Here is a 60,657-nt window from a genome sequence, read left to right as displayed (position 1 = left end):
TCATGCCAACTCAGATGCTCTGAGGGTTTAAATGTTTGTGCTGATTAGGGTTTCCTTGCCTCCACGAAAATCATGGATCCAAAAGATATATATTGCTTTTTTAGGATGCTTGGCCCATAAAGATCTCTCTATCTGTGTGTGTGTGTGGGCGTTAGGGCAAAAATGGGGTTGGACCCAAACCTAACTAGGTCAAATAAAGATAATCAAATTGCTTGGCGGGCCCAAATTAGGTTTGGGCATTTATAGATTGGATATGATAAAGGTCTCGTCCTTTCATGTATGGTTTTCATGCCCAATTAATCTGGGTATGGCCCTGTCGCACATTCAGGTTTGTTTCAGACCAGAACCTGCCTTCAAACCAATTAATTTTGATCTTGATTGGATCCCCGTCACATTCACAACCCTAAAGTAATAAATGCATCAGTCCTACCCACACGTACGGCACTTAAATCGTTCTTCCACCCCTTCCTTCAATGAAAGGGATCCTTGAATATAGTGTTTACACCAAGATAGCGATTCATTTGAGTTTCCTAATGAGGAAATGGACTTTTTTTTAAAATAAGAATGCTTAGAGTTACCCCGATTTTATATTAGAGAATAAAAAATTACAAAAGATCACCTTGGAAAAGTCAATCTCGAGACTTATCTTTTCATAACAAATTATTACAAGATCGAAGCAAAAAAAAAAAATATAACCCAAAGCTATCAAAAACTCCTTACATAAAAATCCTCACGGGGAAAAAAGATTTGTAAAGAAAACACTGGATTTGGTTATGCATTGTCACTGGTTATTTGAAATCATGCAGACATGAGTATCATGTTGAGGGGCGACAACTGGTGTAGACACTCAACTTTATAATTATTTAAGTTTGAATCTCTCTTCACACCCCTTAAGCAAAAAAAAATTATCTCTATCATAGACATCAAAGGAGAGAAGATCACAACCTTTATATGAGCACGTTACAAATCTGATCACATGTGTAATGGATTTCAATAGCAAAAAATTGTTTAGTATCAATCCAGTTTTTGCAAACAAAGAAATAAATTTTACCTGAGAAACCGACCACTCTATTGTAGCAAAATATTTTGTGCAGGATGCCCAAATCAGATCAACAATTGCAGTTCTACTTAAAAGCACACCCTAGTAATAAGACGTGTTCTTCAACTTCTAAATATTCCAACAAACTATATGAAATATAATGTCCCAACCAGGCTTGAGTCACGGGGAGTGGAAGCACGATGTTATCCACCATATAAGTTTTCGGATAAAATTAGAATGTAAAATCTACTTATTCACAAACAATCTGCACACATGTTTCCAAATAAATTAAGCAATAGATCACAAAAATAGTAAATGAGATTGTGATTCCTCATGCTTGAAACATAGAAGGCATCTGTTTGGCAATATAACCCCGAACACCTTTAATCTATTATGAGTAAGAAGCCTTTCATGACCAGCTAATAAGCAACCCATGCTACCATGGGCGGTACTTTGTTAGGTCATGTATAATCATACCACTCATAAGATGAAGCATTTTTTTGAATGAAATTCCAAATATCCATTCTATTGATTTTCACTACAAATACAAAGCCTCTCCACCACAGCCTATCAGGGCCATGAGAGAGCTGAAATCTTATCAGATTAAACCACAAATTTTCAAGGCTCAAAATAAAAGCATGCCGATCTACACATAATGTCAACCCATCTTTGACACATATTTTTTTCAAATTAACAATCATGTATCTTTCTTCCTCCAATATGAGAGATATCCGTGATGTACCCAGCCAATGATCAGTCCAAAACTGAGTAAAAATTTCATCTACAACCTCACAAGACATCAAAGGTTCTACCTTCTTCCAAACCCATAGAATCATCTTCTAAGTTTTAGCACTGACGTTTGAATTGGCTCTCTAAAAAATTCTATTGTGGGAATACTTTAGAGCGCACGAACATAACCCATAAAAAGACCCCAAAAAAATACATCAATCACAAGCTTAGCCAGGTAAGCGATATTGAGATCCTCAATCCTGTGAACCCAACACCACCTTCATTTTTTAATTTGCATAACATTTCCCATGCGATCAATTGTGGTCTTCTTCCAGAATTTGAATCCAACTAAAAAAAGTTTTTGAACATGACTTCTAATTTAATCACCACCTTTTTAGACACCTTAAAAGATAAAATCCAAAACACATGAATTGCAATAGGAGTGTTTTGAATGAGAAGTAACTTCTTTGTATAAGACAATAAATTAGCTTTTCATGCTTCCAACCTTTATTGAATTTTAGCAATGAGATGTTGACATAAAGAAGAATTCAACTTGTCTATACACCACGGCAAACCCAAATATTTCAATGGTAAACAACTCAATTGCTACCCTCTTAAATGGGAAACTCGAAAAGCCACTTTCGAACTCATATTTAAAGGTATAATGATTGATTTTTCATGATTTATTTTCATGCTTGCTACATATTCAAATTCTATAAAAATGCACTTAACCTTTTGCACTTGATTCTCTAAAAGATTGAAGAAAAGCAACACATCATTAACAAACAAAAAGTGAAAGATATCCTGAGAAAGGAAGGAAACTTTAACAACCTCAATGTAATTTTGACATACACCTAATTTCAGCCTCTTGAAAAGTCACTCCATAACGATTAAAAACAGATATGGGGACAAAAGGTCCCCCTGCCTCAGACCCTGAGAGCTTCAAAATTTTTTTCCCAAACTCTATTCACCAATACTTGGAACGAAGCTGTGAAAAATACAAAGCATAACTCTTTCTATCCAAATTGGATAGAAGCTCAATTGAACAAGAGAACTCTTCAAAACATTTCGAGAAATTCTATTATAAGCCTTTGAAAGGTCTAACTTTAGATACAATACATGATTTTTTTTTCTTATTAAAGGACCAAAACAAATTATGAGCAAGCAAAGTACTTTATCTAATATCCTTACCTTTCAGAAAAGCCTCTTTATTCTTTGAGATCACTCTCGTGAGAATAACACTCATTCTATTCACCATAACCTTGGAAACAATCTCGCAATAGGTCTGAAATTCTTCAGTTTGTCTACGCTTTGTACTTTTGGGATTAGAATAATCAAAGTGGAATTAACATTTTTTATGATTTTTTCCTTTCAATTTTGTTTTACTATTGCAATAATGTCACTACCTACAATGTCCCAACATATTTGATAGAACATACCTTAAAACCCATTCGGCCTTGGAGCTTTGTTACCTTTTGCTTGAAAAGCTATAGATCTCACATCCCCATAAAAAACATGAGCTAGTATCACTCTTTCTGAGTCACAGACGGCCCATCCGAAGAAGGGAATACATCAACTTGGTACTCATCCTTAGTAAGCAAGTCTTGGAAGAACTTGAAACACTTACTTTCAATACATGAATGTTCCAAAATATAGGAGCCATCAATTAGATCACTGATAGTGTTGTGATACCTTCTTTCTTTGATTGAAGCCATGAAAATTTTAGTGTTCCTATCTCCCTTTCGAAGCCAATAGACACGAGATTTCTGCCTCTATTGAGATTCCTCGTGCATCAATGCCCTTTCAAGATCTTTCTTTAGTTAAAATTCAGTTTTAATATCCTCATGAGAAGGAGAAGAGTAGTTTATCAATTGTTGCACGATCAAGAGTTGGTTTCGCAAAGATTAAATTTTACCTTCGAGGTACCTAGAACTAGCTTTCTTTCAGGCTTACAGCTTTGATCTCACATCATTCAGTTATTTAATATACAAATCATGAGACAGCTAAACTGCAAATTATTTCAATAATCTGAAATAATTTTCAAATATTCTAGCTCTGACAACCACCACTCAAATAATTTGAAAGGCCGCATCATACTCTTTTTCACAACCATTTCAGAGTAAAAAACAAGCAAAGAATGGTTTGTCACCAAATCTCGAAAACACCTTCAACGAACTGCCCATACCAACATCAACAAACCACTAATAGTTGACGAAACATCGGTCCAGCCTCCACTGCACATTATCTCTGCCTTTTTATTATTAGTTCAAGTGTATCTTGCCCTTGGATCTCCAATTTTAAAAAGGCCACGAGTGCCAAGTTTTAGGTGATGGTTGGAAACTAGCTCAGAAAAAAAAGTACACAAGGTCTGGGTTCCCAAGGATCCAACGAAATCGTCTATGAACCCCTTTGATGTCTTGCAGGACGTTTCTATGGAGGTAGAAATTGGTGAATAGTGTTTGAAAGAGGCTCCCCCAAAGGTTCCTATTGTTGATTCCAATTATTTTCAGCCTACATAATTCAGAACCTGAATCGAATGATCCTCCAAGCACTTCAGAGAATCATATTATTGCTTTCAACCAATTTGTCATTTTATCTGATGTTGGGGAAGCAGTAAATGTTCAACATGAACAGCAGAATTTACAAAGGAAAACATTGAGAATTGATGATGTGGTGGACAAAGAGTTTATTATTAATGATGATGGTGAGATTGAGTTGATTTCTTTGGCTGGCGCTAAGAGTGTAGGCTACTATCAGATGGGGTTGGTCTTGATGTTTTCGGGATCGAAGCATTTGATTGTACTCAAGGCGGTATCTTGAAGGATTCGGTCGACAAAGTGGACAACACGTCCAATCTTTCAATTGGGGAGGTGTCACCTGATACTAAGCGGAAGGTGGGACGTCCTAAGAAAGGTTTATCAGAGCAGGGTTATGGGGCAAGTAACATCATTTTTTGATCTCATGGAGGTGCTGGTGGTAAGTACAAAAGGCCATGTGGAGTGCTCAAATTTTTAGATGAACGATGAAGTTATTAGCTGCTTGGTTTTGGACCGAGCAAGCAATAAGTGTTTTTAAGGTGAGTATACCTTAGCAACCATGTTGTACATAGATCGATGCAGTTGGGAGCTTTACTGGTTATGATGGGTTCTAAGCCTCTTCTTTCTTGAGTGTTTATTGGAGACTTCAACTGTGTGCTCAACGAAATAGACTTGAATAGTAGTTAGAAAAACTATAGAAAATAACTTTGTAGCTATTTTGGTCATACATGACTCTGTTTTCAAGAATCAAGATTCTTCACGACAATGTACTCTCAAGCTTTATTGACAGTCAAAGGTGATGTTCGTTCACCCACGTCCTTGCAACAATCCCTTCCCAAAGTTTTCAGAGCATCATGGGTGTAGGTTTGAATGGATACGTTAGAACATCTGTTGCACTCTATAGGGGATCAAAGGTGGGGAATTAACATTCTAATATTTTCATATCCTCTCAAAGAACGGGTTTTAAAGTAAGTTCAAAAGTCAGAACCATGGGATCACATGGTTCTTGTCTGGGCAACAGATACGAAGATGGCCCGAGTTATAATTTGAAGGTGGCCATTTTGTCTCTTCTGTGGTTCAGGACTTTGCCAATAGAACCTTTCACCATGTCTTGATACTCTCCACATCTACTACTTCCAAACATATTTGGGCCACCTCATGAAAGGAAATTTTCATAAGAATCATTTCACCATGTCTTGATATTTTCCACATCTGCAAGCATATTTGGGCAACCTCATGAAAAGAAATTTTTATATTAAGTAAATGAGCCTGTATTGTATAATTTATTCCTGTTGCCAAGACTGAATGAAAGATGCCAATACATTGGATTCCACTTATAGCTTACAAACTAAAACAAGTACTTTGCCGACATCAGTGAGTCTAGGAAAAATATATCAGTTGGGTTCAAGTCACTCAGGCCTCGTATTTTGGGTATTAATGTTCGCCTGTATCCAATCCAATGTGTTGGATCTCACATTCGGTTTCAAAAAGATGTTGGGACAATCGAGAGGACAAGTCCATAAGTGAAACAGCTCAGTTTATAAGGCTTTTCTTTCAAGTTTTAATGTTTCCCCTCAATTAATTAGCATTTAATCACTTAGTTATTCCTTGATCAATTTCTGCCATTCATGTCTTACAACAAGTGACAACAACAGTGCCCTTGAATTAAAAAATAGACTACTTATGAGTACTTGTTAAAGCACCATGTTAGATCATCATGCAAAAAGATACAACTAATGTAGCAGGCAATGAAATTAGTCCTGGCTTAACCACTTAGTCTTAACAAAAGAGAGGGATAGCACAACTGGACATTTGTAAAAGTATAGGAAGCCTGTCTTAAACTCATAAGTACCTGTGCATGTAACAACAGTAAGCATTAAACATCTGGAGATAGATATTACTGCAATTTATCAGCTATGCATTTTAACGAACTGAACAAAAGGACACACTGAGTTTATGATTTCATCGACAATGGGAAATGCGTGAATAGCTGCCATATGCATCTTCTTCTTCACTGTACCTAGCACATAATAAAGATATCAAGATCACTGCCAAAATCTGCAACTCTCACCAATAGACTTCTTTTTCTGATGAAGTTACATTTCAGACCTCTATAACTTTATATGGTTTTTTCATTGCTTAATTATCAGATACGCTGGCCTGTTTGCAAGCAGTCACACCATACATTATACGGAGGAAATTCCCGTGTTGGCAACGCATTTAGTTGCTTAATCATGGTTATGGTTTCATTCATGGTTCCCAGTCGCTTATGGTACATGGGAATTGTGATTCCGGGAAGCAGAATTAGAACCAGTCAGGGATCAATGACCGAGAATCTCAATATTTTCACAAATCCTGATACTCATGAGATGAGAATCTCAATTCCTTTACATGGGAATCTATATTCTCATGATGGGGAGTCGCGATGCCTTTGTTTAGAAATTGTGATTCCTTCAAAAATCTCGATTCCTTTAGCAATCTCAATTCTCATGCTCATAGTTGCTTCATAAGTGATTCCTCTGCTTCCTACTCGCTTCCCCACTTTTCAAATCCTTTAAAATTTTGAAATGACTGATCCCTCATTCTGATTCCCGTACCTTTTCTCAATTATATTTCCCACTCTGGCATCTATGTTTCAAGTCTTAAGACACGGTGCATTGGCTTTAGTTTGATGATGAGTGCTAATTTACAGTCCAACTTCATGGTTTTCATTTATGGTACGTTTGCCTTGCTAGCAATCAAGTGCACCCCCGGCCTATCGGCTATCTTTCTTCTTTTTAATTTTTTCAAGAGAATTGTAACATTTGGAGTTTGTAAAATTCCGGGTTCTGGCTCTAACACTGGTTGATGAAGAGTCGAGAGTGATCCTGCATTCTGTGGCTTCTCAGTCTGCCGATTATTATATGATAGTCCAGAACCTTCTGTCCGTTTCCGTCAGAGTTTCCTTCACGAGTATTTTTTGAATTTGTCATCCTACGATCCCAAAGCATCATAATTAGTGACTAACCAGTGACTGTTGGGTTAAATAATATGCAACTCTTTTCTTATAAATGGAATTGAATTCTTCGCCCGCATTTATTATTGGGTTCACGTCAGAGACTCTCTCTCCCTTGAATGCTTGCATGGACACACAGTTCTTTGATCTTAAATTGGAACCTATGCTAGAGTGGGTTAAACGTTTTGTCAGCACACACACAATACACAGTGTTCTTTGGTCTTTAACTTGGGTTTGTTTTGAGAGAGACATATAGGTCTAAAGTATGTTGTCTTCATCTTTGATATTACATAAATAAAGCATTTGAAGAAGAACTTTTTTTAAGAAATTTGGTTTACTACTCAGTGTATTTTTGTAAAGAGTAGCGCAAACAATCATGAGATGACAGTGCATTCATTTTTTTCAAAAAAAAATAAGAGCAAGACAAAACCACTTACAATTATGTTATCATTGAAGTGAAACCAAAATATTGTGTTAACAGTTACTTTTCAGCCAAAAGATATGAGTGATTAACATTCAATATACAACAGAGATTCATGAATTTTCTTCATACGTCACAAGTTCCTAATTTTTTTCATTGAAAAGCTTTATCTCAATATTATGAAACTTTTTGAGAAAAGAAAAAATATTATCTTAAATAAATTCTCAATAATTTTTAACATTATTTTTCATTAAAACTCATTTATAATATTAAAATACCCAAAAATGTTTTATTGGTTAAAATTTAGAAAATACCGTCCTAGTGTCCTATTTTTCAAAAAAAAATTGAACTTGCCAATGCAACATGCATCACGTGTCCTGGCATCTACATATCTTTAGAACATGTGAATTTGTGACAATACATATAAATGGATATTGATGACATTTATTATTTTCCCCAAATTTTCCTTCTTCTATAAAAAAAAAACATCTTCTAAAGGTCATGTACAGTCTCATAACTCCAAAACGCTAAGTGAATAAGGAGGAGAAGAAGAAGAGACCAGCCCTCGTGAATCGAAGGTGACTATTGAATAATGCTGCCCTCTGATTTTTCGCTTTTAATTGAAAATTCCTATTGAAAGCCTTGACGACCATTCTTTTAACACCCAAGAAAATCAATGCGAGCATGATCATAAACCAAAACTCCTGGGAAACCATTTATGGTGCTTGCACTCCTATGGAATGCCATAAATGTTGCAAACAATTATAAGCAAAAAAAAATTGAAAAGCTGCTACTTCTTGCTAGCTAGATGCTAGGGGTAGGGCTGATAAATTAATGAACCGAGCTTGAAGTGTTCAACTTTAGCTCATTCTTTCAGCAAAAGTTGAGCTGAGTTCGAGTTGATAATGAGCCAGACATAAATGAGCCGAGTTCAAGCTCATAATGAGCCCAAGTTAAATAAGTCAATATCGAGCTGGCTTATTTATAAAAAAATATATTGTTTCAAAGCTGAAAGTAGTAAGTTACAAGAGAATAAATTGTTCACAGCCTGTATTCATAAGATTTTTATCTCCAAACCTATTGCTTTCAAATCAAATGCTTCCATCATTTTTTTCTAGACTACATTATATGAAGCAAAATATATCTAAGAGATATTTCTTACTACTTAACGAGCTTACATGAGCCGAGCCAAACTGTATAATTATTTTCATATATGGCTTGCTGAGCCTCTTCACGAGGTGGAATAAGCCCTTTACACTAGGGGGATGGAAATAAGACAAGGTTATGATATTGTGGAGTATGGACAATAGTCTAGTGGCAATCATGCTGTTTGTATGGACAATGGTCTGGTGGGAATGTGTATTAGCTGTCTACAGTTTTACAAGATTATGGTAGCTTGGAAGCTATGAGAGAAAATGGCAATGGCAAATAGACAATGCCAAAAAGAAAAGAGGGAGGAGGGCCCAGTGGGCTGTATTTATTTCAACAATGCATGTCCTCCAGGACAATGGTCAACTTAGGATCCAGTGTCAATCAGCAATAAATCATCCACCCACCCTCTCCCTCTCAAATGACAGGCACCTAGTTGAAATTCTGTGTTTGGACAGTGGGGCTGCTGATGCCAGGGTGCTGCTTGTACTGCGTTTGAAAGCAGATGCCACCATACTCCAAAATATTGTGTTTGGTTAGTCACGGGAGTTCCAACAACTAGGTGCCTGTGTCTCAAATGACACAGGCACCTAGTTGAAATTCTGTGTTTGGACAGTGGGGCGCTGCTGATGCCAGGGTGTTGCTTGTACTGCGTTTGAAAGCAGATGCCACCATACTCCAAAATATTGTGTTTGGTTAGTCACGGGAGTTCCAACAACTAGGTGTCCGTGTCTCAAATGACACAGGCACCTAGTTGAAATTCTGTGTTTGGACAGTGGGGCGCTGCTGATGCCAGGGTGTTGCTTGTACAGGGTTTGAAAGCAGATGCCAGCATACTCCAAAATATTGTGTTTGGTTAGTCATGGGAGTTCCAACTCCAGGTCGTCCCATGTCTGGATATCAGAGATTAAAGTTTTCTGTGTGTAGCAGGCTCGAAAATAAAAATGTAGCCTTCTAGATAGGACGGTTCTGATTCAGGTCGGATTTAGGCATTACCAAATACGACTCAATTGGGTTTGGCTTAATTGGATTTGGATTCAGATGAAAAAAGATAAAACCAAAACTTGGATCCAACTAGCTTAAAACCTGGTATTTACACTTAATCCTGTCAGAATTATAGTCGGATTCGGGTTTGAATGAAAAACTTAATACCAAACCCGGATCTGATTATTAATCGGGATTAGGGGTGGTAATCGGGTCGGGTTAGCATACCTCAACCCGAACCCGAACCGTTTACTAAATGGGTCGGCTGTGGCAAACATGAACCCAACCCGTTTATTAAACGGGTAACCTGACACGACCCGCCAAACCGCTTAATAAACTGGTTGGGTCGGGTAAACGGGTTGGCAGGTTAGCGGGTCAGGTTGACGGGTCGGCGGGTTGACCCGCCCGCCTAACACCCATTTATTAAACGGGTCAGCCGGGTTGGCGGGTTGGCATATCCCTAACACGAACCCGACCCGTTTAATAAACGGGTTAGGCGGGTCGACCCGTTTATTAAACGGGTTCGTTTTTGCCCAACCCGAACCCACCTAAGAGGCGGGTTGGCGGGTCAGGTTTTGCCACCCCTAATCGGGATCAGATTTGGCTACCAAACCCGCTTAATGAACTAGGATTCGGGTCGGGGATTGGGTTGCACCTGAACCGTTTACATCCCTACTTCTAGATGTCTGGGTTCTTCTATACCTTGGATTTTTTATTTTTACAAAGAAACCTCACCCCATATTGTAGAGCGCCAGTCTTAGACAGACATAACAACGGTCACCATAACGGAAGGGGCTGCCCACAAGGGGATTTGAACTTGGGGTAGGCAGAAACATCCTTATCCACAAGCCCAAGACCATGTGGATGACCCCTTGAGGTCCCCTACTTGGGTCTATATGCTAATGTGATTTAGCTTGACATAAATCTCAGATTTGTGCTCTCTCTCGCGCGCGACAATTTGACCAACGGGGGCTCCGCTTGTTTGGTAGGAGCCACGTCGCATTGTGTTAGGACGTTGCAAGTTCAAAACCCAATAGTACGTTGTATGACTGGTGGGGGTCTGCCTAAACCCAGTTTACCTATAAAAAAAATTGCTGGAATATGAATCTAGCTACAAACTGTAGATCTGAGATCCGAAAATCTCAAGCCCTAAGAACAAAAAGCGCCCTTCTAGGGCGTTTGATTCTGTGGGATGCTTGGTGTGTGGGGCCCATGCACGCCCACTTGCCCACGCAAACGCGGGACGTGCGGATGGGCGAGAGACTCTGTCCCACGTGAACGCCTTTTGCTGTCCCACCCGCCCTACTGGGGTTTTTCTGATTTGTCAAGTGTCTCCTCGTCAACATAAACCAAGATCACACATTACTCCTCCAGTTGGCATCTTTCTTCCGAGGGGGAGAGCTGTATGCACGTTTTGGACAAGTCATACAGCCATATTACAGTCTCTACTTTCCTCCCTTAACTGCACTCTTCCATAAAGAATGCACCATGAAAAACTATCTACCTCCGTATTCGGTAGCCAATAGCACTATGTTGGTGAAATAGCATAGCCCAGGCAGGTCTTCTCTGAATGGGTTCAGTGTGACAGCTCAATGTGCATCAGGTTGGACCCCAGCTCATTTGGTGACTTGCCCTTCTTGGATACCATGTCAGGAGATTGGAAGCTTGATCACCCAATAAAGCAGATTGGATTGCCTCAACATATAATCTATAGCTGGGTAAATCCAAAATTTTCTTGCCCTAAAGGGCTCTGCACGCCTGGTTAGGTGGTCAGTTTAAAGCATTCAAGTTGAAGACATCAAGAGTTCAATACCCAAGAAGGGACAGTGTGTGTCCCTTGTCTTAAGACCAAAATAGCAGGCACCCTGATGGTCAAAGGGAAGGATAAGGGGTTTTAGCGGCTTGAGGGCGAGTCATGCGACAAAATGTCAATCTCTCCTGAGCCTCAACACCTTAACCTAGGTTTTTCCTTGTTAAATATTGAAAAAAAAAGTTGCAAAATTTTCTTATATGTTTGGTTTTTCTGATTTACAATGTAGTGGGATGAGTCAAAAAGACAGAAGCGAGAACCGAGGCAATGAGGTGGCCACATCAGAACAATTTTTAAAGGCCAAGTGCTCTTCCCAACTCCCACCTCTGCCTCCTTAAATGCTTGCACATTAATCCCTTCATTCAAAAATGAGATGAAACGAATTGCAAGCAAGAAAGAGTGTCTATAATTTGCTGTAAAAGGGAGAAGACATGTAGACTTCAAAGATGGAAAACACAATAGGTCCCTGCAATCTGAGTTGTTCACTTTATTATATTTAAGATGGGAGAAGGCACATCAATACCATCCTCATCTTTAAGCTCACAACCACCTACATCTCAAGCGGGCCCCACCAGCACTGTCCATCTTATAGATGGACGCCAGGGACCAACTGGAGGCCAGCCAACGGTATGTGATGAAGTTTTTTTTTTTTTATGTAAAATGGCCATATTATCTTTGCAAAATGGCGTGCTTCTTGAAATACCTAGCAATTTGACAATCTCTACCGTATCAAAAATTTAGATTCTTACTTTTTTAAGAACATTTTTTTACCCCTATGCAAATATAGCATGACCTTTGCAACTTTTGTGAATGTCCCATAAATGCGTGAACCTTCGTAAAAACAAATGGCACAGGCAGGACACTTATAAGATTTGAAGCTAATTAATCTGATTTGACATATTTTTAATTCATGATACATTGTATTTCGTTTCAGGAGGCAGACTTTCAACATTTGTCTGAGTTCTCCATTTTTGGCAGCCTGAGTTGTTGTGGGCCTTCAAATTCTTTGTTGCTCTTTCTTTCTTCCCAAAAGGTTGAAGTGTGTCAGCCTTTACTTGGAAATAGACAGAAGCTTCAAAAATGGGGAGAGAATAGGTGTCCATATAGACGTTTTGGCAGACGGCTGCTCGGTTTTTCAGGCCACAAGGCAGCTTTCTCTGTGGTCGAATCCAATAGCACTTGTTTTCGATGAGACCAAAAGGTTGAACTTGGAGAGGATGGTGATATGCAAGAAAGGATTATCAGAAACACAACAATGCATGTATCCATCGACCGCGGCTTCCTAATAGGAGGTGACATGAGGTTCGACAAAGACGATGGAAAGGGCCATGAGTATTTAGAATTAGGACCGACTTCTTAAGCAACATGGTTTTACAGGATGCTATTTGGTCACGTCATAGAGGTTGTGCATGGTGTCTGAATTATGGAATGCTTGCACAAGGGGACTTTTAGAGTAATTCAGGGGGTGCACACTCAGGATCTATTGCTAGCAAGGGAATGGCAGAGAAAAAGCCAAACAATGGATCTTTGTTTGGTCTTGACCTTCGCAACCATGAGTTGCGAAAGTCCTTAAAATGTTTGAACCTCTTTTAACTAAATACTCACACATTTGCGAATGTTTTGATCTTTGCACGTGAATGTCCTCACACATTTGTGAACATACTCCTACATGTGCCCCTCATGCGATTTTAATAAAAGAAGGTTCACACATTTTGAAGACATTTACAACCATGAGTTGTGAAGGCATCATTGTGTTACACCCTTCAAAATTTCTCATGTAGATGATTTATAAGAAGGATCGAAAGGTAAGTTCAAACTTGCAATGGTCAAATATTGTAGTTTGAGCCCGATAGACTCGAGATGATCAAACCTGCAGTTTCTTAGTCATGGGACTTGTGGGTCACGTGTCTGGGGTGTAGAACCCTAATTGATACGATGGGGTATAAGTCTAAGACTTGTGATTGCGATCAAGGTAAAACAATGAAAAACATGGCCAAACAACTAATTTGATAGGTGCAGTTTGAGCTCGATAAGCTATTCGATTAGGGTTTTCAATCCAGAACTAATAGGACCTAGTTTAGAGGTTCTAAAATGACCTAGGAACATGTGTAAGGATCTGATATGTGTTCTAGGAGTCAAAGATATGAGGTTGGGTTGTGAAAGAGACTGATGAGATCAAATAAAAAAATTTATGCATTTTCTCGAATCAACAGAGTGCGGTTTCAGGTTTTTGACTTTACGAAACTGGTAAGAACTTAATTAAGATTGATATTATTACCTAGGGCGTGTTTGAAGGCCTGTAATAGGTCTGAAAAGTTTTTCACACGTTCAAGAAAATGAGCATGTGATCCACAGCGAGACTAGTGTGTCAAATGCAAAAATAAATATGTCCTGGCGCAAGAAGAGCTCAGGCTCTTCAAGGTAGATGTCGACCAACCTAGAAAGGCCCTGGCCTTCACGTGTATTAGAAAGAGACATGAAAGAGGAAATATAAAAGAGAAAGAGAGAGAGAAGAGGGGAACAACTATAGAGAGACCTTGTGAATATCAAACTTTCATAATCTATTAAGGGGGTTTTCAGACCTCTTTATATAGCTTGATACCTTAGAGTATCACATTTATTTAATAAAAATAAATTAAATCATAAACTCAAAACACCTTCTAGTTGCCAAAAAATAGAATCTTACTTGACAACAAAAACTAAACTAAAAAAGAAGACTAGAGTTCCATGAATGGACTCTTCACAAGCCTAGTTTCCTAAAATCATAAAAACAATTAAGAAAACATGCCTTGGCTGGATTTTTCCCTCTTATGGAACATTTTTAGAGAGAGAAAGACGTTCCTCAATCCTTTTTCCAAGTTGGTGCCCCCCATGGGCTCCGTTGACTAACTTTCCTTGATTCTGGTGTAGAAATGTGTCTTGCTCTCTATAACTATGGTATGAACATGTGTCAATTGACTTTTCTTCTAGAAAATAATTCATGTCAACAACCATATGTCTGAATCTTGGAGCAACGAATCTGACGAGTTCTCTGAATCTTGATATGTATCACATAGGCAGGAAGACACACAAATGTGAGAGTATTTAGTAAAAGAAAGTTCACACATTTTGAAAACATTCACAACAATTAGTTGTGAAGGTCGTACTATATTTGTGAATGTCCTTCCATCCTGTACCATTTTTTTTAAAAGTTCGTACATTAAAAATATCTTAAAAAATCGAGAATCAAAATTTAGGATATGTATGCAGGTGATTTGGGCAAATTGCTAGGTATTTAAAATAGCACACCATTTTACAAGGAAAGTACAGTTGTTTTCTGAAAAAAAAAACTCCTTTTGTTTATAAAAAAATAAGATCATTTTTTCCATCAAGTGGAGGGAAAACCCTCAGGATCACGTATGTCACATGGATGTGGATATAGATACGGGGATACAGTTATTTTTATGAAGTTTCCACATAGTATCTAAGGGATACGGAACCGGAGGTAAAACTGAATACTCGTGAGATTGTGGACCGCACATTGACAGACCTAATGTTGGTAAAACTCCTGAGGTCTCTCCTATCCACCAAGGAGTAGACCCCATTAGGACCATGCAACAAAGGACGCCCTTGTGAATTAGGAACCGTGAGCGTTCCCTGTCAGGTGAAAACCACGGCCAAGCCCTTGCAGGTAGAGAAATAATTATTCATGCACACAGAAAGTGGCAAAAAACCCATCATTTCCACAAAATCCACCATCAAATTACACTCAGAAAAAAGATATCTGATGTATGCATGCACAAGTACAAGCATTCACACTAATCTTATTAGCATGTCTTTTATGGCCATTGATATTCTATTAATTTGTTATCAGAAAGGTAACGACCATTCGGTCAAAAAGGAGACATGCCATCATATTATTCGACAATTATTAAGGGGGCCCTGCAATCTGCCTTGTTGAATCTTGGAAAAAAAAAGACGCACAACACCGTTGAACTTTGGAAGCACCTCAATAATTCCACTTCCCGACCACCACCGACTTTGGTCTGACTTTACAATCGAAGGTGAGGGATCTGACCTTTTAACTTTCTGAAACAACACCAAGGGGGACTCTGCTTGTCTGAAAGGAGCCACCTTGTGTTGGGACGTTGCAAGTTCGAACCCCAAATGGTATGGTAGGGGCCGGACTAACCCCAGCTTTCTCTGTGAACTGAAACACCACACTCTGGACACCCCTTCCTTGAAAGGCCATTAGTTAGTCTGCCTAATGTGAAAGGATACTTCAGTAAACATGGATTGATAGGCAGAGATCTTGGCCCTACTATAGCTTGGAACAGAAAGAGTGGCTATAGGAGGGTTACCAATATGACCAAAATGCCCTCTTGGGATGGTTGAACTTACGGTGGTGGTGCGTGATTAGTACCATGATTGCTTGGTTAACGAGAAATGAATGGATGGTGGATGGAGAAATTGGATGAGTTGAGGGGAGTGTGAGACATGCAAGGCTGCCACAGAGTACGAGGTCAACTCAAATAAAACGAAATCGTAATGGTCGACAGCCTAACCTTCACTGCACATGAGAACAAACCCATGATTTTCTTTTGCCATCTGCTCTCCTTCCATGTGGTAGGTACACCATTCAGAGAGAGAGAGAGATGGTGGAGGTGCTTTAGCAATTCACGAAGATTGAAGGTGGCTGGGGTTTTTCTTGAAAACCAGAGAGAGAGAGAGAGAGATATAGTGGCAGTAGTAACCGTAGTACTAAGTTGTCAGTTTCGTTTGAATTGGAATAGCTGGCAATTTAAACAAAGGAATTCAGATTATAAACTTTTATATATGTGATTTTCATGAATAACAATCTTGAAATTTGAATCTTATGATGTTTTGCAGTTACTTAAACCTTAGTAAATAAATCATGTTAAACACATCTTATATATTCTTGCTAACTCTATGCAAAAACGAAAGTGTGTACCATCACTTGGGATCATGGTTCAGACTTCAGAACCACAATAAACTTTCTTATATATATATATATATATATATATATATATATATATATATATATATATATATATATATATATATATATATATATATATATATATATATATATATAAGAAATGAAAACCTACAAAATGGGCAGGCTAAATGAAACATGCTAATGGATTTTCGGATTTTTTTTTTCAGAATTTTAACCCCATACATGTGTTCAGCATGATTGATTTATTAGAAATAGATACTTGGATCATGCATTTTGAATGAAAAAAATGGCATTTGGAGCCTCCAAAATTTATGAAAACTATAGACAGTTGATTTTTAAAACCTTATAAAAACCTATCCATGCATTGAAATCAAATGCTCTAAGAAACGATTTGGTGGTACACTCAAAATGTCAAAAAAATAACATATTTCATTTAGCACCGTGCCGTGCCCATTTTTGTAGGTTTGGTGGTAGTGGTCCTGGTAGGAGTCAGGACCTCACTTTTCGTGAAGATTGGAAAAAAGCAACAAAGGCGTGTAATATACACAAGGGAATGAATAAATGAACTTTTATATATTATTATATATAACCAAGAAGCAACTTTTTTTCTTTTTTCTTCGTGAAAATACAGAGATGGATAGAACAGCGAGTGGAGTGATACTCATATCGAAGTCCTCTTTTTTTCTCCTTTTTATAAAGGTTAAGGGCTTCGAAAGATGTCCACGAACGCTTGGTTGAAAGGAGAAATGTGGAGCTGTGGATCATCCAACCTGCCTTTCTTTGAAACGTTCCCCTGTAAACCCACAAGTGAGGATGGTGATGAGGAAGAGGAAGATGATACCCACGAACTGTTTCTGCCATCAGAGTTGAAAGATGCTTCAAAAACTCCCGTTGGGCTGCTTGGTAATGAAGGGAACTTGCGTTTTGGCCTGCCCATCATTGATGAGTCCGTGATGAGTTGAAGGCATCCTTTGACATCCTCCTGCTTTGTTTCAAAAAGAAAGGGGTTTGTTTAGAGAATTTGAATTGCAGAAGAGAAACAAGCACCATATTTTTTTTCATGGTTTTCTTTGGACATTATTCACATATAATTCAATTGGGCAAAATCTTGAATACCTTGCTGATTTCCATAACATCCAGAAGCTGGTTCTCATATTCTATGGGATTGAAAGGCTCCAGCTGATTGATCACATATAACATTACAGATGATGCCACAATTGATGGCATGTAGCATACAAACCTGGTATCTTGTGAAGGGTAAAACAAAGAAAAAATATTATGTAATTAGCAAAGAAAATCACAAAAGACCATCAAGAAATAAAGTGTTTTTCTTTGCTAGTAGTAGTAGTAGTACCTCTGATCAAAGACAGAAGCAGCTGCTCACATCTCCTAAAGAACTCCCAATGCAGATGCGTCATTAACCCCAACCTTCTGATGATATGATCAATGAAGGATAGAGGGGTTACAGGATGCATCTTCCATTCTAATGATGAGAGAACCAGGAGCTCCATTCGCTGAATGGTTTTGGCCTCAAATATGTACTTGGTTTCTTCCACCTGTAGGTCTAGAAGAAGAGGGACTTGTGTCTCTTCCACCTTGGCAGCCAAAGACAGACAAGCCACAGCAGCCAACTGTGTCATCCATGGCTTCTCCCTCTGCACCAAACGAACCAAAAAAGATCACAATTTTTTCCAAAGAAGAGCATTGAGGAACACAAGATGGATTTTTTTTTAGAATTCACAGACCTGAAACTGCAGACTAGAAAAAAAACGATCGAGAAAGTTAACAGAGAGAACAGCACTGTGTGCTGTAAAACTGTAATGGGCATTCACAGAAAGGATCCATTCAACCGCTTCTCTGCGAGCAGAGGCCAAAATGGGGTCGTTTCTTAGAGACTCAACGTAGTCCAGACCAAGTCTTTTTTGGGTTTTCTCTTTGGTTGCTAGAGAGACCAACTCATGGGGATCCCATAAGAGCTGCTCATCCACCAACCTGCTGGAGAGGTTGTGAAGAGTAGGGGCTTGGCTGCTCTGAGAGAAACTCTCTTCTTCTTGGTAGTTCCCCACCTCATCCCAACCATCCTCTGCACAGTAGAGATTGAGCTGAGCCATCATCCTGTGTAGAGGAGAATGCTGGTTTTCAAGGCATTTTTTATTCTCTCTCTTTCCACATCCGCTGAGAGAAATAAATAACACAGGAAACAGAAGAAAAGTCAGCACTCTGAACCATGCAAAAGAAAGCTAAGTTTTATTTGCATTTGGGTCCTTAATTGCCCACTTAACCTCTAATATCTTTTTCAACTTGATTACAACGACCACATGATCATAAAAGAATAATTCATTTAGTGCACTCCTTTAAATAAAGTTTGAACAGTTCATTAATGCACCTGTATTATTACTATTGTAACGGACCACAATAAATATTAGAAGTTCCTCTTAAAAAAAAACAACACAAATTTTTGTACGTATATGCAATCTCTTATATATCACATAGGAATATGATTTGTTTTAAACATCATTTGTTTTTGGAAGATTAATCATTAATACGCATTACATATACTTATATGTTATGTGCAGAGGAACATGAACATGTGTATGTATCTTCATAGTTCATGGTTTCATGCTAATATAATATGTATATCAAAGGTTTGTTGGGATAAGCCATACGCTTCGTGGCAGTTACCCACAATTTGGTAACTTTCTGGTTTTGTGTTCCTTCCGATAAATATATGAAAGATTAAGGAGGAAACAGTTATGCTAACTCAGGCTATAAACGGGTGTCAATGATAAACCCGTATGCAGAGAAAAACATAGAGAAAGGTTAAGGAAACATACCTTCTTTGAGCTTTTCCAACTAAAGAGGGAAGAAGGATCCTGCTCACTGATTGCTGAAGGAGCCAATGCTCATTGGAGGGCTGCAATCTGGCTGAGGAGCAAATCACACCCTATTCCAGCCACCAGCGCCAACCATCATCGTTGTCGGTTCTCAATGGCTTCTTCAGGTACACTGCCTTCTCTGTTTTGTTGTGCGTAGGTCTCTAGTTTCCCAACATTGGGTTATGGGCCCACGTCATGCCTCCGCTGCGTGGGCGTTGATGTTTTTCCGGCGAATGTCGTTGTGGGGTGATAGTGTTTTCTGGCAGAGCGGATGTCGTCGTAGGGTGACGTTTCTGGCAGTCGACAACATGTCGTCGTGGGGCGACATGGTGTCACCAGTAGACAGCTACTGTTGCCATGGGGCGACAGAGTAAAAAAAAAATTGATCATGTTTTTACCTGTGGCCGTCGGGTTGCAGGAATTTCTGTAGTCACCGGGGGCAGTCGCGGACTGTCGCCAAAAGGGGGGTTGTTTTCATCGAATCGCCAATATTTCGTCCGGCGACATGCAACATAAGGGTTTTGAAACCCCTTTTCGGTTTTTCCCTCTACCGACGGGCGATGGGGGTTGCCATGAAGGTGTGTCGTCGGGAAAATAGCGACCTTCGACGGTTGATTTGCCGGTGTCAAGGGCCATCCGGCGACGTATGACATTCGGGGCACTCCGCCATTTCATTTCAGTCATGGGGTTGTGTCGAGCGATAGGCTTTGCCGGTGGAGTTTCGCCGGTGAGGCTTCGGTGTGGGTTTTCTCACCGTCGTCTACAGGACATTGTGGGTGCGTCATCGGGAAGAGGTAGCTTTCGTCGGCCGCTTCACCGACATCATGGTCGGTCTGGCGTCACGCAACATCCACAACAGTGAAACCTCCTTCTGTCGAGCGAGGTGGGTGAATACGTCGTCGAAGGTCGTCGAAGCCGGTGCCTTTTTCTCCATCGTGAGTCGATCGACGACGTGGGTCACCGACAGGCGATGTGGGTCACCGGTAGGCGACATCAGTCACTGGCTAGCCAAGACGGTAAACCCTCTTTTGATTTTACAGTTTTTGCAAACAGAAACCCTCAGGTTTTTTGTTTTTCTTATTTTAACGCAGGAACTAGATCGAGTCCAGGTATGGGTCTGATCCGAAAAGATAGGGTCCAATCCAGATCCGGTTAATATCGGGTCTGAACCGAATCCGGTTAATGTCGGGTCAGACCCAGATCTGGTTCATACCGAGTCAGACCCAGATTCGATTAATACCAGGTTTGACCCAAATCTGGTAAATACCGGGTTTGACCCAGATCTGGTTAGAACTGGGTCAGACCTGGATCCGATTAATGTCGGGTTAGACTCGAATCCAGATATAACTGGATCAGACCCGGATTCAGTTAGGGTCCAGGCACTATTTGGCCTGAACCAGATCAGAGACTGATTTGGCCCTTTTTGGGACCGATTCAGAGCCATTTTTTATCAGTTTCTTCCAGTTTCTCATCGGTTCCAAGATGCTACGACCCTGTTTTCATAAATATAAGAAGATACAGGGGTTTTGGCATATGGTTATAGGTTTTTTATGAAATTTTATTCATACTTGACACTGGTTCATAAGGTTCAGAACCGGTTCAGACCCTTAGATTATCGATTCAGGACTATTTCAGACAGGTTCAGAGTGCTTTCAGACTAGTTCATGCTTGAGAACCCAGGGTTTTACCCATTTAAGCTTGGATTTTGTTATTGTTCATGCATTTTATTTATAATTATGCATGCATAAATGTTTGTATAACATTGGCATCAAGGATAGCTAGATGACTTAGTAAATTCTTGTCACCAAAGAGACTAAATACACATATGTTGTCAAAAAAAAATTGTACTATCATATGAATTTAGCCAATATTACTGTTGTACTTAGATTCATGAAACGATAAACGACCCAAAGGTAGTTTTATCATGTTTGAAATTTAGGTAGGGTAAAATAAGGCAAATGTGTTGAGATACATTGGACAAGTGTATCCAAAGATACCATGTGTTGATGGTCTAACTTCACGTGAGCCTCAGTTTTACCAACTATGGTCGGTAGGCATAGTGATTACGCATGTCAGAGCTTTTACCAAAGTAGAACTCTGATGACCCCCTACACTCGCCCGAAAATAAGCATATTCAGGGCCTTTTATTTATTATTTTTTTCATCAGATTTGTCTCGTATATGCTTTTCTTTTGATATGTGTCTTTTGTCATGTAGTTTCTAGTTCTGTGATTTTAGATGACTCAAGTTCTATACATTTTCTTGATGGATCTAACTTAGTGATTGAAAAAAAACTCTTCTATTTACATTAGGGTATATAGATTTAGATATGACCCTAAGGATAGATGAACCCGCTGCCCTGATTGATCAAAGTACTGATGATCAAAAGATTGCTTTTGAGAAGTGGGAGTGCTTGAATAGGCTTAGCATGTTGTTTTTGCAATCTAAAATGGCTAAGAGTATTCACAGTGTTATCCCAAAATGTAGGACAATGAGGAAGTTTTTGAGTGCTATTGAAGCACAATTTATGAGTTCAAATAAGGCTAGAGTCAGTACCCTAATGTCAAAGCTTATAACTATGAAATATTCTAGAGGGGGTAATATTCACCAGCACATTTTGGAAATGAGGAATATAACGCCTCAGCTGAATGATATGAAGCTCACAATTTCTGACTCATTCCTAGTGCATTTGATTTTGACATCCTTACCTTTAGAGTATTAACCTTTCAAAATCTCTTACAACACACATAATGATAAATAAATATTTAATGAGCTTATATCTAAGTGTGTTGAAGCGGAAGAGAGATTGAAAGAAGAGAAGGTGCAAAGTGCACATATGACTTCTCATGACTCCAAGGTAGGACCAAAGAAGAATGCATTCAAGAAAAATGCTAAGAAGAAGTCAGCAGAGATAAGACATCTTAAAACAAGCAATCTGACTTTGCTCTCATAAAGTGCTTCTTTTGCAAGAAGAAGGGACACATGAAGGCAGATTGCATAAAGTACAATAAATGGTTAGAAAAGAAATGTAATTTATCATTTGTTTCTCATAAATATAATTTATTACAAATTCTTAAAAATAGTTGGTGAATTAACTCTGGTGCTACTGTTCATATTTCTAATTATCTACAGTCATTCCTGAACAGAAGGGAACCAACAATGCATGAAAAGAGCATCTATTTGAAGAACAAGATGTGTTCACATGTGAAGAGTGTTGGGACCTGCAGGATCACTTTAGATACAAGCATAGATTTAGATCTTCATGATGTCTTTTATGTTTCATCGTATAGTAGAAACCTAGTTTTAATTTCAAGATTGGATAAATTTGGATATTGCTTTAAATTTGAAAATTCTAAGTTATTCATATATAGAAATTCTATTGAAATTGGTTATGCATCAGTTTATGATGGTTTGTATAAATTGAACGTAAAGATCCAAACCCAGGAATCTTTGACTTTTAAATACACATTGGTTAGAAATAAACGTAGCATGATTAATGATAAATCCTATATGCTTTGGCATCGAAGGTTGGGTCGTATCTCTGAAAAAAGAATAAAGAGACTCGTAAATGAAAGGATCTTGAAATCTCTAGATTTTACTGATAATGACCCGTGTGCTGATTGCATAAAGGCTAAGCATACAAACACATATAAAGAGGGTGTCAAACGTAGTAGTGAGATATTAAAGATAGTTCATACGAATGTATGTGGACCGTTTACCTCATGTTACACAGGTGAGAAATATTTTGTTACTGTTATTGATGACTATTCACGGTATATGTATCTCTACTTGATTTTTGAAAAATTTAATGTTTTTCAGATGTTTAAGTAATTTAAGAAAGAAGTGGAAAAACAAATCGATAAAGTTATTAAGATAGTCAAGTCTGATAGAGGTGGCGAATATTATGGTAGGTTTACTGAAATGGGGCAAAGGGAAGGACCATTAACGTGATTTCTCAAAGAGGAAGACATTGTGTCTCAATATATTATGCCTGGTAGTGCCTACCAAAATGGTGTAACTGAAAGGAGAAATCGTACGCTTGAAGAAATGGTAAGAGCCATGTTGAATTATTCAACACTTTTCATCAAGTTGTGGGATGAAGCCTTAAGGATTGTTGTGCATATTTTGAATAAGGTTCCTACAAAATTTGTACCTAAAACTCCCTAAGAGTTGTAGATAGGTGAGAAACCATCATTGTCGTATATGCACATATGGGGATGTCCTACAGAAGCTAAGTTGTATAACCCCCACATTAAAGTCTTTGATCCAAGAACAATTAGTGGATATTTCATTGGTTATCCGAAGAGATCAAAAGGATATAAGTTTTACTGACCATCTCATTCACCACAAATTGTTGAAACGGATAAGGCAAAATTCTTTGAAGATGGTTCAGTATGATTAAGTGCACTTCAAAACCTTGATTTTGAGGAAATACAGGATCCGGTTTCATTACATGTTAAGGAAAACACTGAGAGATACCACATTATTATCCCTAATGATGATGTGGTTGATTACTCGGTTGTTGATGCACAAATCCAAAGTGAACCTATTGTGGACAATGCAGAAGAGCACGAACATGCTCAAACTAAGCCTAGAGAACGACTTGTTTAAAGATCCACAAGAGTTAGTAAATTTGTCATATATCTTGATTATGTGGTGTACCTTCAGGAGCCTGATGATTTCATAGATATAGATGATGACCTTTTGACTTTTATGAAACCTATTGAAAGCAAACAGTCTTTGCACTGGATAAAAGCAATGAAAGAAGTGTTAGACTCTATGGCTAAGAATCAAGTATAAAATCTTATCGAGTTACCTAAGGGAGTAAAGCCCGTAGGATGTAAATGGGTCTTTAAGACCAAAAATGACTCCAAAGGTAACATAGAGAGATAAGGCAAGATTGATTGCTAAAGGGTTCACCCAGATGAAGGGCATTGACTATAATGAGTTATTTTCTTATGTCTCAACTAAGGAGTCAATGAGGATAATTTTGGCCCTCGTAACTCATTATGACTTAGAGCTACATCAGATGGATGTGAAAACAGCATTCCTCAACGGAGATCTGAATGAAGAGGTATATATGAAACAACCTCTTGATTTCTCTGAAGATGATCATTTGGTTTGCAAGCTTAACAAATCAATATATGGACTTAAACAGACCTCCCGACAGTGGTATATTAAATTTTTCCAAGTCATTATAACTTTTGGGTTTATAGAAAATATTATTGATCAATGTATATACCTTAAGAAAAGTTAGAGTAAGTTCATTATATTGATGTTGTATGTGGATGACATTTTGCTTGCAACCAACGATATAAAGTTGCTTTCAGAGACAAAACAATTTCTTTCATCATATTTTGATTTGAAAGATATGGGTGAGACTGCTTATGTACTTGGCATTGAGATCCTTCGATACAAAGCAAAAAGTTTTTTAGACCTCTCTCAAAGATCCTACATAAATAAGGTGTTAAAACGATATGGAATGAAGAATTGTTCTCATAGTTCAACACCCATATCAAAAGGTGACAAATTGAGCGTAAAGGATTGTATACAGAACGACGTTGACAAAGCACAGATGAGTGCTTATCCATATGCATCAGTTGTTGGCGGCTTGCAATACACGCAGACTTATTTACATCCAGATATTTCTTTCGCAGTAGGGATGCTTAGTAGATTCTAGTTTAATCTAGGCATATTTTATTGAAAGGCTGCTAAGAAAGTCTTGCGATATTTGCAAGAGACAAAAGACTATATGTTGATGTATTATAAAGTTAATCACCTCAAGGTCATTGACTACTCAGATGCAGACTTAGGAGGATGCCTTGATAGTAAAAAGTCTACTACTGGGTATGTCTTCTTACTTGCTGGGGGAGCGATCTCTTGGAGGAGTGAGAAGCTAACGGCAACTGTTGTTCACACCATGGAGGCAGAATTCATAGTATTATACGAGATTACTTTGCAGGTCATATGGTTGAAGAAATTCATATCACAGTTAAAGGTGATCGATTTCATCGAGAAGCCACTGAAAGTCTACTGTGATAATGAAGTTGTGGTGTCCTTTTCGAATAACAATAAAAGTACTATGTCATGTAAGCATATAGAATTAAAGTACTTGTTTGTTAAAGAAAGAATAGAGAATCATTTAGTACATATTGTTAATATTGGTACTAAAGAGATAATTGTTGATCCTCTTACTAAAGGGCTAGGACCAGGATTATATTTTGAACATGTATTGAGGATGAGCTTGTTAAACTCTTTATTTTGACATATGTATATGAATAAAGTGATCACATACAGTTAATTGATTCTCGTTATAGTTGTTAATCACATAAGGATTAAAGATTTAACTAAGAATCTGTAGAATAGACCTTTTAAAGGACAATCTATTCATCAAGCAATTTTCATAAAGTTTATTGGTTTATCATCAGAACAAGTGGGAGAATGTTGAGATAAGCCACACACATCGTGGCAATTACCCACTATTTGATAATTTTTTCCTTTTGTGTTCCTTCTGAAACCCCCCTGCTGCATGCTATATAAATGGGTGTCAATGAGAAATCCGTATGTAGAGAAAAACATAAAGAAGGGTTAAGAAAGCATACCTTCTCTAAGCTTTTTCAACTAAAGAGGGAAGAGGGATCTTGCTCATCGATTGTTGAAGGAGTCTGCGCTCATTAAAGGGCTGCAATCCGACTGAGGAGCGAATCTCACCCTATTTCAGCCACCAGCGTCAATCATCATCGTTACCGGTTCTCAATGGCTTCTTCAGGTACACCACCTTCTCTGTTTTGTTTTGCGCAGGTCCTTGGTTTCCCAACAAGGTTTGGACTTTGGAGCCTGCTTTTTGTCCTGCAATGGCGGTCATGAATGTAACGGGCACGCAGGCCAAGCCGGGCCGATGAAAATAACTCGAAGGGGATCGACAAAAGAGGAGTGGTGGGAGATGGATGGTCTTGTTGATTCGCCCTCGTCTTCTTTTCGTCCTGCTAGTAGAGCAATACCTACCTAAAGTATTACCATAATTGGATTTTTCTAATCCATATGCTTGGAGATGAAAATCTCTCTCTCTCTCTCTCTCTCTCTCTTTATATATATATATATATATATATATATATATATATATATATATATATATATATTCCATATCCCCAAGATAGAGGGTAATCAAGTGCTTAATTCACAAATATTAATCTTTTTACGAAAGAGATAAGGGTTAATTATGTTTAATATTAGATAGATTCAGTCATATGAAAATGACTAAAAAACTTTAAAAGAATGGTAATTTAAAAATTGAATGGTTACCTTTTAGGCATTACAGGTCTTTTGAACCCTCATTAAATTAAAAAGTAAAACAACTTTATAAATTCATTAAATTTATCATTTTGACCTTAAAAAGTAATCATATATGTTTAAAAATATTATTTTTTAAAGATATTTTTAATCATTTTAATACGATTGAATTCATCTAATGTTAGATTCAACTTATTTAACGTTATATATATATATATATATATATATATATATATATATATATATATATATATATATATATATATATATATATATATAGAAAGAGACAAATGAGAATCGAAGGGATGTGGGGTCATTTTCGGCGTTGTTTTTCTTCCCAGTTGAAATAATGGCGGGGTCTTGTCCTGCTGTCTGTCTGCCTGCCTGCCTGCAACGTACGCCCGTACCCTTCCTTTTACGTATCAATTGCCAGTCTCTATGTTTAGTGCACTTGTAAGGATTAGCAGGAAACGACCTCACACTTCTCACGCCAATTTCTCTCTCTTAATCAATTTGCTTCTAATCATTCTTTCTCTCTCCTTTAATCATTTTGCTGTTAATCCTTCCTTATCTTCTGTAGCAGCAGCACTGCCACATTCTCTCTCCTCATATGTTCTGAGCCCTCTGACTAACTGTTGTTGGACCATTGCATTTTGGTTTTGTTATGTTCGAATCGGCGCCAAAGCAAGAAAACAACAATCCCTCGGATGGGACATCTTTTTCCAGTTGTCCATCTCTCTCCCCTTACCCATATTCGCTCCATAAACCTGCACTATTAGTCCTACACCAACATAAACTTACAAAACTTATTCCATTGGCCTATATAAGTATATTAAAGTGCATCTCTTATGCAAAAAAATCCTAGTTTGGATCTTTAATTGAAACACCAAAGTCAGGATAAGTTGGCGATTGCATGAAACCCGAGTCCTTTACTGGTTTTGTATTTGGTATTGGGTGAAAAGTCACCAAGATCAGGAAACTGCATTGTATTGAGTTCAATAAGTTTAACTAACCAAGTGCTCATTAACATGAGTGTTCATGAAGTTCGGTGGATTTTCACGTGATGCCAAACGTACGACCCAACCGTCGTACAAAAGTTGGAAAGACTTGTTTAAGGACTCTACAATCCTATGGGAAAACCCGGACCTATATCTGCTTGAGCTTGAGTAGACTCAGCCCATGCTCACGGCAATTGGGTTGGGTCCCCACGAGACAATGCTCAACTTGTATGTTTGAAAATAGATATTTTATGTGAACCTATATATATACTTAATCAACTGGTTAAGGTGAAAAACTCATATAAAGTGATCTTATATGGTTGGGTCATAAGACATCTTATAAAGTATGGTTCAAATAATTTGTAGATACCTTATGTGCTCTCATATGTCATTTTTTAATTTTATGATGAGCCGAATTGAAAAGAAGATTATAAGTTGGTTACAATTAGGTTATGGTCCTATTGTTCTCTTTTGCCTTCTCATCAATAAGAAAATATTGTCCTTCTCATTAGCTTTAGAGGAGAAGGAAAGGTCACCTATAGAGGTTTTGAAAGATCTAACTCATCAAGACCCATCGGTGCAACAATGGATTTGGGTACATTTTTGCTTTATGTTTTATTTGTTTATTTTTTATTTTTTTAATAATTTAGCATGAACAAATTTAGGAATAAAAAAATATGATTTTCCTAATCAGAAATCCAACAAAACTCTCATAAGAAAAGAAAGTTTTGCTTACAAGGGTTTTTGATACGAGAAGTTCTAAAAAAAAAAAGTTTTTCATTTGTTTGTGTAGCATGAGAAAAACAAAGTGAAAAAATGAGAGAGAAGAGAAAGAGAGTAGTGGTGAGATGGATGGTGGTGGTAATGGTGAGATGGTGGGTGGTGTTCCGATGGGTGGTGGGGAGTGCAAAAATAAATTTTCTCTTGGTAGAAAACATTTTTCTACCACCTCTCATGGAGGAATGTTTCTTATAAAAAAAATGTACTTTTTAGAAAAAAACTCTCTCAGTGAAAAAGTCTCTTTCAGTTGGAAGGGTCAGAAAATTTGAACAATTTTTTTCATTTTGTATCATTTTTCCTACAGCTTTCTCTCATCCAAACGTGCCCTAAGTCCATTGGAATCCTCCCAAGTCCCATATAAGGTCATGCTAATTAAGGTGGGAGGAAAGGCTAATTAAGGTGGGAGGAAGGGGGCGGTACCCAACTCAAAAGAATGTACTTTCATTTCTCTAACCAAACAAAACCAGGTAGATCAGCGACCTAATCCGAGCATATGAATATTTAGCAAGACAGGAATGAAGGATCAAGCCTAGTCAGCTGAGTCTATGGATACCAACCGATGTGACACGAGTTCAAGATGAGGGTTTGTATAATTCTTGAAAAATATGAGATGAAAACACGTTTTTAAATTTCCAATTGATAAAAGATGTTTTTATAAAAATACATTTATTAAAATATAATTAAAATTATTAAAAATAAGTAAAATGATGTCTATATGTGTCATTACGCATATGGTTCTTGTCACTAGGGACACAGCTAAAATGGCATGTCCCTGTGACATAGTCAATGCCACTACTTAAGCAGAGAGCACAATAGGCGATCCACCAAATCATTGATCTTTGTTTTATGAGTATTGATTTATGTTTTAGGATGGTTTTCAAAAAGATTTTATGTTTTAGAATCTTGTGGCTAAGCAGGCCTCATCCACGATCTAAGCAATTAGAGTGGATGGCACCGGTAACTACATTGGTGTGGTGTTTTTATCTTTTTTTTTTACTTACAGTAAAAAAGTTTTCAACTTTTTACCTATTTTCATTCACTCGGTAAATTAGTTTTCAACAAATATGTTACTAAAGTAAAACTATATAACAAATATTTGAATTACAGATGAAATCAGATTTTCTTTTTAATCATAAGTGGTTGGAGATCTCTATGGATCGTTTCACCTGAAGATAAAAGATTACAAGAAGAGGAACTATAAATAGATGTGAGGTATCTATTAAAAAACATGCTTCTAGCATATTTTTTATTTTTAGTCGAAGACCTGGACGTGCAGGCTCAGCCTGCCTTATTACGGTCTCTGTCCATGTTGGCCTAAAACTCTGAGGGCTTACCCCTTCAACCCCAGGGAGTCGCCCAGCTTCGGCTTATGCAGGAGGGTGACACTCATGGGTTTTGAGCCTAGATTGTCCGTCTAACATTCTAGGCCCCATCCCACCAAGGGTGGTATCCCATGTAGTAATGGGGTCCCGTTTCAAGCTGAAGGCCCAGGTTAGAATCCCTCTGCCATATGAGGCTTAAGATGCTTCAAGCATTTACCACATATAAATCAGTTACAAACTTGCATTTTCCTCCTAAAAATCACGTTTGAAAGCTAGAAAGATTAGGAAAAGTGAAACACAATGAAAAATCAGTATGCTTTTTTTTTGACCTTTCCAACCAAGAAAAAAATTATAAAAAGTACATTTTGATGAAAGAATGTTTTCAGGAAAATTTTGTGGGCTCTCTCTCTCTCTCTACCATCACCACCCACAACCATCCATCTTAACCACCACTAATCCATCTCACCACCACTCACCATCCATCTCACTACCACATCATCCACCTGAAAAACTACCTTCCCTATGAAGATTTTTCACCATCATCCATCTCACCACCACCAATACCACCCACCATCACCTACCTCCTACCTCCTAGAGAAGCTCCACTACCACCATCACCCACCTCTCAAAAATAAATTTTCACCGTATCTCACCACCACCACCACTTTCAATTTTGATGGTCCATATATCATCACTTAGCTCACTTAATTTTTTTCGACCTAAAACCTAATTGAGAATGCAAATAGCTCATCGAAGTGATCTTTTTTCTCTTTTCTCCTTTTGTTGAATTTTACATTAAAAGAAGTCCGTAAAAGTATAGTAAAATCACTGTTCACTGTACAGATACGCTTTCCAATGCAAATTCTAATGCCCAAGATAGCCTCTCCCCTGTACGTAAAAGCTTAATTTGAACCCTATGAAGGAAGAAAGCAGGCTTTTTCCCTCCCCAACCTTCTTTCTCTCTCCCATTTATTTGTTAGGTCTTTTCTTTTTCTTTTTCTTATAGGCAAGCTGGGGTTTGGCCGACCCTACCAGTTGTACAACAATACCATTGGGATTTGAACTTGCAAGTTAGTAGCGTCCCAACAAGGACGTGCACTAGATACTCTTACCAGACAAACGGAGCCCTCGTTGGTAGGTCTTCTCTTTTCCTATAACACTAATCTCTCTCTACGGAGACCCATCTTTTATTTGGACTCAAATCCCCAAAATGAAAAAACAAATGAAGGAAAATAGCCTGTAAATGGAGTACAGGCTAATTTGAAGCACATTTGTGGCATTGCAAAGTTAATAATTCCCCCCCCCCCACCACCGCCCACTAACACCACCAAAGACCATCCATTGCATCATTTTGGTCAGACTGGCTGCATTTCCTCTTTTTTATTTCTCTTTCTTCAAAAAGGAAAAGTTGGAAAAAAAAAAAGGAAAGAGAACGATATTTTCTTCATTCCATTACACCACTTTAAATGGAATTGATGTTGCAGAGCATCACTATCGTCATTTATGAAAACCATGTCTGACCATGGTCGTCCCCCTCTGTACTCTCTCTCTCTGCCAACAACTTAGGGAGGATTTTCATAGTGTTTGCTCTAATGATGACATTCTAAAATGGGATAATGCCCTTGTTAAAGAACTTGTTTAGTGAAAACTTGAAGAAACAAAAGAAGGCAAAAAGAAATACGGGTTTTGTTTGCCAACTTTTTCTTTTTTATGCTAGGCCACTGCATGCGTAGTGTAGGGCAAGGACCCCTACATTTGAAGTGTTTTTACTTCAACCAAAGGCCTCTCGATTGGCGTGAACAAAAGCTGGAAAAAAAAGAGTGACCCATGAATGGGTAGGGGAGCCTGGTTTAGGTATGTCTTGAATAAGTTGGCTTGCCAACCGGCAAGATGAGCAAATATGTGACTCTTGGTCTTGGGGTTTACTGAGGCTTCTGACCAGCATGGTGAAAGTCGAGTTGCGTCTTAATGAGCAAAATAGGCTAAGACCACAAAATTCAATGCAAAAACTGGATGAAGATAGAATGGAACCCTCAGGAAAACCAAACAGAAAAGGAAAAGAAAAAAGAAGATATGCCTTTTTGGTTTCAATGCTTATGCTTGAGCTGGATTAGGCAAGGCCCGTACCAGTGCATTCAAATAGTGAAGACTGAAGATTAGGATTTATGGGCTATTAACATCATGGCCAACTTGGTGGCTTGTTTTTTCAAACCCAACGACAGACCCAGACTAGCAATGTTGACTTAGTCTTGTTGGAATTGAAGTTGGGGTTGCATAAATGAGGATACCGTGGAATGGCTGGAAATAAAGTTAGACAATAAAGCGAGGATTCCCAAATATTTGCTTTTATCACTCATCTGTTGATCGCCAAGGGTTCCCTTTTCTTGATTCAAGCATGGAGAGGAAACCACGGCCATGGGTTTTGGTTTTGGGAGGTGTCATGTTGACTGTGGACCTGAGTAAATTTATACAGTGTAAAACTCCTTGAGTACTTCTTCCCTGCCCACCATGGACAGTTTCCCATTTGGCTTAGGCCTTACAACAAAGGACGCGCAGCCTGGTACTGAACTCTTGACCTCCTCCAAGTTGAAAGCCTTAAGCTGACCCAACTAGCCAAATGTGCATGAGCCCTTATTGGCTGCCAAGGGTTCCTTTGAAAATGCCATTTTTACCCTGCTGCTTGGTAAACCTTAGTATCATGGATCTTATACCAGATCCCAACAAACAAAAGTATATAAGGATGGCAGAGAATTCCTCAGCCTTTCAGCTTATCCACTTTCTGTGCAAGGGGTTGCATCCGAACATCCCCAGAAGAAAAAAGAAATTTTACGGTCTTTAAGAAGCTTTTCCTGAGGCGAAGCTGACCAGAAATACTGCACTGATTCTTAACAAAATCAATGTCATTAACAAAAGAGACCTCGTGTTATAAACCTTTGACCAAGCGCTTCGGTTTCACACAGCCATACATGTACTGTTAAGCAGAGGCAAGTGCCTTAAGAAACAAAAACACGAGAAAACCATAGATCAAGAATATTAGCAGTGATGGATCACAGACAATTGAATCTAAAAGTCAAGCCAGCATCATCATGCTGCCCCAAGTATACAGTTAGGGCAGAGCTAGACATTAATAAAAAGTTGGAAGAGAATTGAGAAAAACACAGGCCTTTACATTTGCCAATCACTGAGGAGCAATCTTCTTTTCGGCTACCCAAAGGAAAAACCCCCTCAAACCCCCCATTACCGACCGCACATCGAACAGGAGGCTCTGATTGGTAAAACTCTTGAGGCCCCCTCTGCCCATCAAGGAGCCGTCAATCATTAACAGCATTAAAAAAGTGGGTTCACATCTGATTAAGAGTAATTATGCAGTTCGGCATATGGACCAATATATCTACTCCCCAACACAATGCTGCATGGATTCTACAGGTAGAAGCACTACAAAGCAAATGCAGGCAGTGTTATCACCAATGAAACTTACCAGCAGGCAGTAGCAAGGCCATGGTAAATTTTATATATGCATCTTGATGTACTAAAACGGATCTATGAAATCATTTATCTCATGTTGTTTGGTGTATAATTTTACATTCCAAATCGCGTAGAACCATTCAACAATCATTGTAGCCATTATCATTTCAACGATGGCATGTTGGACCTTAAACTTGGGAGGTGGCACTAACAAAAAAGAGAAGTCTGGAGAAAGAAAAGTAAAGAGAAGGGGCGGACAAGATTGGTGAAATCCGGACACCATTTAAGTCCTTTGCACAAGGAGAACTTGGGTTCCAGCAAGCAGGACAGGTAAAAGTAAGAGCTAGTGTACCTGATAAAAATTATTTACCATGTCATTGCTCCCTCTCTCTCACCCTTTTTTACCAAACACCAATTACATACTCCAGCTTAACGTGCTCTTTATTCACCAAAATTGCTACAAACATGTATACAGAGAAAAATCTCTAGTCCCCATGTCAAACGTACAATACCACTGTGTTCAAAGGAAAAACAACTCGAACAACGGGGGCTCTGCATGGTTGGTAGGAGCTGTCAGTGCACGTCTCCTTGTGGTGGGACGTTGCAGGTTCAAAACCCAGTCGTACGTTGAATAACTGGTGGGGGTCGGACTAACCCCAGCTTGCCTATCAAAAACAAAAAATATTTGATCCAATTAGCAGATACCTACTTGGTTGGGCCGCACAAGCAATGAAAAATCTATATCTAGAGTGAAATGATAATTTGATATAAACTTGCCCCATAGTTCGACAAAAGGATTGGATCATTCATTTCAGCTGGATCCAAACACATACAAATCAAGCCAACTCTAAGATGCCTATTCATATCGATCAGAGCTGAATTCAATCACTATGAAAAGAAAAAAGAACATTACGTGTTTTGATGTGGATGGTTTGGACAAGGGATTTAGATTCTTCAAGTTTCAGCCTCAAAAAAGATTGAAAGGAAAAGGAAACTACTTTTTTTTTCATGTTTAAGCAGTAAGGAGACAGAACCTAAGATGCCAGCTGGTCCAAAGATCCAATTAGAAAAAGGCAGCATAATCATTCCTTTTTTCACCATTTAAGGTTACAATTGTCTACATTTGTTTTCCTTCCATCACCCTTTTTCCAGCGATATGATCAATCACTAGATCAGCCTCAGGGTATGCAGAAAAAACCAACCGCACTATCAAGCATATCAATGAAAAATGACACAAGGACTGTTCTCATTATACTATTACCATTAAAAGGAAAAGATACTTTTGTCATTTCAAAAACAAACAGAAGGCGGTGAACAGATTGAAATGGAGCAGCGTTCACAAGAACCACCTCACCAATCCCCATCACATACCTTCACTCCGCAAGTGCTGATTCAATTCATCAAATTGCTCATCAGCTTCTTCCGTATCCAGGGACAAGCGAACAGCATCAAGCTTCTGCTTAAGCACTTCAATTGCATTTATAACCAGTTGTGAAGCTTTGATTGCACCTGTAGATTCAACAGTAAAGATGAAGCTGCCCTCTTTAGCATAGATTTCCACAAGCCCTGGCTTTCCCATGGCTTCTGCTTTCTTGATCACTTCATCATCGTAAGTATATGCTTCAGGATCAACCACAATGATCTGCAACCAAGAATCCACCAAATGCAGTGCTAGAGATGAAATTCTTAAAGCAAAATAACGAACAAGTCCCACACGCTATGTTCCTTGGGCAGCAGTGCAGTGCTATAGATGAAATTCTTAAAGCAAAACAATGAACGAATCTGACATGTTATGTCCCTTGAGCAGCGTTTAAGCAGAACAGTCAATCATTGATCATGTTACATAGGACAAAAGTTATTCACTGAATGAGATAAGCACAGCTGGAAAAATTTTCTTTTTCATAAGCAAAAATCTATAAATGTTGATCAAACGGGAATTAGACAAAAGGACAGGAACAGTAGGAAGACGTTGTCATGACTGAGAACTGAAGAACAATAGAAACATGTTAATGGGTTACATATCAAACATCAGGCTGCTATGCTTCCCAACTAAGCTTAGTTAACATCCAAGTCAGAAGGTTCCACCCAACATTCACACGCTCTTAAGCCTTTGGAGCCTGTTCAGGACATGAGATTGAGGTGGTGAATATAAGCAATATGTATCATTAATTCATAATTAGTCATCCAATTAAAAAGACTGCAACTGATGCTGCACTGCATAACCCATTGCATGCAGCAAAGACTCCTCCATCCATTATATAGTTGACATGCCAAGCAAGTCAAAAAATTATGAAGGGTTAGGTGGGGAGAACAGCTGAAGGAAACACAACTAGTGAGGTTAAAGGTCTCCTAGGTTGAAAGAGGCAAGGAGATAGAAGGTATCAATTGGAGTGAGGAAGAGGAAAGAAGGGCAGGTTACAAATCGCAGGAAGAAAGTCACTAAAGTGGAGGGGTGTACACAAAATCCATGCGTGGATACATTTATTATATGCACACTACGATAATAGATCAGAACATGACTGTCCATGCAAGGCAGCAGCCTGTTTCCTGTTCCAGATTCAGGTAGTCCGTCCATGCAAATTTTTATTTTCTGTAGCATCTTTACCCAAGAACCATTTAATGACAAGATTTATGATCATAAGAACAGCAGAAAACCATAAACGTCAGGGTGACTCGGAAATTATAGCAGAATGAGTGAAATGAAGGGGGGAGGGGGAAGCCTGCCTTCTGAGGGGAAAAAAGGCAAAGACTGCCTTTCTGATGGCAACTATAGTCAATTGAAGATCTACAATGATATCATGAATAATATTTCACAAAAAAAGATATATAATTCAAATAAACAGAACACACTATCCACAAACAGGGTTCCCCATCAACCATTCAAATATGGCGAAAGAAGCATGAGATAAGGATAGTATATATGACATACAAAGCTATATTAAATGCAGGAGGATCTCCCAGCCTGCAAAATCATCATAGAATGAATGGCTTAAGAAAAATAAGTCTGAAGATTGTCAGCAGACATGACCATTGATGCAGCAGGATAATAGAAAATGGCTTCACCAACCTGTCGAGTATTTGGATCAATGCTGAAAACTCGAGTAGGACAACTGTCAAGTGTCAACCCATTCTTGTTTTTCTTCAAGTGTAAGTGTTTCCATTAGATCCTCGTTGGTATGAATCTCTGGTTCATACATGAATGTAACTGTGGCAGCAGGTGACCATTTTGTGTGGTCTTTGCCAATACCCTTTCTTGCTATGGCTCTCAACCTCAATTCTTGTCCACGACGGAGCTTGACAATAATTATGCCCCTACAGAGCATGCAATGAGATGATGCACCCAACTGAAACGTATTTCAAAAAAGGCAAAAACCACAAACATAATACATGAATGAGAAGCATAAAAAACAAAGCCAACAGCAGAAAGATTAGAAAAATAATAAATGAAAAATTCCTAGTTAATGCAGCTCAAGTTACTGGAGTAAGGATAGGTCCCATAAGCTTGAACATGTATTTCAACAAAGATAACTTTCTTTAGAACACATCATGTAATGCATGTATTTACGCGAAAAGCTAACTTTAATTGCTTCACCACATGCATGTATATCCTGTAGTAGCATTACCAGTGATTAAGGAAAACCAAAGACTGCCTCTGTTTAAAATTTCAGGTTCTTCTCCTGGTTAAAATCAAAGTAGACTTTAAACAGATGCATGAAGACAAACTTAAAAGAAAAGCATGACAACATTAAGGAACAAACAACTAAAGAACATGTTTCAATACTTCACATCACGATAGGACAGCAGATACAAGCTTCTCATCCATGTATCTGCGGGTTTATCATATAAGTGCATTTGTTTAAGTTTAATCAAAGCCACTGGCTGTTGAAACATAAGTACAAAATGACAATCTCCATTATACAACACTCAACACTCACAGATCTGATAAAACTAAGTCCTGAAGGCAGAGATAAAACTAAAGACAAAACTCAAGTAAAAGAAGAGGAAACTAAAAAACGTAAAAGTTTGAACTGATCCAAATTCTAAAATGAACCCAGCCAACATTATCAACTAAAAAAATTATTTTCATCATATATTGGGAAACTTTCAAAGACACAAAAAGGGCAAGAACTTCAGTTTATCTCAATCCAAATTCTTCATAAAAATATTGTCATATTACCACAATATTTTGGGATATAATCACAACAAATCCATTGTCTAATTTTAGTTTTTGTCTCTTCAAATTTATCCATTTCTTTCTAGTTTTTCTAATATTTTCTCAAAGCCAACAAATTATTTTATCACAAAAGCTGAATTCCAAAGCTGTCTCAGCACCAACTGAGAACTGATGCAAAGCAAATAACTCCACAAATAAAACCAATTATTGAAAAATGTTTCAGCAAAGAATAAACCAAAATATTTAGCATTGTGAATTCACACATATCATGTAAAAATGCAAGGTAATTCATTGCAAAAAATCATAAATTTCACTAAAAAAAATTAAAAATCCAAAAAAAGCTAAAAAACCAAAAAAATCATATAATACAATAACATAATTTATGTAATAAGATTAAGTAAACATAGATATGTTCTTAAACATTAAACAACCATGCATTTGATTGTGCACCTGCAATGCATCTAATCACCACAAATACAATCGGTTAAGACAAAATAACGATACATTCAAAACCCAAAAGGCTTTCATAACTCATTGCAAAAGTTAAAGTTACATTTTTTAGTTATAAGAAACATATAATAAAAGTTATCTTCAGTGTTAAACTCTAACTCAATGATTTCCTTCGTTTATTGCATCATTGAGTGGCTTGAGATGATGATTGGTCATTTTCATCTTCTGAATCAAGGACCACCTCTGATAATTTCTCTCACGAAAATTGGCAAATGTTGCACGTACTCGTTCCTTTTTTTTATGATCTTCTATAAGACTAGTAAGAAGCTCAACACGAATAGCAGTATGGATGCGATGTGTACATAATTTCATGGTGAAGTTTATATGCTCCACAATATAACATTTAAATCAATATAATCGTCCCTGCATTACAAAACCACAAAAGTTACATTTCACTATTCCTTTCAAATACATCTCCAAGTCAATTGGTGTACAATATTTCAATGGAGGATCCTTTAGGCATCCTCAAAGATCTTCACCCTTCATTAACCTCCTAGAGCACAGATTACTGAATCTAATCACTACAAAGATGTAAAACAATGCCCAATAGTACACTCAAGGACAAATTATGAGTTCTAAGAGCAAAAAAAAAGATTAAGGGTAAAAAAACTAATAGTAAAGTAATATTGTCTAAAAACATAAAAAAAAATTACCATCCAACTTCAATCGTACACAAATGAAACAAAGAACGATGATTTTTTGTCTTATTTCACTTCCTTGAATGAAAATTAGGTGAAAATACACTCTTACTTGAGCAAACTGCAAAAGTCCTCTCCTTTGCGCACGGATTGGCCCTCAAATCACGCTCAAGACTCTTAGGGTGCGTGAATACCCCTCTAACGTAAGAAGATAAGTTATTGTATCACCACCAATTAAAACTTTAAATAGCTCCAACCAAAGATCATTCACAAGAACCACAAGGGTTCATACAAAATACCCAAAAAAAGGTATGCAACAACAAGAGAAAAAAATATATTTTATTGATTGGAAAAACACCCTTTAAAATACATAAAATATAAGGCGGCAAAGCTCTATATTTATACACATAGTGAGAGACTAGGAGAGGGAGTCGTTGGGCTCCCAACGGTTCTATTTAGCCGTTGGGAGTCTGACAACTCTTTGCCTTTTTGACTAAGTAAAAAAGTTGACTAGTCAAAAGGCTAAAAATGTACAAAAATAAAAAGATAAAAAAGTAAAAGTCATATTTTAACTAAAATAAAGAAAAGGATAATTCCTAGTTAGCCTAGGTAATTACATATTATTTAACACTCTCCCTCAAACTTATGATTGGATAACCGAAAGTTTGTCCAAGAGAAAGTGAAATCAAGGAGCCGCGAGAGGTTTGGTAAAGAAATATGTCAGATGATATTCTGAAGAAACATAAGGAAGATCAATGGTGCCATATAGAAATTTCTCTCGTACATAGTGACAATCTATCTCAATATACTTAGTTCGTTCGTGGAATGCCCGATTGCTGGCAATGTAAATAAAAATTTTGTTATCGTAGCATATTCGTGATGCTCTTGTGCTCTGAACACCCATGTCATGAAGTAAGCGTCTTAGCTAGATTACTTTCATAGTGGTTGTAGTCATGGATGTGTATTCGGCTTCAGTTGATGAAAAAGAGACTTTTTGTTGCTTCTTGTACCTCTAAGAGATCAATGATTCACCTAAAAATACACAAAATCAGTAGTTGAGTGTCGATTATTGGAATCACCTCACCAATCTGCATCAGTATAAGCAATTAAATCTAAGGAAGAAAAAGCATACAAGAAAGGTCCTCGAAAAATAAAGGTTTTAATATATCTAATAATACGCAAAACAGCTCATATATGAACAGTGGTAGGAGCATGCTGAAATTGGCTTGTTGTGTGAACTACATGCACAATGTCAGGTCTTGTAATGGAGAGATTAGACAATGCCTCAATAAGTTGAGTGTAAGGTGTTGGATTTTCAAGCGGTTATCCATCATCAATCTTTATTTTGATATTTACAACTTCGAAAGTGTCAACCTATCAATAATATCGAGAGAAAATTTAGATTGAGTTAGCAAATAGCCTCTAAAAGAATAAGCAACTTCTATACCAAAAAAGAATTTAAAAAAACCCAAATCACTCATTTCAAAGTTTGTTTTGAGAAATTTTTTAATGTTGTCAACTCCCTATTTATCACTTTCAGTAATAATCATGTTGTCTACATAAAGGAGAAGAATAATAATACCTGTATTAGAATTCTTAACAAACAAAGTTGTGTCAGCGAGACAAGATCGAAAACCAAAATCAAGCAAAACTTGATTAAAATTTTCAAACCAAGCTTTTGGAGCTTGCTTAAGACCATACAAAGCCTTATTTAAACGAAGAGCTTTTCCCTTAAGAATATTAATGTCAGATGGTGGTTCCATATATACTTCTTTGGTTAAGCTTCCATTGAGAAATGCATTTTTGACATCCATTTGATATATATGTCATTTCTTTACAGAGGCAAGAGCTACTAAGGTCCTAACCAATGTCACATGAGTGCGGGTGTGGGAGTGCAGCACTTTCAAAAAACTTGGGTGCGAGGGTGAGGCAAATATATATATATATATATATATATATATATATATATATATATATATATATATATATATATATATATATATATATATATATATAAAGTTTAAAAGTTAGACATAAATGACCCTGGGTGCATTGACTGCACCCAGGGTCAGATTGACCGCATTGGGTGCAGGTGCGACGCGGGTGCGACACCTAGTTGAAGAGTCCCTGTGACATAGGTCCTAACTGTGGTCATTCTAGTGACTGGCGCAAAGGTTTCTTCATAGTCTATTTCATACTCTTGGGAATAGTCTTTGGAAATTAATCGGGACTTAAACTTCTCAAGGGTGCCGTCACTCTTGGTTTTAACTTTATACACCCATCGACAACCTATATGATTTTTGCCTGGCGGAATATCTGAAATAGTCCAAGTATCGAAGCAGGAAATCAAACAGGAATGAGTAAATTGAACGTGATGCATTCACAGATTTCCAAAAAAGATGTATTTCTTAACACATATAACTTTTTAGTTTTAAGATCAAAACATTTATAGCCTTTTTGGTGATTCGCATATCCTAAAAAAGCACAATGAATAGCACAAGGAGAGAGTTTGTCATTTTTGTCAGAAAAAACAAAAGATTTGCACCCAAAAACCCTCAACCTAGAATAATTTGAAATTTGTTTGAAAAGTTTTTCAACACAAGATATATCATTTAATAAAGAAGATGACATTTTGTTAATAAGATAAACTGTAGTTATAGTGGCTTCGACCCAAAAAGTCTCTGGTACTTGATGTGTAATGAGTAAAGTTCTTTTTGTTTCTATAATATGCTTATGCTTTCTTTCTGCTAAACCATTTTGTTGAGGGGTATAGGGACATGATCTTTGATGTCTATGTGAAAATATCTCAAAAGAAAATAAAGTGTACTATAAGCACACCACCACCAATAGGTATGTGCACAAAGGCACAAGAACACTTAGAACAAATGTACACAAAGGTACAATAAAGAAACACAAATGCACAAAGGCATATAAAATATAAAGAATTTTTATTGAGAAGAATGGAGAACAAAAGCTCCAAGAAATAGTTTTTACAAAGGGGGAACTCCCCTATTTATAAGCTAGCAAGGGGCCTTGGAGGGGCTCCGCTAGCTGTTGGAGCCCCTCCAACGGTTAGAATTCTAACCGTTGGAGAGGCCCAACCGCTAGTGTTGAGCCCCCTCCAAGTTGACTTTAGTCGACAAACAAGAAAAAAGAAAATAAAAAGAAAAAAATAAAAGTACAAAAACATTACAGCATATTCATAATTATGAACATGCGCAAAAGAGGGGAAATGAATATATACCCTTGCGGGTTTTACAAGAAGAGAGAGAAACATATATATTTACATATATATAAAGATAGATACATATCCATATATATCATATATATATATATATATACATAAGAGAGATACAGTTTAACACCCTCCCTCAAACTTAGAGCGCAATGACCGAAAGTTTGCCAAGGAGAAAGTTGAATCTTAGAGAGCAAAGTGCCTTGGTGAAGAAATCTGTCAACTGATATTTTGAAGTCATATAAGGAAGGTCGATGACTTTTTGTAGATATGTTTCTCAGACATAATGACAGTCCATCTCAATATGCTTTATCTGCTCATGAAAAGTGTGATTCTTAGCAATATAGATTGCACTCTTATTATCAAAACACAACTTTGTAGGTTCTTCAATTTGAATTTTTATGTCTTGCAGCAACTGATGAATTCAGACAATCTCCATAGTTGTAGAAGCAATGACTCGATATTCTGCTTCGGTGGATGATAGAGATACCTTCTGTTGTTTCTTGCATCTCCATGAGATCAAGGATTCACCTAAAAAAATGCAAAAGACTGTAGTGGAGTGACGATTATTTGGGTCACCTCCCCAATCAGAGTCAGTATATGCAATTAAATTTAACTCAGAATATGAGGAAAGAAAAACTCTTTTGTTTAAAGTTTCTCTTATGTATCTGACAACTCGAAGAACGACGCTCATATAGACGGATGTAGGAGCATACTGAAATTGGCTTGCAGTATGCACTGCATGAGAGATGTCTGGCCTTGTGATGCTAAGATACATTAGAGACCCCACAAGTTGTCGGTAGGGGGGTAGGATCCTCCAAAGGTATCCCATCATCGATCTTCATTTTTTATCCTACAATTTTAGGGGTCTCACAGATTTTATCGTCAGTAATACCTGATCTGTCAAGAATCTCACATGCAAGTTTAGTTCGAGACAAAAAATAGCCTCTATGAGAGTAGGCTACCTCGATACCAAGAAAGTAAGTCAGATACCCCAAGTCTGACATTTTAAACCTTTCTTTTAAAGTGGTTTTAATGTTTTTGATACCCTTTATGTCACTACCTGTTATCAACATATCATCAACATACAACAGTAAAATCACAATTCCTGCAGACTTTTTGACAAACAAAGCAGTGTCAGTATAGCATGAAGTAAAATCATCTTGAACCATTCATTAAATCGATCATACCAAGCCTTAGGGGCTTGTTATAAACCATAAAGCGCTTTTTGCAAACGAAGGACTTTTCCCTTTGGTATGTCCATACCAGGAGGAGCATCCATGTAGACTTCTTCATTAAGGTCCCCATTTAAAAGAAGCATTTTTAACATCCATTTGGTAAATGTTTCATTTTTTAATAGATGCAATGGTGATCAAACAGCTTACAGTAACTATTCGTGCAATGGGGGCAAAGGTTTCTTCGTAATCGATGTCGTATTCTTGACTATATCCTTTTGCGATAAGGCAGGCTTTATATCTTTCGAGAATGCCATCACTCTTGGTTTTGACTTTAAAAACCCATCTACGTCCTATTATTTTCTTTCCTTTTGGAAGACATTGAAAAACCCAAGTTTTGGCTTTGTTGAGGGTTCTAAGTTCGTTATCCATGGCATCCCTCCATTCTATCATTTCCTTAGCTTCTTCAAATTTCTAGGTTCTTGATATGAGTGAATAGCACTAAGACATGCCCTATGCTTTGGAGAAAAATACTCATATGATATAAATCTAGAAGGATTTTTCCTAGATCTTTCAGTTCTTCGAGAGTGGTTGGAAGGTTCACTAGGGTCACTATATTTCTCTATCGCACTTCTAAAAGTATTTTTATCTCTATGTGTATAGGTAATTGGTTCAATTATCATTTCTTCTTCATGTTGGATGGTTTGAGGAATACTTTCAGTGATATCCTCATTCTCATTCAATTCATCATTGCTAAAAAAAACTTTATTTCTAGATAATAGTTCAAACAAGAAAGAGTAATCGGCATTATCTTCATGAGTTTTGTGTTCTTCAAAACCACTCATGTTTTCTAAAAAGGTTACGTTTCTTGAAACATATAGTTTATCATTTTTAATATCATAACACCTAAAACCTTTTTTTGTGTTTCCGAATATCCCCAAAATGCACAAGGAATAGCTTTGGGAAATAATTTATCATTCTTGTCGATGAGAACAAAACATTTACAACAAAAAATTCTTAACCTATTGTAATCGGGTTCTTTTTATACATGGTTTCATATGGAGATATTTGATTCAAATTTTTGGATGAAAGTCGGTTTATGAGATAAACCGATGCAAGAGCCGCTTTGGCCCAAAATCTTTTTTGAATTTTTTGAGAAACGAGCAAAGTCCTTGTAGTTTCAATTATATGTTTATGTTTTCGTTCGGCCAACCCATTTTGTTAAGGTGTTTTGGGGCAAGACCTTTGATGAACAATCCTATTATTTTCAATATAACTTTTGAAATCATCTGAGAGATATTCTCCCCCGGAATCGATTCTAAGAATTTGTAATTTACTATTGAATTAATTTTGTATTATCATATGAAAAACCTTAAAAGTAGAGAAAACCTCATGTTTATGTTTGAGGAAGTATATCCAACTATATCTTGAGAAATCATCCACATAAATAACATAATACGAAAATCCTCCCTTAGAGACTATGGGTGCCGGTCCCCAAACATCCGAATGCACAATTTCAAAAGGCTTAGTTGAAAACATAGTTCTTTATCCAAAAGGTAAGCTTCTCATTTTACCAAGAATGCAATCATTACAATTGAAGTTGTCTTTAGTCTTTACATAAAGTTTTAGCAAAATGTAAATAAGAAAGCTTGACAATATTTGGATGCCCAAGGCATTTATGCCAAACATTTATATTTTTATGTTGGGCAACATTACAAAAAGAGGATTTTAGAATTTGAAGAAATTTCATAAGGTAAAGATCTCCCTTCCTAGAGTCTTCCCCAATCAACTTCCCGGACCGGCGATCCTGTATCCAACATTTATTTGATGAGAATTTGATATCGCACCCATGATCCGATAGTTGAGAGATGGAAAGCAAATTTAAATTTAGTTTTGGTATAAATCTAACTTTAGGAATAGAAAAACCTTGTCTTTCAAAATCACCAATTCTTTTTATTTCAAGAGAAGCCCCAGCCGCGGTAGAGACAAAAGAGGGTGACAAATTTTTTGAGTATTTAAAAAGTGCAAAAACATTTGGAGTCATATGAAAGGATGCACCCGAGTCTAAGAGCCAAAGAATCTTACCGGGAGGAGAGAAAGTGGTTATGACGGCTCCGAAAACGGATCCCTTGAGGAGTGGTTGAAGAGCTTCCATGATTTGATTTAGAGACAAAGTAGCATTGTTGGAAGTTGATGGTCCTTCCTCCTTGGTTGGTTGGAAAGTAGTAGACATAGCCACCATCTTTTTCCATTTAGGGCATACCAGTTTAATGTGTCCCGGTTTTTTGCAAAAGTGGCATATGATTTTACTATAATCTCTTCTTCTATAATGCCCACCATTTTTTCTTCCGCCTTGATTTTTGTTGAAATGAGGGGGTTTATAAGTTTTAACATTATTTCCCGGTCTTGAGACGGCATAAGCACCCTCATCCTCATCCTTAGAGGGAACGGCCAACACACTTAGATTTGTTTTATTCATCCCCAATCTAGTTTCTTCTCCACTTAGTTTGGTACACACATCTTCCAACGGAGGAGAAGAGAAAGAAGACAAGAGGAAGGATTTAGTTTGTTCGAACTCGGGTCTAAGCCCATTTAAAAAGTTGAAGAAATGATCCTCTTCTAATTGTTTGGCCCTCAATTCAATAGCCTCTCCACTCCATTTAGGTTCTTGAAGAGCAAGTTCATCCCAAATAGTGGATAGCTCGGCAAAATACTCTCTAACGAACATTTCTCCTTGTTGAAGGGTTAAAGCCTTCTTTTGGAGATAGTATTTATGAGACAAATCTCTTGAAGTATACATTCTTTCAAGATACTCTCATACTTGAAAGGCTTTTTTGAACTTCAAAATATTGGCATTTATTTTCGTTTCAACGGAAGAAAAGAACCATGAAAGAATTTTGTAGTTCTTCATCTCCCGTTCTTCATGCTTTTTATTGTATTCTTCAAAGGCTTTCTCTCTCTCTCTTCATCATCAAGAACTTTGATTTCACCCCTCTCAATAATGGTAATCTTAGGTTCGGGTTCGGGAATGATTCCTTTGACGTATCCCCATGTTAAAATGTAAAACTGTACATATATGTATATATAATAATATTATATTATTATATATATATATAAATACATTTTTCATTTCTTTCATTTCTGTAATTTTTTTTCTTTATTTTTATTTTTTGTGTTTATGTCATCTAGTTCAGTTTGAACTAGAATGACTGTTGCTAGTCAAGTCCTGTCCAGACTTGACTAGCAATAGAGCTGTTGGACTGACACATTCCAACAGCTCTAGGACTGTGCCCAACAGCTCTATTGAGTCCTCTTTCAGCTGTGTATATAAAGGGGTGCAGCCCCTCTTGTATTTCACTCCAATGTTTCTTAAGCAATTGGTTTTTCATATCAATAAAGAATACATTTTTATTTTTATTTTGTTTCCAGTTATACCCTTTTTAAGGGTTATGCTTTAGTGTCATTCTTGACACTTGCTCTTGTTAATCTAAGCTCGTGTTTCGAAGATCCCCATTTCATTTCATGGTATCAGAGCCGCAGAAGTACTAAATCTTGAGGAAAAGCTGCCTCGGTTTCCGTGCCCGTTTGCAAAAGTGTTCGCCACTTGAAGAGAAGTGTTTTATCACTTCATTGGAGAGGATTTCACATCTTGTTGTATTGTTTTTTTTTCTTTCTTTTTCATTTTCCTTCTTGCTTCTCTTCTATCCCTATTCTTTCTCTCCTTGTAATCGATGGATGACAATGATAAAGTCACCATCATGCCTATGAAACTAAGTGATACGAACTATGTAACATGGGCTTCAATCATGAAGCACCATATATGGGGAAAAGGCTTATGGGGGATTGTGGATGGTTCCGATTCGGAACCTAAGCTATCTCTTACTAAAAAGGAGGGAGATAAAGAGGTCCCTCTATCGGAAGAAGAGAAAATCAAGGCTATTGCCTCATACGAGAAGAAATGGAAAGAATGGAGAATATCTCATGCGAAGATAATGTCATGGCTTATCAATAGCGTTGACATTAAAAAATGCTCAAGTCTTGCCAAATTTGATCATGCTGATAAGGCATGGGAATACCTTAAGAATATGTATTCCCTTAAAGATATTGCACACGTGTGCAACCTCCAAGAAAAAGTTCGAATGATGACACAAGGAGACAAAACTATTCGTGAATATTACAATGGGTTGTCCGAACTTTGGGAAGAACTTTCCCTTTTAGAACCAAAGTGGCATTGTGCCGAAGACATCGAGCTTCGTCAGAAACAACTCGATGCTGAACATTTTTACCAGTTTATCACTGGATTAAGGCCGGAATTTGAAACCACTAAATCGACCCTACTTCACCGGGGAAAAATTCCTTCTATTGTTGAAACTATTGAAGAGTTAACAATGGAAGAAAATCGTCTCCGGAAAGGTTCTTTAAAAATTGAAGATGATTCTGTTTTAGCCGTGTCTAGACCAGGGAATCATGTTCGATCATATAGGCCTCCTCACTTTAACCGACAAAATGGTGACTATGATAAGAAGAAAGTTATTTGTCATCACTGTCATGAACCGGGACACTACAGGCCACAATGTCCCAAACTTAAGGAGCTGAGAGAAAAAAGAGCTGCAACTGCTGGATCGGAGCCTAAAGATCAGGATGCACCAGTTTCCCTGGCCCAACTAATGGAGATTCTTCAGCCTCTCATCAAAGGTGCCTCTTCCTCATCTGAAGCTTCAACCGGCGCAGCAGCCTCATCTTTTTCTGATCTAGGATCGCCAGTCAGGCAAGCTGATTGGGGAAGGCCATAGAGAAGGAGGACTCTATTACATGGATTTTTTGGAAATGCCGAAGAAAGCTTTTTGTTATAATATTCAAAAAATAGAGTTGGAACTGTGGCATAAGAGACTTGGTCACCCACATATAGCCAAAATCCAACATTTTCCAAATCTAGGGAAATTTTGTAACTCTGAATCATTTGATTGTAAAGATTGTATTCTCGGCAAAATGAAAAGATTACCATTTCAAAACAGAACCTTTTTCTCTTCAAGACCACTTGAATTAATACACTCGGATGTTTGGGGTCCTGCACCAGTAATTTCTAAAGGAGGATTTGTTTACTATGTTATTTTTGTCGATGATTTCTCCCGACATACGTGGATGTACTTTCTCAAACATAAGTCTGAAGTATTTTCATACTTTCAAACTTTTCATAATATGGTTAAAAACAAGTTTCAAAATGATATTACTATTTTTCGCACAGATTCAGGGGGAGAGTTTTTATCCACAGATTTTCAAAATTATCTTAAATTGCATGGCATCACACATCAAAGATCTTGTCCTTATACACCTCAACAAAATGGACTGGCAGAATGAAAACATCGCCATATTATAGAAACCACTAGGACTTTATTAATAGCAAATCAAGTCCCGAAAGACTTTTGGGCAGAAGCTGCCTTAACTGCCACCTATCTCATTAATAGGATGCCATCTTCTTCGTTACAAAATATCACTCCCATTGAAAAACTTATGAACATTTCTCCAGACTACTCTAGACTAAGAATATTTGGGTGCAAATGTTTCATATTTACTGACAAAAATGATAAACTTTCCCCTCGTGCGATTCCCTGTGCCTTTTTAGGATATGCTGAAAACCAGAAAGGTTATAGATGTTTTGACTTCAAAAATAATAAACTATATGTGTCTAGAAATGTTTCCTTTCTTGAAAAGGAGAGCTTCTTTGATTTTAGAAAATTAAAAGACGTCACTGAGTACTCATTTTTGCTAGATCTAACATCAACATCTGATGAATATGACCTTGACTGTAACTTTGATGATGATCAAAGAATTATTGATCTTAATGTTGAAAATGAAGAAGTTCATAGAGATACTAGTATTCAATATTCCAGGCGACAAGAGTCTAATCCTCCATGTGCACTTGAGAAATATTCTAACATTCCAACTAGACAATCAACCCAAATCTCGAGGCCTGCAGGAAAGTTTGTATCATACGAGTCTTTCTCACCCACATATAGGGCAGTTATTGCATTAATTCACTCATATGAAGAACCATCCACATATTTTCAAGCAAAAAATGATATCAAATGGATAGAAGCCATGAAAGCTGAATTAGATGCACTTGAAAAGGCTTCTACATGGAATATTCAAGATCTTCCTCCAGGGAAGAAAACTATAGGATGTCGATGGGTTTATAAAATTAAAACCAAGAGTGATGGTACTCTTGAAAGATATAAAGCCCGTTTAGTAGCCAAAGGTTATGCCCAAGAATATGGGATTGATTATGAAGAAACCTTTGCTCCGGTGGCTCGTATGACTACTGTCCGAACCTTAATTGCCTTAGCTTCTATCAAAAAATGGTCTATTTTTCAAATGGATGTCAAAAATGCTTTTTTAAATGGAAAGCTAGTTGAAGAAGTATATATGGAACCCCCTCCTGGTCTAAGTATTCCTAAGGGTAAAGTCCTTCACTTAGAAAAAGCTCTTTATGGACTTAAACAAGCACCAAAAGCTTGGTATGATAGGTTTAGTCGTGTTATGATTGATATTGGTTTTCAATTCTGTTTAACTGACACTGCTTTGTTTATTAAGAATTCTGATGCAGGGATCATTGTGCTTCTTCTCTATGTGGATGATATGATCATCACCGGAAGCGATAAACAGGGAGTTGAAACAATCAAAACACTTCTTAAATCTCATTTTGAAATGACTGATTTGGGTTTGTTGAGATATTTTTTAGGCATTGAAGTTGCTTATTCTCCTAGAGGATATTTATTATCTCAGACTAAATTTGCTTTTGATATTGTTTTCTGGTCTGGTATTACTGATGATAAGAAAGTCGACACTCCAGAAGTTGTTAATGTTAAAATGAAGATTGATGATGGAGAACTTCTTGCAGACCCTACTCCTTACAGACAGCTTGTCGGGGCACTTTCCTATCTATCCATTACCAGACCAGATATAGCACATGCTGTTCATACAGCAAGTCAATTTCAACATGCTCCTACTTCTGTTCATATGGGAGCAGTCATGCGTATTATCAGATACATCAAGTCCTCTCTTTCACGAGGACTTTTCTTATCTTCCTCCTCTTCTCTTGATTTAATTGCATATACTGATGCTGATTGGGGAGGTGATCCCAATAACAGACACTCAACCACTGGCTTTTGTGTCTTTTTAGGAGAATCATTAATCTCGTGGAGGTGTAAAAAGCAACAGAAGGTATCTCTCTCATCCACCGAAGCTGAATACAGAGCCATGGCAACCACGACCATGGAAGTAGTTTGGCTCCGACGACTGCTTGCTGACATGGGAGTTGAAGCAACAAAGGTTTCACAAATGTGTTGTGACAACAAAAGTGCGATCTATATTGCCAGTAACAGAACATTCCACAAACGCACCAAACACATCGAAATGGATTGTCACTACGTCAGAGAGGAATATCTACACGGGATAATTGATCTGCCATATGTCACTTCAGAATATCAGTTAGCAGACTTCTTTACAAAGCCTCTTGCTGCTCCCCGATTTCACTTTCTCTTAGACAAACTTTCGCTCATTGTACCATAAGTTTGAGGGGGAGTGTTAAAATGTAAAACTGTACATATATGTATATATAATAATATTATATTATTATATATATAAATACATTTTTCATTTCTGTAATTTTTTTTCTTTATTTTTATTTTTTGTGTTTATGTCATCTAGTTCAGTTTGAACTAGAATGACTGTTGCTAGTCAAGTCCTGTCCAGACTTGACTAGCAATAGAGCTGTTGGACTGACACAGTCCAACAACTCTTAATAGAGCTGTTGGACTGACACATTCCAACAGCTCTAAATAGAGCTGTTGGACTGTGCCCAACAGCTCTATTGAGTCCTCTTTCAGCTGTGTATATAAAGGGGTGCAGCCCCTCTTGTATTTCACTCCAATGCTTCTTAAGCAATTGGTTTTTCATATCAATAAAGAATACATTTTTATTTTTATTTTGTTTCCAGTTATACCCTTTTTAAGGGTTATGCTTTAGTGTCATTCTTGACACTTGCGCTTGTTAATCTAAGCTCGTGTTTCGAAGATCCCCATTTCATTTCACCCCAAAGGCCTTTCCCCTTAATGTGAGCCTCCATATTCCCGGCCCAAACATGGTAGTAGGAGCCATTCAATTTAAAACTAAGGGAAAAATGAGACTCTTTTTCACCCATTAGAGAGGGAAGAGTGGAGAAAAAATATGTACCACAAAGGGACTTTCAAATCTTACTTGACGTAAAAACCTTCCAAAATATTGAAGAGAAGCCCCCACACCTTTCACCAAGAAACCAAAGGCATGCTTTTCGAGGCACTAGCAAATACGAGGAATCACTAAATCTTCAAACTTTAACGTGGCTTTGATACCATGTGAAAATATCTCATATCTCAAAAGGAGATAAAGTGTGCTATAAGCACAACACCACCAATAGGTATGTGCACAAAGGCACACTTAGAACAAATGTACACAAAAGTACAATAAAGAAACACAAATGCACAAAGGCATATAAAATAAAAAGAATTTTTATTGAGAAAAATGAAGAACAAAAGCTCCAAGAAGTAGTTTTTACAAAGGGGGAACTCCCCTATTTATAAGCTAGCAAGGGGCCTTGGAGGGGCTCCACTAGCTGTTGGAGCCCCTCCAACGGTTAGAATTCTAACCGTTGGAGAGGCCCAATAGCTAGTGTTGAGCCCCCTCTAAGTTGACTTTAGTCAACAAACAAGAAAAAATGAAAAAGAAAATGAAAAGAAAAAAAGGAAAAGAAGAAAAAAAATAAAAGTACAAAAGCATTACAGCATATTCATAATTATGAACATGTGCAAAAGAGGGGAAATGACTATAATACCCTTGCAAGTTTTACAAGAAGAGAGAGAAACATATATATTTACATATATATAAAGATAGATACATATACATATATATATATGTAAATATATATACATAAGAGAGATACAGTTTAACAGTCTAATACCATGTAAATTCAAATAATCTTTAAATTTTTTTGATAAAAACTCTCCCCCTGAATTGATGCGAAAGATTGAAATATCATTCTTAAATTGATTTTGGACTAGATTATGAAATATTTGAAAATATGAGAAAACTTCAGATTTATGGTTAAGAAAATAGATCCAAGTATGGCTTGTAAAGTCATCTACGAAAATTACATAATACATAAAACCACCTTCTGATATAACAGGTGCGAGTCCCCACACATCCGAATGTACTAACTCAAGTGGTCAAGAAGAGACAAAGGTTATTTCTTGAACAAGTAATCTCTTCATTTTTCTAAAAATACATTTTTCACTTGTAAAGGTTTCAAAATTAGGTTAGCCACTTGGAACATAGGATCTTTAACTGGTAAGTTGGTAGAGTTAGTAGATGTTATGTGTAGGAGAAAGATTGATATTTTATGTTTACAAGAGACCAAATGGGTAGGTGAGAAAGCAAAAGTAATAGAACCTTGGGGATATAAGATTTGGTATACAAGAATAAATAGGAATAGGAATGGAGTAGGGATTGTTATGAGTCGTGAGTTTATAGATAATGTAGTTGAGGTCCGTAGGAAGGGTGATAGGATTTTACTTATTAAATTTGTATTAGGTTCGGAGATTATTAATATTATTAGTGCTTATGCACCTCAAGTAGGTTTAGATGATTTCATTAAGCGTCAATTTTGGGAAGATTTAGATGGAGTAGTACAAGGGATATCTTATGGAGAAAGGCTTTTCATCGGCGGTGACCTTAATGGGCATGTAGGCATTAGTAGGGATGGATTTGAGAGTATCCATGGAGGCTATAGTATAGGAGAAAGAAACGCAAGTGGAGAAAGGATTTTAGATTTTGGTTTGTCCTATGATATGATCTTAGCAAACACTTGGTTTAGGAAGAGAGAGTCTCACCTAGTAACATTTAAAAGTGGGGTTAATACGAGTCAGATAGATTTTTTCCTACTTAGAAAGAGAGATAGGGGTTGTTGCATCGATTGTAAGGTTATACCGGGAGAAAGTGTAGCTACACAACATAGAGTCTTAATTTTAGATCTTAGAATTAGACAATGCCACAAAAGGGATAGACATAGGATAGATCCTAGAATTAAGTGGTGGGCACTGAAAGGAGCTAAACAAGGAATGTTTGTAGAGAAGGTAGTTAAGGAAGTTGATTGGTGTCTCGAGGAGGATTCAGAATCAATGTGGAATAAGATAGCGGGTGGCATGAGAAAGGTGGCTAAGGAGGTATTGGGTGAGTCTAAAGGCGGTGCACCGCTAGGTAAGGATACATTGTGGTGGAATGAGGATGTCAAATTAGCTATTAAGGTTAAAAGAGAGTGTTATAGAAATCTAAGTAAGAGTCGTGATAATGAGAATTTGAAGAAGTATATGATAGCAAAGAAGGAAGCTAAAAAAGTAGTTCGGAACGCGAGGGATAAGGTATATAAGGAGGTTTATGACAAGTTGGATACCAAAGAGGGCGAAAAGGATATTTATAGACTTGCAAAGATGAGAGATAGGAAATCGAGGGATCTGGGTATGGTTAGATGTATCAAAGATGAAACATAAAGGGTTTTAGTCAAAGATGAGGAGATTAAGGAGAGATGAAAAGATTATTTTGATAAGCTATTTAATGAAAGTCATGCTCAAGATCTTGGAGACTTGTCCATTCCTTTTCATGAGATGAATCGTGACTTCATGCGCAAGATTCAAAAGAAAGAAATTGCAGAGGCTTTGAAGAAAATGAAATCAAGAAGGGCAGTTGGCCCAGATGGTATACCTATCGAGACTTGGAAATGCTTGGGAGAGAAAGGTTTAGAATGGTTGACAAATCTTTTTAACAAGATTTGGGGAAAAAATAAGATGCCTAATGAGTGGAGAAAGAGTACTTTGGTGCCTCTATATAAGAATAAGGGTGACATACAAGATTGCACAAACTATCATGGTATAAAACTCATGAGTCATACTATGAAACTTTGGGAGAGGGTGATTGAGTCTAGGTTGAGGAAGATTGTCATGATATCGGAGAATCAATTTGGTTTTATGCCTGGAAGATCAACTATGGAAGCTATACATCTTCTTAGGCAACTTATTGAGAAAAATAGAAAGAGGAACAAAGATTTGCATATGGTTTTTATTGATTTGGAGAAGACATATGATAGAGTACCTAGGGACGTTCTCTAGTGGACAATGATGAAGAAAGGTGTTTCTCTCAAGTACATTAGTATAATTAAGGATATGTATGAAGGAGTAGTAACCAATGTCCGCACTTGTGGAGGGGTGACAACCAATTTTCCTATAACGGTTGGGTTACATCAAGGATCTGCTTTAAGCCCTTTCTTATTTGCTATAGTGATAAATGAGCTTACGAGATCAATTCAAGAAAATGTGTCATGGTGTATGTTGTTTGTTGATGATATTGTTTTGATTGATGAGTCTAGAGCTGGGGTTAATGCTAAGTTAGAATTATGGAGACAGACATTGGAAGCAAGAGGTTTTAAGTTGAATAAGAGTAAGACAGAATACATGGAATGTCGGTTTAGTAAGCAACGAAGTAGTGATGGGAGTGTAGTGAAGCTTGGTGAGCAAGAAATACCGGTGGATGATTGTTTCAAATATTTGGGATCTATCATTCAAAAGTATGGAGAAATTGATGGAGATGTAAATCATAGGATAAAGGTTGGGTGGATGAAATGTAAAAGTGCAACTGGAGTATTGTGCGATCATAGAATGTCATTGCGGTTGAAGGGAAAGTTTTATAGGACGACTATTAGGCCCGCTTTACTATATGGTACGGAATGTTGGGTTGCCAAGAGACATCATATTCAAAAAATGAGTGTAGCTGAGATGCGTATGCTGAGATGGATGTGTGGAAATACAATAAAAGATAAGATTCGGAACGAGGAGATACGTAAGAAGGTAGGCGTTGCACCCATTGAAAATAAGATGAGAGAGAATCATTGACGGTGGTTTGGACATATTCGGCGAAGGCCTAATGATGCTTCAGTTAGAAGGATGGAGAAATGGGAAAATATATTAGTTAAAAGAGGTCGGGGTAGGCCTAGGAAGACATGGATGGAGGTGATAGGAAAGGATATGAATGTTTTGAACCTCACCGAGGACATGGCATTGGATAGAAATGATTGGAGGAGAAGGATTCATGTGGAAAACCCAGAATGATTTTCTTTTTTGGTTCATATCGCCGACCCCAATTGTTTTGGGATGAAGGCGTAGTTGTTGTTGTTGTTGTTGTTGAAAGGTTTCAAAATTACAAAAAAATTTATCTTTGGAAAAAACTGGATCTTGGATACACTAGGATGACCAAGTCTCTTGTGCCATAGATCTAAATCAATTTTCTGAACATTACAATATAATGTATTCTTGGGTATTTTAAAAAATCCATGTAATATAAGCCTCATTCTCTATAACCTTCCCCAATCAGCTTCCCTGACTGATGATCTTGCACTCGACAACCACAAGATAAGAAAAAAACATTGCATTCATGGTCAAATGATTGATAGACAGATAAAAGATTGAGGTTAAGTTTAAGAATATATTTAATTTGTGGAATACAATTTTTTTTGAATTTTGAGAAATATTTTCAAAATTTTCTATTTCTTTGATTTCAAGAGATGTTCCATTAGCAGTAAAAACATTTAACCCATTTGAGTTATGACATTCAAATAACATATCAATGTTTGGTGTCATATGAGCACCTAAGTAAAGAAACCAAAGACATTTACCAGGATCAGAGGTGCTGACAGAAGCGACTGCGGCTTCAGTGGATGAAGATGATTTTTTGAGTAGTGGTTGAAGTGCCTCCGCTAATTGCGTTAAGAACATGCTTCCAATGGATGGTTTACTTGATTCTTATGGAGGTCCGACTGAGGCAACCTTCTTTTTATAGGGTTTCTTCAATTTTGGATAATAAGTTTTCACATGTCCCGGTTCTCGGTAATAATAACAAATGACTTTTCTTTTTTCAAATTCATTTCCTTGTTTCTCATCATTTGTCCTCCCATAGTGTGGGGGTTTGTATATACGAACATGATTTCTCAGTCTAGATATGGCTAGAACCAAGTCATCATCACACTTGGAGATTCTATTCTTGAGCCTATTTACTTCCATGCTTAATTCTTCTATTGTGTGTTCTATTGAAGGAAACTTTCCTCAATGAAGAAGAACGGATTTAGTTTATTCAAATTCTGATCTTAATCCACTAATAAATTGAAAGAAATGCTCCGCATTTATTTGGTTTTGACAGAGTTCTATGTCTTATGGACAATGCCACTTTAGTTCAAGGAGAGCCAACTCTTCTCATAATTCGAACAAGATATTATAGTACTCTCTAATACTCTTGTCCCCTTAAACTATATTTCGAACTTTGTCTTGTAAGTTGCACATATGTGCAATGTCTTTAAGAGAATACATTCTCTTAAGATAGTCCCAAACATCGTTTGCATGTTCAAATTTTTGCAAGACTTGAACATTTTTTTATATCTACACTACTTATAAGTCAAGACATAATCTTGGCATGACCCATTCTCCATTCCTGCCATTTTTTTTCGTAATTGGTAATGACTTTGGTTTTTCCAACCTCCGTAAGAGGTATTTCTTTCTCACCTTCAATCTTTGTAAGGATTAGCTTAGGTTCAAAATTGGTCTCATCCACTAATCTCCACAACCCCTTTCCTCATATAAGGTGCTTCATAATTGAAGCCCATGTAACATATTTTGAATTGCTAAGCTTAATGGGTTTAATGGTGACATTAACATTGTCATCCATTTTACAAGGTTTGAGAGGAGAAATAAAGAATCTAAGAAAGAAGAAGAGGAGAGATGAAAAAGAGAATAATAGGTACTCTACCACAGATAATGAGTACGAGTCAAGCTTTTACACGATCACGATTTCACATGCACTTGAAAAGAACTTCACTTCTTTTCTAAACTTTGAATGGCATGCTTTCTGATGCACCGAAAAAAAAAACTTAGCTTGATCCCCACCAAACTCTGATACCATGTAAGAAGATAAGTTCTTGTATCACCACCAATTGAAACTTCAAATACCTTCAACCAAAGATCACTCACAAGAACCACAAGAGTTCATACAAAATACCCAAAAAAGGGTATGCAACAACAAGAGAAAAATATATTTTTTATTGATTGAAAAAACACCCTCTAAAATACATAAAATGTAAGGGGGTAAAGCCCCATATTTATACACATAGTGAGAGACTAGGAGAGGGAGTCGTTGGGCTCCCAATGGCTCTAAATAGAGTCGTTGGGAGTCCAACGACTCTTTGCCGTTTTTACTAAGTCAAAAAGTTGACTAGTCAAAAGGCTAAAAATGTACAAAAATAAAAAGGTAAAAAAAATAAAAGTCCTATTCTAACTAAAATAAAGAAAATGATAATTCCTAGTTAGCCTAGGTTATTAAATATTATTTAACATCTAATGCCCTTTACACAAATGAGGGAGTCAACCCTCAAGAGGTATTTAAAATCCAAAAAAAAAAAATCTACAAGGGGAAATCTCATGATAAATTTAAAAGATGTTTTTTAGGAGAACCCCATGAAATATCATCACTGAAATTTAAAACTTTTAAGTGATTATATAAAACATAAGGAGAACTTTTTGAAATCCAAATAATTAAAAAACAATTATCAATATCATGATAAGATTGTGATATTTTAAGAACATCACACTTTTATCAGGATTTCATCATATTCTGATTAAAAATGCCAATAATTATCACTATCATATGTGTGTAGCTATGGCTTGTCCATTTGCGCAACTTTTCATAGATGTTAAAATATTCACCACATAACCTAACAAATTTTCTAATGACAGAAATGCAAGATGTTTTTTATGTACTTTTTCTTTAAGGAAATTAAAAAAATCATGGTCGATTGGCAGTTAATGCACCAAATCACCATGCCATTGTTACATTCTTAAATTTGTTAGATGTATAAATTTATAGTGGATGTATGAACATTCACGATGCATTGTGGACGCTAACAGCTCCCTCTGTGTGTGTGTTGTGTGTGAGCAAGTTTAATGTAAAGGACAAGTCAACCAAATTATGCTCAATCTAAAAACGAGCCAAGAATTAATCAATAATCTCCTTTCAGCAAGACAAATCATCCAATAGTCTCACGAATACCAAACACTGGTAGCCAGAGAGAGTATTGAGGCCACAACAAATAGGCAAATCTAATAAGTGGTATTCTGCACCAAACTACCCTGCATCAGCTTTAATAAATGCTACATATGTGTGTATGTGTGCGTGTGCGTGTGCGCGCATGCATGGCCGAAAGTCATTGCTTGGCGTAAAGGTAAAATGCTCAGACTGTCAATCAGAAACGGAAGGTTCAAGTTCTAAGGGTGGTCACTTCTTACCAACCACAAAAAAGAAGAAGGAAAATAATATTAGGAATTTAGGACCAACACGATATACCCCTTCCCAGCACCCTTGAGCATGAAACTACATTGGTTATGGCCTTTTGTATGGGATACCAGACTAAGTGGGATTCTTCTTCCTTTCCTCCAAATATAGTACTACTCCATAAATATCAACACAATTAAGTTGCACAAAAGAATCACCCTTATTTGAGAAGTGCACTTAAGAAGCACTTCTCAGAGCTTCCCGATGTTGGACAGGTCTCGCATTCTTCGACTCCTCAGTCTCTTAGATGGAGAGCAAGGACATCCTATTTTCCAGAGGGGAGAAAACGATCGAGTAGCTTTGTCTGGTTTGTTTTTCTTCCTTTTTACCACAACGGGAAAGTTCATCAGCAACAGCCCGACTAGAGCTGTCAAGTGGAGCCTTCGAACTTACTACTGAATTGCAGTCTGAGAAATTGCACTTCCAATTACCTTCATATTTAGGATTGCACTTTCCATGTATTGCCATGTTTGTCTCTTTAAAATCAATTTTGCAGCATCTCAATAGGCTCGAAAAAAGATAATGATGCATGCCTTCATGGTCGTGCCATTTCCCTCGTCTTGATACTACTGTTTGTGTTTTTGTTATGCAGATTGTTGAAAGATGTGATTGCTGTAGGTGTCGATGTAACTCGAGAAAATGCCAAGAAAACAGAAAAAAAAACGACGGGGATGAAAGGAATAAAGAACCACAGAGGGGGAAAGGGAAAGAAGAAACCCTAACCGCTGCTCGGGGGCGTCGAAGGCGTTGGTGTCGATGCCGCGGCCGGCTACGTCGACGGGGACAACGCGGTCGTCGGAGCTGCGGAGGTCGGCGCTGGTGACGTCGAGGGTCTGGTCGGAGGTGCACTTGACGTTGAGCTGAAACTCGACGGAGCAGAAGTCGCACTGGCCGTCGCCGTCGCAGGCGTCGCAGTCCCTGGAGAAGCGCATGCCCATGGCGCGCTCGCTGGTGAGGGGGATGAGGCCCAGCCGGTGCGCGATGAACTCGTCGTTCAGCACATACGAGTTGGACTCGATTTCCACCAGATCGATGGAGATGGTGGGCGCCTCCGCCAGCATCACCCGCCGCAGGGCGTTGGCCATGCTCGCATCCGTATCCCTCATCTCGAACTTGAGGTACTCGTCCTTCATGTCCCTGACCTTCACCCGAGGGAACCTCTGGTACGAACCCCCGTTCATGGCCTCCTCCTTCCCCCCACCCCACCCCGAGTTGCAGAAACCCTAAGCCCTCGCAGCAAAACCCGAGCGACTTTGGGTTTGGGAATGAATCGACCGGGAACAGGCGAAGATGTACACGTTGTCGGATTCCTGATTTCCTTCCCCCGCGTTATTCCTCCCTTTGGCCGCGTTCGGAAGTGAGTAAAAGTTTTCATAGGAAAACCTAACTAATCTTCATATTAGTTTACCACGGAACGTACGGCTGAGAAATGCTTGATTCACATGAAGAGAGTTCAGTCTCATAAAATAGGCTTAGCAAGCCAAACACAAACAACGGCCATTTGGCTTGTCTTAGCTCATATAAGATCGCTGGTTAGTACTAAATGTGTTTAAACTACATAATTGCAGTATAGAACAAATGATCGAAGCAGTTGATTTTGGAGTAGGGGTAGCTACCGCCTACTTCAATTCGTGCCTACCGCCAGCATAACAAGCTTTCGAAGGTTTTCATGTTTTTCAAGATGCGTGCTGCATGCTTGACTTTTATAGAAATGAACCTTTGGATTGTCCAACTCTGACACTAAGATGTGAGTCAGTTTTTATGAGATTTGAGAATCAATGGTTTACAATTTTCATAAATATTCAATCTTAAACTTTTTTCAAGAAGCATTCAAGCACGATTCATGTTTTCTTATTAGAAAAATATAATCTAAGTGTTTTTTTTAGCAAATCAACCTTGTCAAACACGTCTAAGGCATCAGATTTGTAAAAGCACCATAAAAAACCCTGTTCTTTCGCGATAAGTACCTAACTTTGGTAGGCACCTACTCCTTAGATTGGTTTTGAATAGAGATGTCAACTGGTCGGCTTTGGTTCGGACCCATGTAGAACCGGACCTGACCCCAATTTTCGTGTATGGTATTGGGTCCGGACCCAGGTCAGTTTTTAGAAAAAC

At 37.6% G+C, this 60,657-nt stretch overlaps 1 protein-coding gene and 1 pseudogene across 2 annotated transcripts; both read right to left on the bottom strand.

Annotated features, from left to right (window-relative positions):
* Positions 1-17,185: 17,185 nt before the first annotated feature.
* On the bottom strand, positions 17,186-18,735 carry LOC149841708 (cyclin-D3-3-like). Its single transcript, XM_089998506.1, has 4 exons — positions 18,370-18,735; positions 17,979-18,279; positions 17,741-17,871; positions 17,186-17,606 (listed from the first exon to the last, which is right to left on the bottom strand). The coding sequence occupies exons 1-4, from the start codon at positions 18,733-18,735 to the stop codon at positions 17,325-17,327; spliced, it is 1,080 nt and encodes a 359-aa protein (XP_089854632.1). The 3' UTR covers positions 17,186-17,324.
* Positions 18,736-33,777: 15,042 nt separating this feature from the next.
* LOC149841707 (DNA-directed RNA polymerases II, IV and V subunit 3-like) lies at positions 33,778-59,760 on the bottom strand (annotated as a pseudogene). The gene is made up of 4 exons (XR_016430726.1): positions 59,266-59,760; positions 36,422-36,666; positions 34,726-34,996; positions 33,778-34,019 (listed from the first exon to the last, which is right to left on the bottom strand). The product of XR_016430726.1 is annotated as a DNA-directed RNA polymerases II, IV and V subunit 3-like (transcript).
* Between the last annotated feature and the right edge of the window lie 897 nt (positions 59,761-60,657).

The sequence above is a fragment of the Nuphar pumila genome, chromosome 3 (genome assembly GCF_984573655.1).
Source record: "Nuphar pumila chromosome 3, dmNupPumi1.hap1.1, whole genome shotgun sequence".
Taxonomy (NCBI): domain Eukaryota; kingdom Viridiplantae; phylum Streptophyta; class Magnoliopsida; order Nymphaeales; family Nymphaeaceae; genus Nuphar; species Nuphar pumila.
Note: the sequence above shows the minus strand (reverse complement) of the source record. Positions and strands in the feature narration are given on the sequence as shown.

What these genes read in the sequence shown, in the direction of transcription:
- LOC149841708 (XM_089998506.1), bottom strand. Translation starts at nt 18,735, where the DNA reads ATGGCTCAGCTCAATCTCTACTGTGCAGAGGATGGTTGGGATGAGGTG. An exon ending in TTTCTAGTCTGCAGTTTCAG is followed by an intron (nt 18,280 to 18,369) that starts GTCTGTGAATTC and finishes CGTTTGGTGCAG; the next exon opens with AGGGAGAAGCCATGGATGAC. An exon ending in GCTTCTGTCTTTGATCAGAG is followed by an intron (nt 17,872 to 17,978) that starts GTACTACTACTA and finishes ACCCTTCACAAG; the next exon opens with ATACCAGGTTTGTATGCTAC.